General features: G+C 46.5%; 1 protein-coding gene across 1 annotated transcript; it reads left to right on the top strand.

Moving 5' to 3' along the window:
- Positions 1 to 14,119: 14,119 nt before the first annotated feature.
- PPP1R27 (protein phosphatase 1 regulatory subunit 27) lies at positions 14,120 to 35,088 on the top strand. The gene is made up of 3 exons (XM_069655292.1): positions 14,120 to 14,957; positions 20,366 to 20,516; positions 32,912 to 35,088. Exons 1-3 carry the CDS (start codon positions 14,768 to 14,770, stop codon positions 33,033 to 33,035), a joined length of 465 nt encoding a protein of 154 aa, XP_069511393.1. The 5' UTR covers positions 14,120 to 14,767; the 3' UTR covers positions 33,036 to 35,088.
- The last annotated feature ends 37,001 nt before the right edge of the window (positions 35,089 to 72,089 follow it).

The raw sequence follows: 72,089 nt of genomic DNA, 5'->3' as shown, positions 1-72,089 counted from the left end.
TATAATTTTTGTAAAAATGATTTATATTACTGTTTGGTTTAATTGCAATGGGCCTGCAACATGAGGAGACTCGAGAGAACAGACAATCAAATTACAATCATTTAAACCGTGATGTGTATTTCTCAATGAGCTCTGCTTTAGGTGGACATGGAACAAAGGCAATGTTGGGTGGCAATGCAGTTGTCCCCTGCATAGGTTCGTTCACCACTCCATGTATGTGCCTATCGAGGACATCTACGATAAGTCTCTCAATAAACTCATATTGCATATCCTCAAACACTGGTTTGAGCACCCATTGTTTACTTCTTTTAGTGAAGGCCTTATTGTAGCGAAGCGTCCCTAAAGTTCCGGTCGTCCTACTTTGTTGACGGCCAACATTATGGTTATGTGCCAAGACCGCTAGAAGAGTCCGATTTATCATGCCTTCCATGCCAAAATGCAATCTTTTGGGCCTGTACTTTAGGCACATATTGTGGAACACCTCCAAATCTCCTGTGTGGCAGAATTCCGTGAGTCCCCTCAAATCTCTTGTTATAGTTTTATCAAATACAATCTTTTCAATGGCCTTGTGAGTGGGTGATGAAGGAATCAACCACTTCTTCTTCCGTGCCTCCTCTGTGGACAAATGGCCATGTTCACATTTGTGGAAATGCTCATTTGTCGACCATCGATGTACGTTGCTACAGTGCAACATTACTGACCGCCATTTTTCCAGTAGAATTTCCAACGACCCTTCACATGTTTTTGAGCTCCACCAAAGATGGTTGCTGATTGACTTGGACCACTGTGAAATACCTTGCATATCTTTTTTTTTTCCTGCAGCCGACAATTTTTTATTGATTGTTTTTGCAAGATGCCATACGTCAAATTGGTGATTTATATTTTTGTACTCTTCTCTCATTGTCTTGGCAATTGAAACGTGGCTATCAGGTCGATCACCATTCCCCGCGATTGTAGTTCTTGCAATGATGCTACAAAGCCAACTTTCTCCATGGCCACTGAGGATGTACTTTGTGACACCTGCACGACCACCGACCACCGAACTCACAATTTTCTTACTTTCCATGTCCTGAAAGTGGTAGGTGCAGTACTTGGCTGAAAATCCTGGGCTGTCGCACTGTCCATCACCGGCTAGCCTGAAGCGTTTGCCCGCGAATGTACTTTCCATTGACATTTTTTCCATTCTCCAAGCTTCGCTGATGGCTGGAAATAGATAATCGGTTTGGTATTTGTAGAACTGACTTTTCGCAATGAAATGGATTCCCACAAACTGAAAGAAATACTGTAACTTTTTAAAACTTGAACCACTAAAAAGTGCGGCCGCTGCACAAAGTAGATTGCCTGCTGGCAGTTGCCCCAGCATGGGTTGTGCAGACCATGCGAACGGATGATATTGTGTACAGGTGGCATGTATTTTAAGGTTAGTGCCTCGAATTGCACGAGTCACATTAATCAATGGCTCCCCACATACTTCCCCACCAACCCAATGCCCACATTTCATCATCATAATAATATCCATCAAACAGCTATCGAATACAATGAATTTGGCCTCTTTCCTTATACTGTCACTCTGCATCCCAGCTGGTTCGGCCTGTAACGTTGAGGACATGTCACTCGCATGAAAGGTACAATCTCTGATATCGTCTTCCGCTATGCTGAGTGATATTGATGGTGTTTCATTGTCGTCCACTTCATTCTCTTCCATTGCAACATCTGTTCCTTGTCCGGAGATGGGAGAAAAAAACAATGTCTTCAACTTTCGCGCGCTCTTATTTTTTGCGGGTGTGGATTCTGTGAATTGATCTCCGACTGCATCCAAACTACCAGGAGGACATTCACTATCAATGGCTGGTGGTGGTATAGCTCCGTTGTCAATCACTTCATATTCTTCCCATTGGCACGATGCATCTCCAGTCTCAAGTCCCTGCCAAAAGGTTTGACAAGCAACATCTCTCGTTCGCTTCACTGTCTGTGTAGATCTAGTTCTTACACCCACTCGCAACTAGAGGACAGATTAGAAAAGGGATGTTCAGTTTAAACACAACTTACAGTATTGAACTATTGACAGTGAAAGACAACATAATATAGTGAACAGGACACTAACCTTCTTTTGCTTTCTTTTCTTTGAAACTTTCTTGCCTCGAACTTCAACATCTGGACGCTGTTGCTCCGACTCGTGTGTGCATGTCTCCACTTCCTCTCGCGCTGCAACGACTATATTTTCATGATAAGCACATCCATCACTCACTGAGGCTCCATCGACTCCCTGAAACATAGAACTTTCATTAGTATGTATAATAATATTGAAAACACAAAATGTACTTGGGGACCAATACCCATACGTACATCTCAATAGCAAAACACGAATGAACGCATTGTGTAGAACATTCAAACGACAATAGTTCACGCATTGTTGATCTAGTTAGATTGAACTGTCAAGATCCATACCTCGGGCTCCGCATAGACTTCCATTGATGATATTATTGAAGATGACGCTTCAGCAACTCCCTGAAACACAGTAATTGCATTAGTATGGTTTTCTATTTTGTTTAAAAGAACATAAACTTTCTGCAGGCGTCAACGGCTCATCTAAATAGACCTGCACAAATGATCAGTTGTCTAAAATAAATAATGGATATCTAAATATGATTCGATTTGCTCCATCGTTGGAAGTGTCACCACCCAGAGATCTGCATCAACTACTAGGGGTGATGTTCTTGTTGAAGAAGCTCCGTCAGCTCCCTGAAACATAGTACTTGCGTTAATAAAGAAGGAAGTATAGCGGATGTAATCACGTCATTTGATCTCGCATGATTGATCTGTCAGTATCCATACCTCGAAATGCATAAGAACATCAAGGGACGCTGTAACTGCGGTGCACACTTCTGCAAGCTGTTGCGCCGACCCGTAACTGCATGCTCCCCCTTCTTCTTGGACTAATGCTCCATCGACTCCCTGAAACATAGGACTTTCATTAGTAATGAACACAATATTGAAAAAAGAAGACACATAGGAGGGCGACGACAGAAGGACATACCAATGGCTAAAAACGAAAGAAACATTGTGTGTAACAATCACGCTACAAGAATGCAAGATCTGATGATCTCCATCGATGGAACTGTCCCGAAACGTACCTCGAGCATCTGAGTGACATCTACGGTTGTCGTCAATGCGTTGGACTCCTCAGCATCTCCCTGAAAGACAGTACTTGCATTATTTTGGATAACAATAATTATAACTGAAAACAAAGACTAGAGGACGAGTACTGTGGTGTACCATTAGGTAAAATAATTACACGATCAATTAAAACTATTGATTTACATGCCTAAAACAAGTCAGTGTCAGAATAGCTAAGTAAGATTACCCGATAGGCGCTTGAAGTGGCTGATGACTGCAATAACGACACGGATGGAGAATCTTCCGCCTTCATATTGAGTGGATACATAAATGGGGAAATTATTGTTAGCTAATGCTACACACTACCGCAAGGCCGAGAGACAAATACGTAAACTTGACTCACCAGTGGAGGGATGTGGACGAATAGAGTGGGAATAGCGGTTGAGAGCAATTTTCGCCTCGCTCGCGGTGTTTTCTTCTTTATTAGCAATGATGTGGAGTACATGTCTGGGCTAAAGTGCCTGCTGCAGATGCGGTATCGATCACCCCTCTTGTCCGCAAAGACTTCTAGGACTCTACTTTCTAGCTCAGAGGCTGGATATCCGCAATATCGGACCCATTCTCTTATCTGATCTATTGTCTTAGGGAAAACATGCATTATAGTACCTTCAGATTTGTTATGGGTCTTCGAAGGGCAACCGCCAATGGAACAGGCAGGCATTATGGAAAGTTCTGAAAAGTGAAGATCAACAATTCTCTATGAATACCAATGTGTTAAAACATTAAATGACACATAAAAGGTTCAATGCAAGGTCCGTTTTGGTTCTTGGAACTATACACGTTATTCACATGCGGATAAGTATTTCAATAACTTTCAAAAAATAGAAAAAGTAATTTGACTAAACTCAGAACATGTGACTAGTTCCTTGCATGTACTGTCGTGAACGAAAAGAAAACATGGATGCAATTTGATGACTACTAGCAAATAGATATAAATTAAAAAATTGGACGCAAAATGATTATGGTACATGGACTTACCTTGACGAACAAACAGTTAGATGCAGGGATCAGAGTAGTTTCTTGTCGTAGAACAGGGAGCAGTTCACAGGTTGCAAACTGACGAGTTTGCTCAAAGTGGTCACGGAAGTTCACAGAGACGAAGAGCAGATAACCAGCACCTTCACGGGTTGACTAGCAAAGCGCAAAGAAGTTCTCATTAGAAATATGAAGTGGGTTATAAAGAATTCGAAACAGGGGTGTGTTTGTGAATGAATGACGTGTATATGTCGTGGCATTATGCGGATTGCAGGGGGGCGTCCAGCGTGAGGGGGGATGCTTGGCAGGAGACACGGGGTCTGGAGGTAGACATGGGAACAACAACCCATGCTCTATAGACCACTTTGAAGTGTACATGGTCTTTGGCACCTCTTGGCCTTTATCGCTCCCTGACAGCTCCACTTGCCAGCAGCGCAAGTACCCTGGTGCGAACTGCCTTTGATAGGGCGGGGGGGGTGGATCGGGGCGGTGGTCATGCAGACAAGACACAGGAAGACTCGTGAATGGAGACACACTTATGTGGATTGCAGGGGGGCGTCCAGCGTGAGGGGGGATGCTTGGCAGGAGACACGGGGTCTGGAGGTAGACATGGGAACAACAACCCATGCTCTATAGACCACTTTGAAGTGTACATGGTCTTTGGCACCTCTTGGCCTTTATCGCTCCCTGACAGCTCCACTTGCCAGCAGCGCAAGTACCCTGGTGCGAACTGCCTTTGATAGGGGGGCAGGGGGGGTGGATCGGGGCGGTGGTCGTGCAGACAAGACCCGTTTGCCGCAGGGCCTCACCAAGGAGAGGCCATCTAACTGAATGTAAGAGGATGGCTGCAGGATCTACTACATGGAAGGCAGGGGGGTGAGTTTATAAATACCTCACCCTCCCAGGAGAATATACACTAGATTCATTTAAAAAATCAAAACAACCATTGTTAAAATATATGTTGGGCTTTATTTTAGATTTTAGTTAAACATAAATAATAAACATTACACATTGTAAAGTTGAGGTTGCAGCACATCGAGGGAAAATCCGCGGTATTGTCCACTGTCACTGGGGAAATGTTGTCTAATGGCAAGTACCGCACAGGCAGGTATTACTCTCCGAACGCGGTGTCCGAGCCTCCCGTGAAGCCACCAAGTGAAGCAACGATAGGCCACCAGCCTGTACCACCTGTGAAAAAAAAAGATGCAAACTGTATTAAACTGACCAAACTTTCTTATCAATGTCGATTCAGGTAACACATGTCATTTTTCTTAGAAAAAAATTATATCTAGAAAATACACTATATGGAACCAATTTACATGCGTTCGAATGATATGTAAATGTAATTTTATATGTGGGAGACGACCATGAAATAGTGGTGGCATCACTGACATCACAAACAGAGTATACTTACTCGTTACTCGGATTACGCGGACGAACAGTGCCACGAAGTTCGTGCATAAGCACCATCATCATCCTCAACACTGTCCGTGAGAGGCAGGCTTCCCTGAACTCTGGCAGCTCGGTGATGCATTGCGGACTTTGCTCGCCTTCCTGCAGACTTTGCTCGCTTTCCGAAATGTAGGCCAAGCACCCGGAATTTTCACGGCAGCAGCAGTTCTCCTCCTCAGTTGGCATTAGCTCGCACCGATTGCACGTGCACCAGGTGGAGACGCCGTCCATGCGACATGGTCCAGGCTCTTCATCCGTTGACTGGTCCTCCCAACTGCCGTCCGAATCCCCATCGTTTTCGCGTGCTTGCCTTTCCAGTAGTTCCTCCTCGGTGTACTCGGGCTCGTACATATACGGCATTATTGTGGCCATTGTGCGGTAAAGATAGTAAAATAATTTACAGAGATGGTACAGGTGTTCACACGGGCTACAAGCGGCGAAGGTAGCTGACCAGAGCACTGAAACGAGTCACAGAATACTCAAAGTAACACAGAGAGAGGAATGGAATCGAAAATCTGCTGCTGTATGTTGTGAAACGGTCTGTTTATACTTATTGGGGAAAGAGGCGTCCTGCCATTTCCATGGCAACACGTCAATAGCTGAGGCGCAGCGATTGTTGACACGAGACGTGCTTGAAATGGGCAGTACGCGTCTGCTGATGTCAGGCTCAGGGGCGGGGGATTTGATTTAGTGCCGCAAAGGCAGGTGAGCCAGGTCGATGGGGCGAAATGATAGGATTATCACAAAATGGAGGCTGATTTCGAGTGCGATAATGGGCGAAAAGTCGGGTAAGGTCCATAGGAAAGTTTCCTACGATCTACCGATTTATGCTTACAAACACATGGCCGACCCGTAGGGACAATAAAAAAAAAGTCCCGGAACTATCCTTTAAGACAAGTTATCATTGGATCTGGTGTCAAGATAAATCTGTAAAATGCACCTACAACTAGGTTAATGGTTTCCTTCACTCCCAAATCATTTAATCGTTGGTTTGATTTTTGTAAATTGATAATGGTAACACTGAGCAGGTTCCCTAAGGGGATCCTGAATCTACTAAGGGGAGTTCTCTCCCCTCAAATTGTTTAAATAGGCTGCAATGAAGTTTGTTTCTCGCAGTGCTGGAAAATGGTATGATGCTTGCCCAAGGTTACGCACCCTATTCTGCCGAGAAACAAATCCACTAGATGGCAGTTCAGTGGTGTGTTTTCACAACAGTTACATGCCATACCCTCAATCTATGTATGCTGTCATTGGTAGTACAAGGCACATTTTCCTGCCTCTGCTCACATAACTGGGATTTATACTGCACACAGCTGCCATTTGCATGATCTCCAGGCTCTACGGTGGTCTGAGAGAAGCGAGTGGGTTAGGTTAGTGGGGGTGGTGTGGAGAAACATGAAAGAGTTGATGCTTGCAGACCAAAAGTGCCCAGAGCACAGTGTGCAGGTCTGGTATGAGAGCATTAGTGTCCAGCAGGATGCAGGGGCCAGGGCACTGACTCATAGTGGAGGTCTGTATGAAGTCTGTTGGGAAGTTATCCTAGTGGCTCAAGGTGACTGATATTGGATGCATAGCATTCTTGTTTGAGGTCTGTTGGGCAGGTTATCCTAGTGGCTCAAGGTGACTGATAGTTATGTTATGTTAACTTGCATTTATATAGCGCCTTATGTACCATTGGTATGGTCTCAAGGTGCTGGTAGGTTGAACGCCCTCGGGAACCGAAGTTCAAGTCAGTAGAGAGAATAGAGAGAGTCAAAGGTGTGTGTGAGCACCGGATATGTGTGCAGCTGGTGTGGCATTCGCGTGATAGCTGCTTCTTAGTGGTAGGTGTGGTGGCTGAGAGATCAAGAGTATGTGTTCGTTCTGGCAGGTTTTATCCAGACCAATTCTGGCTGCGTTTGGCCTGAGGAGGACGCCTACACTGGAGGGTGCATTACCAGCAGTGTTTAGTTAGAGTGATGGGGAGTATGAGGCAGATGATGGTATGAGAACAGCTATACCGAATGGTGTCATAGTATCGCTGTGTTCTAGATGAGTGGTGGTGTAAGAAGAGAGTAAGCGTGGAGATGTGATATGGTGGTTTACCTTAGGTGATTGAGACCATGCTCTCATCCACTCTATGCTCTCGTTCATTTTGCACTCTCATCCGCTCTACGCCCTCATCCGCTCCGCGCACTCATCTGCTCCACGCATTCATCCGCTCCATGCACTCAATCCCTCCACACACTCATCCGCTCTATGCATTCATCCGCTCTACGCACTGGCCCGCTCTACGCACTCGCCCGCTCTACGCACTCGCCCGCTCTATGCACTGATCCGCTCTGCGCACCCATCCGCCCTGTGCATTCATCTATTCATCCATTCTACGCACTCAACCGCTATTACACAATCATGCACTCTACGCACTCATGCTCTCTACGCACTCATCCACTCTACGCAGTCATCCGCTCTACGCACTCATCCGCTCTACGCACTCATCCGCTCTACGCACTCATCTGATCAGCGCACTCATCCGCTCTATGCACTGATCCGCTCTGCGCACCGATCCGCTCTGTGCGTTCATCTAATTCATCCATTCTACGCACTCATCCGCTCTACGCACTCATCCGCTCTATGCACTCATCCGCTCTACGCATTCACCCGCTCTACGCATTCATCCGTTCTACGCACTCATCTGTTCTATGCACTCATCTGTTCTATGCACTCATCTGTTCAGCGCACCCTTCCGCTCTGCACACTCACCTGCTCTACGCACTCATCCGCTCTATGCACTCGTCCGCACTACACAGTCGTCCGCTCTACGCAGTCGTCCGCTCTACGCAGTCATCCACTCAACGCACTCATCCGCTCTACGCGCTTCATCCACTCCACCGACTTCATCCGCTCCACTCCTTCGTTCATTCATCTTGCATTATCGGATCAGCCCATGTCACTTGTCGTACGCACTCGATCCGTTCCTTGCTCTCCATCAGTCCCATGCGCTACACCCATCTCATGTACTCGAATCGTCTATTCTGTACTTTTTAAACATTCCGTGCCATCTGTCTGTGTACTCATCAGTCTCGTATATTCATCTTTCCATCCTCTTCACTTTTATCATTTCATCCATTTTGTTCCTTTTCGTCCATTGGAATCCTTACATCCATTTCATTAATTTCAAGCGCTTTACTGTATGTGCACCTTTTTTTTTCTCCCCACTTCACTGCTTTGATCTTTGATCATTTTATTCTGGTTGTCTTTTAGTTTACTTTAGAGGTTATTAGCTGTTGATTTCTCGCTTGGATCTTGATGTATTGTTATTTGTCTTGGGTGGATGCATAGCATTCTTGTACGAGTTCTACTGGGAAGGTTATTCTAGTGTCTCAAGGTGACTGATAGTGGATGCACAGCATTCATGAATGAGGTCTGTTGGGAAGTTATCCTAGTGTCTGAAGGTTATTGATAGTGGATGCATAGCATTCTTGTATGAGGTCTGTTGGGCAGGTTATCCTAGCACCTCAAGGTTACTGATAGTGGATGCATAGCATTCATGAATGAGGTCTGTTGGGAAGTTATCCTAGTGTCTCAAGGTTACTAATAGTGGATGCATAGCATTCTTGTATGAGGTCTGTTGGGCAGGTTATCCTAGCACCTCAAGGTTACTGATAATGGATGCATAGCATTCATGAATGAGGTCTGTTGGGAAGTTATCCTAGTGTCTTAAGGTTACTGATAGTGGATGCATAGCATTCTTGTATGAGGTCTGTTGTGAAGGTTATCCTAGTGTTTCAAGGTTACTGATAGTGGATGCATAGCATTCTTGTGTGAGGTCTGTTGGGTAGGTTATCCTGAGACAATGACAAGACACAGTCCGACCCTGGTTGGGGGCAAGGCAACAACCAGCAGCGCCTGAGGGGGAGCAGCAGGCCATCTGGACCACGACAGAAGCCCAGAGAAGCATCCCAGACTGGGACAGCCCCATCAACCGACAAACACAGTACCAAAGGGGCATCAGGAGCGCACAACAGTCCACCAAGAAGAAGAGCCTTCACATTGCTGAGCAATCGCGGGAACCGTGGGCAGCGGTGCAACCCCCATGCCCAAATCAGGAATCAACGGCCCCCAAAGCATTCCAAAAGGGTTCCAGAAGCACTACAGAACCATACCGTTCCATACTGCCGCACAACCACCCTATGCTGACATTTCCCCCAGACATAGGAATCTCATCGGGGACCCAGGAAAGTCAGGGCTGCCACCTGAAACAACTCCTTACCTTCGGTCGGGAAATGACCACCATCACTGCCAACATCACTGCCATACTGAGGACCCACTCTGCGGACCCAGTAGAGCATGGGCAGCCCCCGACTGAATGGCCCCCTTAACTGACACCCATAGCTCAGCTGGGTCAGTACAAGCGTAACCGGGCCGAAACCCACACTCAACAGGAGAACCCTGCTCAGCAGGGAACCCCCGGAATAGCCATAGTGAGCGGATGACCCCCAGCCCTGCAGGGGGGCGTACGCCACACAGGAGAGAAGACCATGGCCTCCCTGAGCTATGCTCAAGGAAGGAGGCAGAAGAACCGCCCAAGGATTCCTGCCAAAGGCAGGAACAAGAGAAACACTGTTGTGGTTTGGCAGAGGTGGGCTCTTATGCCTGGAGACGGGCGGCGGGACTACAAAAGTAGAAAGTGAAAAAGGGTTCGGGTTCCTGTGGGAGGTGTTTCAGCTCAATGATAAGTAGTGGGCCCAGAAAGAGGGAGGTGGAGGTAATGGAGGTTGTAGTGGCTGCGTGTGTTCAATTGCAGCACATATATTCCTGTGACAGAGTTTTACTTCCAGTCTGAGTTGTAGCAGTATTGTCACCTGGTGTCCTGTGATGGGATAACACTGGCGGCCTAGGTTCGCTCTTGGTAGTTTACCTGTGCTTTTTTCTGTCCTTGCAGTACTGGACACTTGTGCATTCCATGCAGTGCTTAATTTGTAAGAATATAAGTGCCCGGGCCCAACTATTTTCTTGCATGGTGGTGCATGGTGGGGTGGGACAGTTTCTCCATCTACTGTTGACACCACCCGGTGTTGCTCCATACAGTGTCAAAATATTTGGGGTTAAAAGTCCAACTGCCACTGGTTCATTGAAGGTGAAATCAACATAACATATCAGTTGCGTCTTAAAATAAATGTTTAAGTGTTTCTTTAACACACATCATTGTTAACATTTTGCTTGAATCCGATCAGTCTCAAGTGGAGCATTTAACCATCTAACCACAGGAAAAAAGAGCAGACATGCTTTCCTCCTATGGTAAAATGGCGGACGAATGTAGGCAAAATCATTACTGAGCTGGTGTGTTGCCTGTCGAACGCTGCAGCAAGATCATCTTCCATAGGTTGGCACTCATGACGGGCTCTCCTGTTCGACATGGGTCTTTTCACTGACTTTGCCCCTAATGGGCTGTTGGTTGGTGATTGCCCTGTTGTTACTAACCCACCCTGCTGGTTATTACACTAGAGAATTTGCAGCAATGTCATGCGGACATGGAGCAGTGTGTGGACATGGCCAGTATCAGTGCCCAGGGGTCTCACCTGGCATCTCATTGTTTTTCATGAAAATGGATGAATAGTCCTGTCCCACCAACCTGGGTCATCAGGTTTATGAACAACAATGAGCCAGCCCTGCATGCAGAGACCCTGGCCAGCGCACACTTTTGTTGACTGTTATGGTACAATAACTGACAGTTAAAATACTAAAGTTGCCAAAACACCACAACATAATTAAGATGGGCTTAAAATTAAGTGTCAGTGCTCAGAAATAAGTGCCGGAGCTAAGCCCTCGCAAGCCCCCCCCCCCCCCCGCCTTCCCCTCCACACAAAGTAAGCACTGATTCCCTGGGCAGTACTAGTAGCCCGTGTGTTCCTGTTCTAGAGCAACACCATGAGCCTGGGCTGGCACTGGACAGAAGCAGCACAGAGGCGGGTGACACTGACCCATGAAGGCACAGGCGTCGCCGCACAGCCGCACAAGCTGTGGTTAAGTTACATAACACCAGTACTGAATGGCTACCAGGAAGCCTGCCTGATCTCAGTGCTCTGGTCAGGGATGCCAGATTGGGCTATTTTGGACTAGTTAGCGCAACATGGTTTTGGAAATGAAATGTTTGTTCCTGTGCTGTCTCCAGATTTGAAAGTGTAATACAAGCATTGCTACTCATAACAACAGCTCGTTAGTTTAAACGGTTATGAAAAGCTAGACAAATTCAATGCTCGAAGTGTACGAAAAGTAGTAGTGGAACTATGTTCCCTGCTGGCCTGTCCCCGCTCCCCTCAAACCCCATCACCACGCGCAATCCAAACCCCCAAAGCCATGCGCCTGATGTTTAAGGGAACATTCAGTGCAGTGCGCTGAAATGCACGTTTCAACTGCTTCCTACACTTGGATTTTAAAACTAGACTATTGCGGAATGGTGTCTAGTCAAAGGATCGAATCCAAAGGGTCGACAGGTCAAAGGATCGACACCAAAGGGTCGACAGGTCCAAGGATCGCATTTTTTTTTTTATTATATATATTTTTTTAGGTTTTCGTTTAGGGAAAAAAAGTGTTTTTTGGCAAAAAAAGGGGGAACCCCCCAAAAAACAAAAACAAAAATGTGAAAAAAAAAATTCCATCCTTTGAATAGTCGACCCTTTCACTGTCGATCCTTTGACCTACAACCTTGCGGAATGGTTTCTTTTTAAAATAAAAGTATAGGAATGGTAAAATGGAAGGTAAAAAGGTAGAGGAGCACTGACCACTGGACAAATTCAGAATCCACACTGCTCCATGAGCAAACACTCCGGTTTCTCAAGGCGTGGCCAGCTCCATGCACATACACACAGCAAAGTCTGGAGCAGCAGTCAGCCCGTCTTAATGCTCTGTAAACACATTCCTTTTGTTAGCAGTAAACCCTTTCTTATGCGTGATGGCTGGGACGTTTCCAAACGAAAGACCCCCACAGGACACCAGTTAACTAGAAAAAATGTGCCAATTTCCAAACCAGCTCCAGTGGATAGAATAAAGACCCCTTTAAAGATGTATTTATACTCACGAAGTCGACTAACTTGGCATGGGAGGATTGCTTTATGTAAATGGCGAATGTACTTCCAAAGTAAACATTAAGGCTACAGTGATATTCTTGTAGCTTAGCATGTTTCTATAAGATTTACATGTTTCCAGGTTGCTGCAATGCGTGCATTTTGCAAATAAACTCTATAAAACATAATCATGTTAAACTTTGAAATCAGAAACGTACATATTTATACCAGGTAAGGCCTGGAATGTTCGGGGTCAAGCGCTCAAATTGCTCTGTGAGTTAAAATCCCTGACACTGTAGCCAAGGAGAGTAAGCCTGGGCAAATAATGTAATCTAACTGCACACATTGGAGCGCTTCATAAGTGATTACATTCACACTGTATGAAGAAAGCAGCTCTAAACATGGGGTAGGGCCATACTGAGCGGTTAGTCAGAACACACCACACTGCATGCAGTCAGTGATGGTCTCTCACTGTGAAAGAACCGTGCAGACAGTCACGGAAATATCTTACATACATTCTCTATTCCATTTGGCAGATACTAATCCAGCCTTGGTATTAACGTTGCATTCTGGGACATGTAGACAGTCATTGGTTTCGCTGATGACCCAGGACTACATGTTTCAGAATGCAAAGTTAAAACCAAGGCTGGACTGGTATCATCTGCTGAATGGAATGGGGTAGGTTGGCATGTATGCCCTTATAATATATGAGTACCTCACCTCAGCGTCTGGGCTGCTGGCAGAACACACTGCATGCAATCAGCGATGTTCTCATGCTGTGAAATCTTTGTTTCAATTGTCTCAGCTTGTTCCTAATTGTACAATCCTTAACAGGTGGTGTCGCATCAGTGCAAATCCTATTTTAAACAGAGAATTTCGGTCCATGCAAAAGTATGTGACTGGGCTACTTTTGGGATAGTTCCGAACTCCAAGTGGGCTGTGGATGGGTTTCCTTTTCTGGCAACCCTGGCTCTGGTCCGAGTCTTAGGTCCCTCGGTGGGAAGGCTAGGGGTCTACCCGTTACCCCCGGCCGGTCTGAGGGTCAGTACATGTCTGTCACGTCATGCCACACAGCTGACCGTGCTGTGTACTCGCCCTGGCCCACCGAGAAGGGCCATACCTCAGGGTGGTGGCTGATGAGCTGTAGCACAGACGCGTGTACAGCCAACAGACAGTACGTGATATCATGGGGACTGAAAAGAGAACTGTGTAGATGGAGCGGGGGGTTGGGGAGGAGTGGCGACGCGTATTTACAGCGCTGAGAACGGCCGGCCCCTGGCAACCTCTGGCCGGCTTGCCAGCATGGGCCTGGCGCTGGGGCGTGCAGCGCGTGAGCCGAGCGGAAGGCAGCTGGGCCTTCACTCAGTAAGCCGACCCGTCAGCTGGTGCTGCTGGGGGCGTCTCGGTTACCAGCAGAATGAGGTGTTCCCCAGAAATAGCTGCGCCAGAATGTATAAAGGGGGGTGGCTACTGCAGTCTGGAGGGCCTGCAGGTATCGCGGGGGTCAGTCAAGGCCCCATCTACTGGAAGGGGTTGGAGAGTAGGGCGTAATCACCAAAGATCATCCCTAGGAGACAACTGGGAAGCAGCTCGGCCACTGGAGGCCACGAGTTCGTCCTGTCAGCACTTTAGGAGACCCCAGGCCGAATCCTAGACATCACTGCTTGGCAACCCCTGAGCAGGCGGCCATTAGTAGTCAAACATTCAATACAAGGTCGAAGGAAACAACTGCGCCATTGGAGACCAGATGGTTATTCCCTGAAAACCATTGGAAGAAACAACTTGAGAGCACATTGGACGACAAATGTCAAACACGTCTGCTGCATAGAAGCCTACAAGGGCAATCCCAACCGCTTTGAGGTAAACCGTGAATAGCTCTGCCATTGGAAGCTAAGATCAAGGCCCAAGTTCAGCCTGTGTGGTGGACCGTCTTACCTGTAAGACCAGGTGACCATCACTGGGCTAACCAATCTGCCCAGCTAGATCGCTGGAGTCGAACACGATACTCTGGAGCTGAAGGCCCAAGCATTAGGGGACTCTGTGGGCAAAGCCTATTCCTTGTGTGCGCAGGGTCCCTGGCCGCCTTGTCCAGCCCCCAGCACTCTCGGCCTGCCAGGATGAAGTTTTATTGTCCATCCCCATCTACCCGGCCCCGGCACAGGTACTCGGCGAGCATCAAGCCTGCGCGCACTGTGCGCTTCCCCAATGACATTGTGTTTCAGGACCATATCCGGCAGGGGGACCTGGAGCAGGTGGGCAGGTTCATCCGGGCACGCAAGGTGACGCTGGACACCATTTACCTGTCAGGTAAGTGCTGGAGTGGGAGCTATTTGGTGGGCAGGAAGGAAACCGAAGAGCTACTGTACAGAGTATGGGGATTACATGGCGTAGATGCCCACCCCCCCTCCTCCCTGATTGGCATTGGGAAGGGGCGGCCAGCTGGACAACAACAGGGCCGCCACACACAAGGACTTGGGGGCCAGAGGACATCAGCATATGGTAGTTGACCAGCAGCTGACTACACAAGGCTAGGCAAAAAGTGTTGAAAGTTCCGATTGCTGCCATCTTTGGATGGTGTGAGGCAGTCTGGGTGAAAGAGGTGAACAGCTCCCCAGATATGGCCTAGGTAGAGACTGAAAGGGGTGCAGCAATGGTCCAATAGCTGGGTGCAGAGGGGGAGTGGGGACTCAATAGGCGAGAGGACAACGGGATACACCTGAATATTTGTACGCAAGTAAGCGTTGGTGCAAATGGCCATGCACAAATGTGTCACTAATTGGATAGGGGGTAGTTTGTCAATAACAATAGCCAGTGTTGCATTAGTGTGGCATGGAGGCATCTGCCAAGCACCCAGTGTATCATGTTGCCATTGTCACCCCTCCATGCAAGACTTAGTGCTGGGTAATTTGGCGTGCATAAACCGGCCTCTTACCCAAAGTAAGAAGTGACAGAGGCCCAGGGAACGCGACCAGACCACCCACATAGGTGTGAAATGTAAGAGCTTTCCTTTTCTGTCCTTGTAACCAGACGGTGGAATGTGAGTGCTCTGGAACACATTGAAGGTTCCCAGTTACAAGAGTCCCACTCGATAGAAGCTGCACCAACACAGAACGACGCTTTACCACATCTGTAATCATCTGGGAACAGCGCAGATTCTGCACTAACCCAGTAAAAATCCAAATATGCACCCGTCCCTGGATATGCCTGTGAGACCGAACATCCTTAGCTGCTTGCATAGTTTGTGTCATTTATCTCAGTTGTTCCTTCCTGATCCTCCAGGTTCAATACTTAGACCGCTCCTCATTCCTAGAGACTAAACAGGGCGGCCATTTTAAAGTGCAACCCATAAGCCATAGGCTTCTGTGGAGCAGAGCTTCCCTAAGCCTTACTTCCTGCAAGTCCACCAGGACCATGTAAGGAGTTGTTTTTCTCCGTTTGGCGTCACATGCCTAATCCACATGCCTGCTCATGCCGACGGGACCACTTCCCAAACAGAGCTCCGCACTAAATGCTAGCGTCCTCCATCCAGTACTTTCACCAGAGCATGGAAAGAGAAACCGCAATGCCCAATTGCACCATCCCCCGACCAGCCCGGTGAAGCCAAACGCTCAAGGCAGAGAGCCCAGCGGACGACCCTGCCAGCAGCAACTACACTAAAGCCCACACTGACGAGTTTGGCAGACCTGGCTACCTACTCGCCCATTACATGCAACAACATCACCAAAGTAAGTTTCGGCATCACAGTGGTTTCCTCACACTTGCCAGTAACCACGATAGTCTTGCCTCACAGCAGATCCAGTCATTACCAGCGAGGGCCTGGTAGCTCCAAGGGATACTGTCTACGAAGGAAAGTCCCTTCACCATAGCAACGTGTGACCCCATTGACCCAAAGCTCCCTCGCGATCATGGTGGCCTCCCTTTACTGCAGAGCCGGATTGGGCTTTGAATGCTTCATAAAACAGGGTTACAAACTTCAATTTTCTATCTGGAATACTTCTGTTGAATGTATATATGTTGTAGTGTGTAAGTAAAGAGTTCCTACTTTTCCAAAGTAATTCTGACTGGCCATTCATTTTTATTGGCCTGGTAACTTGCCACATTGTATAAGGTTCTTCCTTGCAAATCCCCATGAAGGAGGCTAATTTGAAACCTATGCCACAACTTGTTTAATATCAGTATACACAGGTCACCAGCGTTTGCAGGTATTTGTGGTAGGTTTAAACCGTGATAATGTAGCATGCCCGACAAGCGCAGGGCAACGCTGTCCCATCTGGAGTTTCTCCCCCCTTCCTCCTGTGTTCTCTATAACCCTTGTTTCCGTCTTCTCTTTCCTCCTCCGCATCTCTCCCTCCCCGCTGCTGCTGTTGGTGGAACTCCCCACCTTCTCTTCCCCTCAAGCATGGCTCTTCCTCCTCGGCCTGGCCTTCCCCTCTTTCTGCCCAGTTTGCTTGCAGAAAGTTGCAGTCCATCTACAGGAGACCAACTATCTCAGTTTCTTGTGCGGGCATTCTGCTTGCCTAGGCCTGGCCCTGTTCCCACGCATCTCGGGAGGTGTGTCAGATCGATAGAGGCGATACATCATGTCCGTAGGTTACATCTTTCGCAATAACAACTTCTGATGTTTTATTATGGTAGTCGTTTGTTCCGCTTTGTACTTTGCAGGGTGTGAGGTTGCACCCTGCAACCCCTTCCTGCCTTCCCTTGTTTCCTACCACTATTTACCAATATATTTTAGTACTTTCCTTTAATTATAATTTTTATATAGCGCTTACGCCTAAGCGCTGTACATATAACATGTTTACATACATTTGTCATCCCAACCGAAGTTGGTACTCACTTATCGACCCCGGAAGGAGGAAAGGTTGAGTTGGCCTTGCCGGGATTCGAACATGCGACCAGCAGATTATACATAGATGGTAGCAGCGAGCGTTCAACCCGCTGAGCTATCTTACCGACTTTTTGAAAGGTGCTACTGTAAGAGGCGCTTTTCAGAAGGTGTTTTTACAGACGACTTATGTCCTCTGTGCAAGGAGTTTTTTGGGTGAACTTTTCCTGTTGGTAGGTTGAGACAGGTTCTGTGTGGCTTTTCTGAGTAGATCTGCTGGACGGGAAGTGTTGTGTGCTCAGTACAGGCTGGTAAGGGGGTTGAAGCTTTGTAGTTTGTAGGTTGTCAGTGGCAGGCAGAGTTTGGGGGGCCGATGTGCACAATGCTTTCTTTGCTGCTGCATTCTGGGATAGTTGCCCTGGCATGATACATGTATTCCAGTGTGGAGTGAATTAGGCCACAGAGCCGTGCCCAGGCCTTCCTTCCTTCAGCAGGAGTGTCATGGGAGCTGCCGAGATTCCAGGACTGGGGGTGCCGCACTACTCTTCTTTAGCCTAAGTTTGAAACGGCATTTTGAGAGCATTATTTCCATGAGGGCTTCCAAGCGCTTTACTTATTTCGTTCTGGGCTGGTCTTATTTTTCCTGTGTTGGGTTCCATGTGGGCTTCCAAGCTCTTTACTTATTTTGTTCTGGGCGGGTCTTGTCTAGATTTGGGGTGTTCTTGGGTTCCACGAGGGCTTCCAAGCTCTTTACTTATTTTGTTCTGGGCGGGTCTTGTTTAGACTTAGGTTGGGATCCATGAGGGCTTCCAAACTCGTTACTTATTTTGTTCTGGGCTGGTCTTGTTTAGACTCGGGTTGGGTTCCATGAGGGCTTCCAAGCTCTTTACTTATTTTGTTCTGGGCTGGTCTTGTTTAGGCTTGGGATGTTCTTGGGTTCCATGAGGGCTTCCAAGCTGGCTGCTCTTGTTTAGACTTGGGACGACCTTGGTTTCCATGAGGGCTCCCAAGCTTGTTACTTATTTCGTTCTTGGCTGGTCTTGTTTAGACTCGGGAAGACATTGGGTTCCATGAGGGTTTCCAAGCCCTTTACTTATTTCGTCCTGGGCTGGTATTGTTTAGACTTGGGTTGGGTTCCATGAGGGCTTCCAAGCTTGTTACTTATTTTGTTCTGGGCGGGTTTTGTTTAGACTTGGGTTGGGTTCCATGAGGGCTTCCAGGCTCGTTACTTATTTCGTTCTGGGCTGGTCTTGTTTAGACTCGGGTTGGGTTCCATGAGGGCTTCCAAGCTCGTTACTTATTTCGTTCTGGGCTGGTCTTGTTTAGGCTTGGGATGACCTTGGTTTCCATGAGTGCTTCCAAGCTCGTTACTTATTTCGTTCTGGGCTGGTCTTGTTTAGACTTGGGTTGGGTTCCATGAGGGTTTTCAAGCTCTGTATTGGGGATGGTCTTGTTTAGACTTGGGACGATCTTGGTTTGTGCTTTTCTCTGGAGTTCTTTTCTTCACTGACCTTTAAATCCCTAGTTCTTTGTGGCGGGTGAGCTTTTGTAGACCCTCAGTGAGTAGGATACACTCCATAGTACAGGTTATTTGAACCATGTTCCTTCCCGCTAGAAGGGCTTGCACGCTTTTTTAAATTTGTTTAACTGTCAGATCACTTTGGGTTTGGTGGGTGTGCTTTCTTCTTCCTGGTGGCCTTTAGACTCTCTACTGGGCTCATTGCCAGACTGGCCTTGTTCATGGTGAGGTTAGGAGGGAACGCTGTGGATGCTTTTTGGTTCACAAAGATCTCAATACTCTGCTCGTTTTGTTGTGTGGCTGGTCTTATAAGTGCTGATTTTGTTATAGTGTAACCCTAGCTGTGACACAACAGAGCATTGCACAACAAGGGGTTAAAGAAGCGGTACAATAATATGGGTGCAATTGGGAGGACACAATAGTAAGGGGGCGCTTGGAAGGATGTGTGTAGAGAGGATGTACTAGGCCCCATTCCGGGAGATGCAGGTTAGGGAGGAAATGGCGATCCAGTCTTGAGTAGTTTGTTGGTGGATCTTTACCTCCCACTGTTCTATTCCTGTGAGTTTCACACAATCTGACCTTCCCTCCTTGGGTCTGCACCCGCCCCCCACTCCCTTGACTTCTGCGGTATCTTGTTTGTTTACAGTGGGCTGCCGTCCCTTTTTTCTTTCTACACAATGATCTTAGTCCCTTTGTTCTTTTATTGTGGGGTTGCAGTCCGTGGATCCTTTTTGTTTGCTCGGAAGACAAGCTTCCATTTTATAACCCAATTCCTCTAGGTTTGTGTTGCCACAGTCTCTGTTGGGTATGGGTTTTCTTTGGGTGTTTTGTCGGGGACACTAGACATTTTTGTACAGTCTGCATAGGAGTTGACGTGGAGTCATTTTGACGTGGTTTTGCAGGAGCTAAAAGTACACCATACCGACCCGTTAGTCCTATTTTCGTCTGATAGCTACTTCGCCGCAACCCCTCCACGCATGGAATTGCGCTGAGATCACTTTCCGAATTGGGCACCAAAATATTAGCCTGCCATGGGAACTGGTCAGCAGCCAAGAATGATGGGAAGGGCAGTGGGGGGAGCAGAGACAAAGTCATGGAGGAGAGAGGGGGGAAAGGAAAGACTGGGGGGGGGGGGAGACAGGAGAAGGGGAAAGACAAGATAGGGGGATAGGGCGAGGATGAGGAAGAGGGTGTATGTATGTATAGGTTTTCTAAAGTGCAAGCTTAGCTGGGAAGCGACAGAACACTCTATGAAGAGAGCGAGCGAAGAAAGGGGACAGGCTCTCTCTCATCTAGGCATTTACATTGACTATCATGGTGTCATTGATGAGAACCGTTGTACAGGAATTCATTGTGCGCTGTTGTCCCTAGGTATGGCCGCCTTGCACGAAGCAGTGCTTGCCGGGAATTTGGACTGTGTGAAACTTCTGGTGAAATATGGCGCCGACATTCATCAGCGAGATGAGATTGGTGGCACCGCCCTACATGTGGCCTGCGGCGATGGCCACGTTGACATTGCAAGGTGAGCAGAGACGTTGCACTATTTGTGCGTATGTTTGTGACGCCACGTCGCCATTGGCAACCCATTGTTGGGTCTGAATCCCCTCCCACCCCATGTCCTGTGCGTGACTCAAGTGCATGTATGACCTTTGGAAAGGCCTGTTCTTTAATGGGCCACTTCTCTGGCAAATATAAACTAGCATTGGCAAACCCAACAGTCTAGGCTTTTTTGTGAGTATGGAATATGCATTTGCCAGACACTAATATAATGTACCACCTGGCAATAAGATCGCAGCAGCAGGAAACATAAGTTATTATCTGGGCTATGATGGCAGTACCTGGTGAATGCCTAATACCTTAAGCCAAAACTGTTTGCTTTGTGCTTGCTTGTTTCTAACAGGAAGTCAGTGCATGGAAGAAAAATAAATCAACTGGCTGAAGGCACACTTGGTAAAGGCGTTTTTGTATCACACCAGTAGCCATATAGAGCTGCAATTAAACTATGAATTCTCAGTAGTGTGCTTAGCAATAAAGGGCTACTTCTTCATAGAGCGAGCTATAAGAGAACGCAGGAGGATGTGTTTTGGGCAGGGAGGGGCAGGTATTGGGTGGGAATGGCCATAGAAACATGCATGGCCACGGGCAATCATTGGGTGGGTGATGTATCTTGGGTGTGGTATAACATAGGCAGGAATACTCAGGAACCACACCAGAGCCAGTATTGTAGAAAAGGTAAGTCTTCTTTAATGTTACAGGTTACAGTGGGAAAGTAAGATAGGAGATGAGGTGATGTGCTTCTGCTTCCCTTGGCTCTCTCCCTGCCAGTCCCCAACCGTCCTTCCTGGAATCCTCACACTCGCCCCATTCCAGGCCTCGCACCAACATTCCGAGCTCCACTACTCAATCACATAATCACACAAAACAACATAGCATATATGATGCTAGGATACTACACATCCCCCTCCTTTGAAGAAAAGAAAAAATAAAGGATAGCCACTCACAACACAAAGATCACTTTTTTTTTTTTTTTTTTTTTTTTTTTTTTATGAAAGGAAACACGCTTTATTGTCTTAGTTACAGGTTCAGCTCAGAGTATAGGAGAGAGAGACCATCAGTAGCTTCTTCCCTGGTTCCCTGCCCAGCTCCAAGTCCCCAACCGTCCTTCCTGGAATCCTCACACTCGCCCCATTCCAGGCCTCGCACCAACATTCCGAGCTCCACTACTCAATCACATAATCACACAACACAACATAGCATATATGATGCTAGGATACTACAGTGGGTAAATAACCAAACTACACCTGAAAGCTGCGTGGACCTCCTCACATGACCTCTCCCCCCTCTCCCGGTAAGCAGAGCGAGAACTGTTGCATCAGTGAGGTGACCTGAAGCATTGCCATCATAGTCACTGGACGGCCATCATGCCACGGCTTTACCCGGATACCAACCCGTTTCTGCCTCTTCGGGCCCTGAAACCACTGCCACCACCTGGCCAGGACACCTATGGTACCAAAGGAGTTGCCCTGCTCTGCATGGTTCCTCTGCGCCTATTCATGACGACCACAGTGCCACCCAAACGAATAAGTGACACCACAAACGTGATGAACCCACTTCAAGGAAATGAACAGCGGAAAAACAGAACTACAGGTACCAAGATCCTCCAAGAACGAAGGCCTGCTGGACATTTTTGACTGAGCGTTCCAAGAACATCAAAGTAAATTTCGGCATCAGAGTGGTTTCCTCACACTCTGCACCAACCACAGTCTTCTTGCCTCACAGCCGACCCAGAAATGAAAACCAATGAGTGCCTGATAACGCCATGTGATGCAGCAATTGGAAAACTCTTCCCCCCAGAAGAAAAATCCCTTCCCCATAGATAAGAGCGTGACAGACATCACAGACATCAGACATATCCCCCAAGCAAACCAAGAGCTGCTGTGGGGGACAGAAACGACTTTAACCCATTATTTCTAAAACAAGTCCCATCTTAATAGCCAACATGAATGTAGAACTGGACAGGATTCTATAAAAAGAATTCCAATGAAGACGGCTTTCAGTTGAGCGTTAGTAGGCGGAAGGGCCCTGTTTTACTTTCCCCCCTTAGGGGGCCCTTTATGAGCCCTCTGCTGCAGGCTAGGGTGCCCGTAAGCAGCCGGGGAACACCAGCAGACAGACAAGACAAGGGACATGCAGAGAAGTGAAAGCGGACATTCCTCTGGCGATTTTAGCTGAAAGACGGAACCTGGCAATGGCCCAAAACAGAGGGCACATTCTAACTTTTTTCTGGCTTGAGACCCGGGAAGACACAAACCACTTAAATCCCTGCGTCTGCCCCTACCAGAGTTTAACACCAGGATGTCTGCCAGCCTGAGGAAGTGGCCTCCTGTGTTCACGCCACCAATCCTGTGTGACCACAGGGGTGCACCTTGAGTAACCTTAAAGCATGCAGGACCACCACAGCTGCTGAGCAGGGGGTAGTTTCCCCCACAGAACTCTTTCAGTGCGAGGTGACTCTGGTGTGCTTTGTATCACCCAACAATGTCCTGTGACTGTTAAAATATCACGAAGGCGAGTTTACTCCAAGGAGTCCGTTTCTTGTGATTTGAGGATACTTATTTTGTTATAGAACACAGTTCTCACCATGGTTTCGGCATTTTTTAGTGCTGTGAACAACATGTGTTAGAAGTTCCCAGTTTAAAAATACTCAATTTAGCAATTTCGGAAGGATGAAAGGCTGAGCTTGCTTGCAAAGCTGCGAATCCTGATTTCAGAAACAGCCAGCAGTGGGAGATATCGCTCTGCAGTGTCACTCAGTGTAATGTAAGGCGAGCAGTGCAAGCTTACTCCAGCCATTCACTGGACGCGTGATGGAAGCCCAGCATTGCAAGCTTCAACCTGCTCTGCTCTGCAAGCATGCTAGGACGGCAGAAGTGTGCTTCAGCCACCTGTTCTGCCCTGCCAGCATGCTAGGACGGCAGAAGTGTGCTTCAGCCACCTGCTCTGCCCTGCCAGCATGCTAGGACGGCAGAAGTGTGCTTCAGCTTGCTCTGCTCTGCTCTGCCAGCATGCTAGGACGGTGTGCTTCAACCTGCTCTGCCCTGCCAGCATGCTAGAATGGCAGAAGTGTGCTTCAGCCACCTGCTCTGCCCTGCCAGCATGCTAGGACGGCAGAAGTGTGCTTCAGCCAGCTCTGTTCTGCCTGCATGCCCCTGCCAGCATGCTACAACAGCAGAAGCGTGCTTCAGCCTGCTCTGCCCTGCCAGCATGGTAGGACAGAAGCGTGATTCAACCTGCTCTGCCCTGCCAGCATGCTAGGACAGCAGAAGTGTGCTTCAGCCTGCGCTGCCCTGCCAGCATGCTAGGACAGCAGAAGCGTGCTTCAGCGTGCTCTGCCCTGCCAGCATGCTAGGACAGCAGAAGCGTGCTTCCACCTGCTCTTCCCTGCCAGCATGCTAGGACAGCAGAAGCGTGCTTCAGCCTGCTCTGCTCTGCCAGCATGCTAGGACATCAGAAGCGTGCTTCAGCCTGCTCTGCCCTGCCCGCATGCAAGGCAGCAGAAGCGTGATTCAGCCAGGACAGCAGAAGCGTGCTTCAGCGTGCTCTGCTCTGCCAGCATGCTGGGACAGCAGAAGCATGCTTCAACATGCTCTGCTGTGTCAGCATGCTAGGACAGTAGACGTGTCTGCCAGCACCTGCTGTCTATCATGCTAGGACAGCAAAAGTGTGCTTCAACCTGCTCTGCCAGCATGCTAGGATGGTAGAAGTGTGCTTCAGCCAGCTCTGCTCTGCCAGCATGCCCCTGCCAGCATGCTAGGACAGCAGAAGTGTGCTTCAACCTGCTCTGCCCTGCCAGCATGCTAGGACAGTAGAAGTGTGCTTCAGCCAGCTCTGCTCCGCCAGCATGCCCCTGCCAGAATGCTAGGACAACAGAAGAGTGCTTCAGCCTGCTCTGCCCTACCAGCATGCTAGGACAGAAGCGTGCTTCAATCTGCTCTGCTGTGCCAGCATGCTAGGACAGCATAGGTGTCTGGCAGCATCTGCTGTCCTAGCATGCTAGGAAAGCAGAAGTGTGCTTCAACCTGCTCTGCCCTGCCAGCATGCTAGGACAGCAGAAGTGTGCTTCAGCCTGCTCTGCCCTGCCAGCATGCTAGGACAGCAGAAGCGTGCTTCAGCCTGCTCTGCTCTGCCAGCATGCTAGGACATCAGAAGCATGCTTCAGCCAGGACAGCAGAAGCGTGCTTCAACCTGCTCTGCCAGCATGCTAGGACAGCAGAAGTGTGCTTCTGCCTGCTCTGCCAGCATGCTAGGACAGCAGAAGTGTGCTTCAACCTGCTCTGCCCTGCCAGCATGCTAGGACAGCAGAAGTGTGCTTCAGCCTGCTCTGCCCTGCCAGCATGCTAGGACAGCAGAAGCGTGCTTCAACCTGTTCTTCCCTGCCAGCATGCTAGGACAGCAGAAGCGTGCTTCAGCCTGTTGTGCTCTGCCAGCATGCTAGGACATCAGAAGCATGCTTCAGCCAGGACAGCAGAAGCGTGCTTCAGCCTGCTCTGCTGTGCCAGCATGCTAGGACAGCATAGGTGTCTGGCAGCACCTGCCGTCCTAGCATGCTAGGAAAGCAGAAGTGTGCTTCAACCTGCTCTGCCAGCATGCTAGGACAGCAGAAGTGTGCTTCTGCCTGCTCTGCCAGCATGCTAGGACAGCAGAAGTGTGATTCAACCTGCTCTGCCCTGCCAGCATGCTAGGACAGCAGAAGTGTGCTTCAGCCTGCTCTGCCCTGCCAGCATGCTAGGACAGCAGAAGCGTGCTTCAACCTGTTCTTCCCTGCCAGCATGCTAGGACAGCAGAAGCGTGCTTCAGCCTGTTGTGCTCTGCCAGCATGCTAGTACATCAGAAGCATGCTTCAGCCAGGACAGCAGAAGCGTGCTTCAACCTGCTCTGCCAGCATGCTAGGACAGCAGAAGTGTGTTTCTGCCTGCTCTGCCAGCATGCTAGGACAGCAGAAGTGTGCTTCAACCTGCTCTGCTCTGCCAGCATGCTAGGACGGTAGAAGTGTGCTTCAGCCAGCTCTGCTCTGCCAGCATGCCCCTGCCATCATGCTAGGACAGCAGAAGTGTCTGCCAGCACCTGCTGTCCTAGCATGCTAGGAAAGCAGAAGTGTGCTTCAACCTGCTGTGCCCTGCCAGCATGCTAGGACAGCAGAAGTGTGCTTCAGCCTGCTCTGCCCTGCCAGCATGCTAGGACAGAAGAAGCGTGCTTCAGCCTGCTCTCCCCTGCCAGAATGCTAGGAGAGCAGGTGTGCTTCAACCTGCTCTTGCCTGCCAGCATGCTAGGACAGGAGAAGCGTGCTTCAGCCTGCTCTGCCCTGCCAGCATGCTAGGACAGCAGAAGCGTGCTTCAGCCAGGACAGCAGAAGCGTGCTTCAGCCTGCTCTGCTCTGCCAGCATGCTAGGACAGCAGAAGTGTCTGCCAGCACCTGCTGTCTATCATGCTAGGACAGCAGAAGTGTGCTTCAACCTGCTCTGCTCTGCCAGCATGCTAGGACAGCAGAAGTGTGCTTTTGCCTGCTCTGCCAGCATGCTAGGACAGCAGAAGTGTGCTTCAACTTGCTCTGCCCTGCCAGCATGCTAGGACGGTATAAGTGTGCTTCAGCCAGCTCTGCTCTGCCAGCATGCCCCTGCCAGCATGCTAAGACAGCAGAAGCGTGCTTCAGCCTGCTCTGCCCTGCCAGCATGCTAGGACAGAAGTGTGCTTCAACCTGCTCTGCGAGCATGCTAGGACAGCAGAAGTGTGCTTCATCCTGCTCTGCCCTGTCAGCATGCTAGGACAGCAGAAGGGTGCTTCAGCCTGCTCTGCCCTGGCAGCATGCAAGGACAGCAGAAGCGTGCTTCAACATGCTCTTCCCTGCCAGCATGCTAGGACAGCAGAAGCGTGCTTCAGCCTGCTCTGTCCTGCCAGCATGCTAGGACAGCAGAAGCGTGCTTTAGCCAGGACAGCAGAAGCGTGATTCAGCCTGCTCTGCTCTGCCAACATGCTAGGACAGCAGAAGAGTTCTTCAGCCTGCTCTGCTGTGCCAGCATGCTAGGACAGAAGTGTCTGCCAGCACCTGCTGTCTATCATGCTAGGACAGCAGAAGTGTGCTTCAACCTGCTCTGCGAGCATGCTAGGACAGCAGAAGTGTGCTTCTGGCTGCTCTGCCAGCATGCTAGGACAGCAGAAGTGTGCTTCAACCTGCTCTGCTCTGCCAGCACGCTTGGACAGCAGAAGTGTGCTTCAACCTGCTCTGCCAGCATGCTAGGGTGGCAGAAGTGTGCTTCAGCCCGCTCTGCCAGCATGCTAGGACAGCAAAAGTGTGCTTCAACTTGCTCTGCCAGCATGCTAGGACAGCGGAAGTGTGTTTCAACCTGCTCTGCCAGCATGCCAGCACAGTGGAAGTGTGGGCTGCCTTCAAAAGGTTAGCCACCAGTTCTGTAAGGCCCCAGCAGTGTGAGCGCCCCTCCAGCAATACCCCACCGGTGTTGTAATATCTCATCAGCTCAAGTCTGAATGCCCCATACTGTCAACAGCTCTCAGTTTATCTTCAATACGTTTGATTTTTTGCTACTCGGTAACCTGGTTTTTTGCTTCTCTGGGACGAGGTTCCCAAAAGTACCCCCTAATCGTAGGCCAGCCCCCTTGCTAGACTGGATGTGTGGCAACTTATATTTCCAGGGTGGATTTCAACCTTGATATGATATGGCATTTATAACGTGCCTATTCACAAGTGTTATGCGCGACAAGGCAAGCGAGGGGAAACCGAGGGAGGACAAAGACAACGATCTTACTAGGCCCAGTGACATTGAGATTGCGCAAGTGCAGGGGGGAGGGGTGAAAAGTGCCAAAGGGAGGGGAGGATGGGCAAGTGCCAGACATGGGATCAAAACCAAGAGTAGTGCGGCCAACAGGTTGCAAGTGCAAGTGTTAAAGTGCAGACAAGTGGTGTCTAATAAGTGCAGGTAAGGGGACTGTAGGGTTGCAGATACGGACCACAAGTGCAGGTGTTGCCAGGAGGCAGAGCAGGAGTGCAACTCGGCGGGCGGGACCTGGGCCCGAGTTCAGGGGGTAACTAGTTGACCAGTGCAGTATCAGACCGGAGATCAGCAGGGGAGAGGAAGAGAGATGGTAGAAGCAAAGAGGAAAGTCTTGAGGGAACTGGAGATGGTTCTGCACAAGTTTCAGAGAGGCACCAGCCAAAGAAAGATCTGCCCCCAACTCGTTGCTTGGAAAAGCGACTGACCCTCAAGGAGTTGGAAGTGGAGGGGCGACAAGCTCTAGTAGATAGATATTGCCAAAGAGAGAGTTGGAGATATTTCGGTCCAAGGCCCCTGAAGGCCTTGTGGACAATGCAGGGGGTCTTGAACTTGATCCTTTCAGCCACTTGGAGCCAATGGAGCGACTTCAGTGCTGGAGAGATACGATCCCTGGGCTGGAGGCCAAGGACAAGTGTCACAGTCCTGTTCTGGATGAGTTGTAAAGGATGGAGAGTAGAGGCAGGTAGATTTAAAAAGAGGCTGTTTCAGTATTCCAGCCTAGAGAGAACCAGAGGTCTGGAGACAGTGAGCTTCTGGGGGAAAGTGAGAAAAGGAAGAACACCTCTGAGGAGGTGCAGCTGGTAGTTTGACTTCTTAGAGACATCAGAGATGTGAGGAAAGAATGAGAGTGTTAGGTCGAAGATGACCCTGAGGTTCATAGTCTCTCAGGTGGATGCAGGAAGAGGGCGAATAGTGGTTGGCCAAGAGTGGCTAGCCAGAGAGTGACAGGAAAGGAAGGTGCAGGTGTGCAGATGAGGAGGATCTCCGTCTTACTAGCTTTAAGGCAGAGATCATTGGTGGCACACCACTCATGGATTGTGGAAAGACAATCCGGGATGAGAGAGGGAGAAGAGCCGGTAGGGGGCAGCCTGAAAGCGAGTTGAGTGTCGTCGGCGTAGCACTGAAAATTGGAGCAGAGAGCAGCAATGCAGTGGGCGAGAGGTGCCAGGTATTGGTTGAACAGCCAAGGAGAAATGTTAGACCCCTGGGAACACCACAGGAAGAGAGTGAGATTGAGGAGAGGAAGGACCCAAGTTGGACCTGGGGGGTCGGTCCGAGAGGAAGGAGATCAGCCAGGCCAGTGCCTCATCAGTGATTCCCAGGTTATTACAGAGCTGGTTGCGCAACCTTGGTGGCTGTAGATATGCAGTAGCCATTCTACTAATACGGGTACCCCAACAACCAGATGGTGTTCCCCAGTAGAATGCATGTTGCAAAGTAGGGAAGCCCAGCTTTCCTCCAGGACTGTTGCATGTTGCCATGTCAGTGAATATGTGGATGGTTGAGGACACTGGGGGAGCTGTGGCAAGGGTACAATCTAGATTTGATTCCCCAAGGCCTGGTCATGGCACTGGAATGGCAGCCCTCCACCCCAGAAATACGGGGTCCCTAAAGGCTTTTCCTCCTAGCCCCAGCATGACCGAGAATGACAGAGTTCAGCTGGCCTCACCCACCCACTACTGTCCCAATCTCCAAGAAGTGTTTGCTTCCCATCATAATTGGGTGCTGTTTTAAGTACACCCCCCTTCTGATTAGAGTTTTAAAACTGGAACCGGCGTCTTCTTTTCCCCATGCATTTTGATGAGCAGGGAGATGGGTTGGGGGGATTTTAGACCATTCATAAAAAACATTAGAAGATCCACCTTCTAGGTCGTACTCAAAGAATATACAGAAGTGGATACCCTAATGGGGCAGTGTGCATATGCTGCTCTTCATCTGCACTGCCTCACCTGCATTACCTGCAAAGAGCCCCCCCCCCGCCCCCCGAGCAAGCAAGCTGAAAAGTCATGGGGACTTTGTCAAAGCAAATCCAGCTGTCTGTGCCAGCCGGCTTCCGTGGGAGCAGTACAGGACATCCTGTCAGAGGGTCATGGGGTGAAGCCACCATGGGGAAGTGCATAGTAGCGCCCCCTTGCTTTAAATGCTGTGTATCAATCACCCTCTCTCTACCTGCCTCAACTGAGTTGTGGCCACTCCCCTTACTGGCAGCACCAAGAGGTGTCTCAGGGCGAAGAAAGTGCTTCGTGAGACAGTTTAAGGAAGAGCACATGGCCCCTGTGGAGAAGAGATCCTCCATTATGGTCATATGATATGATATTTATAACGCGCCTATACACAAGTGCTTGAATCTGGAGTATGTTATTTGCCCAGAGAAATTAGGCTCCACTTTGCAGTGCGGTGCGGTGTCCAATGTGCTAATGCGTGCACAGATGAAACTTCTATTGACAAATTTGATTTGCAGCTTTTTATGTCTGCACCTTCCGAGACCAGATCCAATCGCGACGCGCTATCCGTCTGGGTTTTCAGCTCATTGCCTGGTCCCGCAGAAGCTCCATGTTTGGGCATTTTGTAGAATTTGTCTCATAGACGTACATTGCTCAATTCAAGTCTTTGCTTATTTTGTGATTGTTGAAGAAGCATACCAGAATCATGCTAGGAATGATTCAGTGTAAATGAGTGTTAACAATATTGTCATCAATGTTCGTGATGCCAAAAGGTTGATTTCTTAGTTTCGTGAAAATGTGGGGAGGCCAAAAGGTGGTCTATCCAACCCTCTCAAAAAACAGGCCCACCACTGGGATTGCCCCGGTGGACCTTTCCAGACCACCATATTTCTGAAAAACCTGGCATATGGTGAGGGGGATAGCTCAGGGGCAACACGTTTGTCTTGGAAGTAATACAATGCTGCGCAACACAGGTTCGAAACCCGAGCCCGCACTTAGAAGCCAATCTCTGGTATTGTTGTAAACGAACAGTTATAATTATAATTAAATCAGGCAGTCCATGAGAATTCCTCAACAAATATGCCTGCATCAGGTCTATAGCATTGAGGAGACAGCCTCTCCCATCTGGGGTACATCATGTGATAACTACAGCAGGAAGAAATTGTAATACTGGGGCACAGCCAGACCCCTGTTGGCTCCAGGTTCAGGGCGCCTGGTTTATGAATACAGAAGCCCAACTTCCCAATATACTTTAAATAGAGTATAGAAATACCCTACTCCAGATCGTGGCTCAAATCCTGCAGGCCCAGTAGAGCATTACATCACGCCGTCCCTGGAAGATACTTCTGTTCTTCAAAACAGGACCCCAAAGTTAGATGTTATATTATCCCCCGCACCACTGGCCGCATCTCTGCCAGAGAAGGCAGCTCTATTGGCTCCAGACGGCACCCCTCAATAGCAGATCACCTTCCTTTCGGCTTCCAGGTTCGACACTAGTTTGTGGAGTTGAAAACACAGAAGCAGCTTCTAGCAAATATTTAAACTCTTCTCTGAGTTCTAGTAATCACAATAGTCCCTGCAGACATCAGACTATCAGATTCTTAACAACTGGCCCTTTCACTAGGTCTCTCCTATTGAACCCAAGCACATCTGAAGGAATGATCCTACCCAAAGAGAAATGGCTCCCAATGGCTAGAAACTGTCTGAATATTTGTATGACTACCACCTAAAACCCTATAACTGGTCATGGTCACTATCAAACTTAAGAATGGGTGGAGGAGTCTGAGGTGTGGTTTGCATGTGCCTACGGGACTTAGACCATACCTGATTCGTCCCACTGTAATTCACCACTGTCTGCCGTGCTCGAATGAATTCTCACTGTAGCCAGGCCCATGGCTTTATTACACTTTGGTTTAACATCCCAAGATTCAGGAGAGGATCAGCTTCCCGGTCATTGCCGCCAAGAATTACCTCTGACATTGAGATCTGGACAATCTTTCTGGACTTTCAGGAAACATCTTAAGACTTAACTCTTCTCCCCCAAGGTGCCAATTGTCTGAACTGTTCACATGTGCCCAACCACCCACATGCTTTACATGGATACTAATGTCTGTAACCAGCGCCTTGATGCCTTCTGGTTTAGAGCGCTTAACAAATGCAGACAGTAAATAAATAGGACTGTAGTCTTCCTGACTGCAGGACGGGCGACCAGATCTTTGGTTTGAGGAGTAATGTTAGCTGTGCAAGGGCATCTCTGGAAGTGTCGAGGTGTTGCTCATGCCCCCCCTTGATTTGCCTAACAACGTGTGTGCTCTGTGCCTCTTTCATACAGTCATATATGCCCCTGTCTGTTTCTGGCAGTTCTAAAATAGTTGTCACTTTACAATTTACCCATCAGCAGAGCACACACGTACTAGTAGAATGCAATGCACATACCACACCAATGTTGCACATCCAGTTGGAGAATCCTCTACACACCGGACAGCGTCTATTACATAAGGGGGTCTGTTTTTAACTGGGCACCTAATGGATTGTTAGCTGTTGCTTGCTGGCATCAGCATCCAGATGCCACTTTCATTTCATGGCCCTGTTCCTGTATCAGGCAAGGGTGGTGAGAGTTAGCAGGTCAGCAACTTCGAGCAGTTCTCTGTCCTGAGTTCCCAATGCCCACATGTGGGCACACGTGTGGGTGTGGAAATGAACCTGCAAATAATTGGCCAACTTGGACTCCAACCTCTTCCCGCCTTGGTCATTCTTTTGGCCCACTGCTAGCCCCCATCAGTGGTTTGTGAGTGCTATCATGATATTATGCATTTAAAAAACATGTCTACCAAAATGCTGAACACAAATGAATCATAAAAGGTAGAAACACACATTGGTTAAACAGAAGGAAACAGTATCAGGAAAGGCAAAATGACGAAGGTGTGCAATGAGGGAAGAGCAGCTGAAGAGGGTGAGGACCAAAGAACGAGTGTTCCTGCGCTACCTGGGAGTGTTGAGTTCAAACAAAGAAACCTATGAAGGAGCAAAATGGGGAGGGCATAGAAAGAGCGAGCTGAGTCATAGAGCGTGTGTGTGATTAGGAATTCAGAGGGAAACCAGAGAAGAGAGGAACGGCGAGGCTAGGCCATTATGGCAATTGCAGACAAGACAGAGAAATTGAAACTGAAGCTAAGGCAGATATGGCAGCCAGCAAAAGGGGATAAGCACGGGTTAGGTGTGGGCCACTTGTAGATTTTTAAGAGATTGCATGGATGGCAGAGTTGAAAAGAAGCTAGGGAAGGGCTATAAAAACAGGTGAAGGCCAATTTGAGGAATGGAACAGCAATATTCAGATGAATGAGAATTCAAGTGAGGACTACTGTTTTGGAAGCAAGACAAGAAAGAGGTTTGATTTGCCAAATGTTAAAAAGTTGAAATTGACAGATCCAGGCTCGAGTTGAGCTGCTAGGAATACGCCACTAATATACATTCTTCTAGTGGTGACCTATCAGGAGTGACTCTACATAAGACTCTATGAGTGACTGTGAATAGCGCTCTATAATACGCTAACCAGACCAAAAGCTGAGCGCCTCCCTCTTTCCCTTGTAAATACCATTTGTTTTCCTTTCTTTCTCCCTGTTTAGATACCTGATTTCTCTTGGGGCCAAACTGGATGCCACAAACAACGAAGGCGAGAAGCCATCTGACCTTATTGATCCTGAGTGCACAGAGCTGAGGGAACTCTTCAAGCTGGAAGGGGCGGACTGAAGAGGGTCTGCCCATGTCCAGGGTCAGGGCCAGATGTGCTCTACTCCCTGCAACTATGCCAGGGGCTGCTGCCTCCAGTGGTGGAGTTTGAGGGATCAAATGCTGGTCCCGGATTGGCCTGTTGAGACGCCGGGCCCTCTTGACCTCAGTCATCTGCTGGCCTGACGCAAAGGGTCGAATTTTAGGTTAGATGTGGTGAGAATTTCTGAAGAGGAAGCTACATTGCCCACTGCACTTGAGACAGCATAGGTTGGCAGCCCTGGCAGAGTGCCTAGAGATGAAAGTTAAATGTGTTCAGACTCACAAGTCACTATAAGCTGCAGATATGCACAAGGAGTTGAACCCAACTACGAGGGAGCAGGAACCGGTCAACACCAAATGCTGCGGGTATCTCGGAATCCTCCTGTGGAGTGGATAGCAACACTGGGCCTCTCCCCTGCAGATGCAAGGAACAGACACTGCTGCCACCCCCTAAAGAGAACACACAAGGGGTTGGGACTGAACCAGGGTCCTCCACCTGTACACTTGGGCTCCTGGAGAACTAAAGACATTGCACACCCTTAATGTACAGATCAGACAGATGTCTGACGCCTTTAAAGTCAACCCTTGAAAGCCTCATAGAGTGAACATGCAGACAACTGGAAAATGGACAGACAATGTAGCCAGTCTGCTACTATAGAAAACATATACCTGCACCATTAAATCAACATGACTTAGCCCCTATAGTAAAACACAGGGCTCTCAAGCCTCAATAGGTTAGACATATGGACACCATTTCGGTGCTTGCAAACTTTACAGAGTGCCCGGGCCTTGAACAGACACCATGGCCCATCCCCCTAAACAACACAATGCTGGCTAGAGCATGGCATGACACAATAGACCAGTTCCCTATGGAACACACTCAGTCTTTGTAGACACTCTGGGCCATACTACACCTGGCTTTCCTGGCTTGTTCCATATATCAAACATACCAGTCCCTGAAGACTGAAATCACAGGCCTATGGCCTATAGAGAGCGCACCAAAAGCCCAATCAGACAGTTGTGACACCTCACCTATAGAAACACACACAAAGAGACACTACTTTTGTGCCCTCACATTTTGAGCCATTGTGGACCAGTCTCCCATGGCGCACAGACTAGCACCTGGATCCTTAACATAGACTGCAAGCCAGTCCCATATAGACAAAATACATGGCCTCTCGCATCATAACACTGGGCTGGTCCCATCTAGAGTACACATGTTGGCCTTGCCATAGTATAGGCAGTGTCACAGAAATAACACAAGAGCGCCTGCGGCCTAGAAGGACACTCTTCAGTAATTGTGGTGTGAATTCCATGGCCAAGCCTCCTCTTGGTGTCAGTGCAACACCTCCTCAGCAAAACACAATCTTGTGAAAACCAAAACGTGATTTACTGTAGCTCAAATCTACAGGTCTAAAGGAATTGGATACAAAAAGCTAAAAGCAGAAGGCAGAATGCATCTGGCCTACGCGCCTAGGCCCTGTGTTGGGGCGTCTTGACGCCCGATTGTTAAGTGTGAGCCCCTGCTTGGGGTGGGTGAACATATCATGGCCAGACCACAGTGTCCAGTCCTCAGCTCCCTGTGCTTCTAAGAACTCCCTATTCAGTCCTCACGCTCCAGCGCTTACCCGAGTCCAGTCCTGATGTCCCATTGTCTTAATTCCCCATTCCTCAAGCTGCGGTGCCTAGTCATTGCCCTCCTCCACGCCGTTCTGTGTGTCCTTGTCACATGAGAGAGGCTTTGCCCCTGCCTTCTTTTAGAGACACCGGTCCATCAGGAATGGCCTAGGTTTCCCTTTTGGCCAGATACTATGTGTGGTACAGACACACTGTCCCCACGCAAGCAGTGAGGTGCCACCCTGCCCTGGCACACAGATGTCCTTTCCCTAGAACCCGAGAAGTTGCGCCACTCCTGCTCTTACCACGAAACAAACTGGAACCTAGAAATGCTTTTTTAACTGCATGTATTTTTGTAAAAAAAAAAACAATACATTATTTTGATGTAATAAAAATATGTGAGATTGATGAGAAATGTTAGAGCATTTTGAGTTTATCTGGGGTGTCCGTGGGCCAGGTTATGATCTGGCGGCAGGAATGGGGTGTTGGTCGTGGGCCCTCCCTTGTAAGGCCTGCAATTGCCCTTAGTGGTTCAATGCTGGCCTGATCATGACATCCGATTGGCCACCTCATGCACCACACCGATGGGACCCCCTTCCAGAGACGTGAAGCTCTTTTCCGGCTCTCATCCTGAATGTTTCTCGGGTTCAGTGGTGATCTGAGCAGATATACCCGGCTGATCCACGTAGCATCTGATATTTCCCTTCGCTGCCCCATTAGAACACATAAAATGGCGCCCGGAACTTTAAAGATGGTTGTCAGTTTCTGAATTTCACATTTATATTAATATCCTGCTGCAGCGACACTCGGGAATTTTGCTGCCCTCAGTACGCCTCTTCCAAGCCTCCAATCACCTCAGCACACATCCACAGGAGAAGGCGGGGAACCCACAGAGGCTGCACCACCACCCCAGGTCCGAGCTAGTGCCAGCATTTTTCTTTCTGTTGTTGCTTGGTTTAATAGACGCAGAATAAGGGGATATCAGTGCAGTCTGAGTCCACCCGGTATTCCGCCCTTCCCCCACAAAAATGAGAAAACAAACAATCAGACAGAAAATAACGAGTAGGTATTCTAATACCTAACGATGGCCTGATTTCTGCACCGCAGGCTGCCAGCTTCCAGGCTCAGCTCTTGTCTACCTGGGAGCATCTCAAGATCCTTTCCCAGACCAGTTCTGTGGTGCCCTCTGAGCCTATCGCTGAGGGGCACACGGTGGGATTACCACAGGAACCATATCCAACAAGGTGCACTTGAAGCCTAAGTAGGGGGGGGCACAAGTTCTTCTGGAACAAGTGAATACTGCTGACTCCACAGACATCATAATTTCTTCTATTTAAGCCATGGACTCCTGCTTGGGGAACAGAGCAAACACTGCTTGGGTATCTACCAGGTGGGCAAGGGTGCTAAGGCTGAGAATAACAGCATCAGAAGTGTTTCTTTATGGCTGCATTTGTAGGTTCTAAATCACATAGGTCTACAGATTGGATAACAAACCTTTTATTCCCTCCTCCTTGGCCTTAAATACAGGGATCGATGGGAAGCAAAAGTTGCCCTGGAAATGTGAGCAAATGTAGCAAGAGCGACAAGCTGTGTTTAGGGCACTTCCCCAACCCCCCCCCCCAAGTACATTTGGAGTAAATTGTGAATTATAAAGCTCATTTGTTCCTACATATAGATAAAAAAATAGTACAACATAGCATAACATTGATTTATAAGATTTTCAAAGAACGAATAATAATATATTGGAAGCTTCATGACACGTTCTTTACTTCAAAAGGATGTGGTGGAATAGGAGAGATGGAAGTACGGGGGTGAGGAGGATGGGTAGGAGGGTAAGAGGAGCAGAAAACCAGGGTACCCACACAAGAGAGCCATGGTGCAGATGCCGACTGCGAAATCACCAGTGTTTACTGTAGGCCATTCCACCACTGCTTAAATAGGCTTGTAGACCTGTTAGCCGAGGCCCGCCAGCAACCTGTTACCACTTTCCTTCCAGAGAAAAGGCCGGGTGTCATGTAACCCCTCCTTGGTTCCTCATTTGGCCCTGATAATTCCCTAGAGACTAGGTCAACACCACAGTCCCCCAAAACGATACTAACTTTGTGAACAAGCAATAACGCCATGCCAGATGACTGGCAGAGGTTGGCTGCATCTTCCTGCTCCATCTGGAGAAATCCCTGTTCCCTCCCACTGCACGGCTCGGAAGGTCTTGCCTGCCTCCGATTCCAGCCAGCTTTCTGGACATGGTTTTTACATCAGGTATTGGAAGTTGGGGATATGTTCAGTGCCTGCAGTACAGCCAGTGCTTTAGAGGGGAGTCCCAGAAGCTGTGGGACTTGAGAGTCCAATTAGCTCAACGATGGCCTCAGTGCCACCCTCACTTGATTGGGGCACAGTTGCTTAGCACCTTCTTTCAGCTCATGGCTAATGGTCTTCACTCGTCAAGAATGCTCATCAACGCCTTTTCCTCCAAGTTACTCGTGCCACAACTCAACCAAGTCATCCTTCTGCAACATCTCAATCTTCCCGGCCACAGCATCCCATCCCTTCATTTCATGGCCTGTGATGCTGATAGGTGACCCAGACACGAATCCAGAGATGGACGAACAGTATCTCTTCCTCATCCAAGGCACCTTTATCCCACTCCATCCCAGATTATAGGATGGGCAGCTCTGGGCTGCAAGAGGGAACATTTTCTATATTCAGATCCTTAAGGGTTTTTCGATCGGTTCCCCCATCACCCATAAAAAAAGCAATGACGAGTATCCCCCTGAACTCAGATATACACTTATGTTACCATCCACTGCACTTGTCAGCTGGAAGATTGATACCAAGCACTTGACCCTGTCTGAAAAAGCCTATGGAGCTAATTTAGCTCCATGATGCAATTTGCTGGCGGGAAGCTGTTATGTGTAGACATATACAATGGCGGCTTCCCGCTGGCAAATTTTGGTCATTTGCACTGCAGAGTGTACATGTGCAGGGCAAAAGGCGGTGTTCATGCTCGAATGACATGCAGCACTTCATTGTAATTGTAAACACTCCCTGCCATGCAGCGTTTAATTGTAATTGTAAATGCGGGCCTGGCAGGCAGCAGTTTACAATGGATCCTTAAGGAGGCTCCATAGGGATCCCCAGTTTTTGCGCCGGCATGAAAATGCATGTATGTGCAAATGCTGCAGCATTTGTATGGCGCAGAGGAAGGGAGGCGGGGGAAACGCCCCTTCTCGCCTATGTGTGATTCCTCTCAACCACCTGCTCAGTCATTTCTGGTTTAAGAAGCTCTCTCCTTGGCTTCTTCTCCTTTGAATAAGAAGGCACAATTCTTGTACGCCACTATGAAGAAGGTGTATATAAACTCTTTTTTTTGCAACAAGGCAATGCCAATTCCATTTTGGTCAGCTGCAGACGCAAGATAAGAATGGACATTTTGCGTGGAATCTGCCTCCTCTTGCAGTTGTTGGGTTTAGTCTACCCTCAGGGAGGGCTTGTACCTCAGATGGGCTTATACCTCCTTTATCTCAAAACTATAAACGTAGAAGTAGAAATGTAGGAGCATAAACTTGAAGTAGGTGCGTGTGGACAGTCCTGGAGGTATTCCTCCATTAAACAGGGTCCCAGAAGAAGCTTTCCTTTCATGGGTCACGTCTTCAGCCATGATTGGACCAGACTGCCAACATTCTACAGCACCATCCTTTAGAGGCCTCTTCAGAAGATGTTTAGGGCCATTAGTCCTCTGTTTTCAAGACTGATCCTTGCCTCTACAGGTCTAGATGGGGAGTGGGCTAGTTGTGTCAGAGACTCATTATGTTTCCCAGTTCTTCCATTATGCAAGTTCGCTTTCTGTCTCTACTTATTTGTGCCTCTCCCTTTCCCTCCCATTATATTATTCACCCTGTTTCCATATTTCATTCTCTATCTTTTGCCCTGGTTTGTACTTGAACCTGCCTCCTTCACTGCTCTCTTTTTTTCCCTTTCCCTCTCAATGTCTCTCAACGTCCCTCTTTTGCCTTCTTGCTTCAATCTCTGATTGCTCCCGATTGGCCCTCATCCCACATGTATCATTGTGTTTTAAAAAAAATATTTCTTCAATTTTCATGTCTCTCTCCTTCCTTTTTCTTATCCCTCTCTGGCTCTATTATTCTCTTTCCAGAGCCCCCTTCACCTCTGTACATCTTCCCACTTGCTATCAATTCACGCCCCCTCTGCCCAGCTGCCCTTTCTTTCCCAAGCCTCAGTTCTTTTTCCTGGCTCGGAAAGGCCAGCAAGATGAGGACCACCTCATGTCCAATCTTGTTTTTAAAAAAAAATTATTTATTTTTTAAATACATAAGGAAACAGTAACAAGATACAATATAGTTAAATAAATACAACAGGATTATACACATGTAATAATAAATCATATAAGAACAAACCCCCCACACAGCAGAGAAAGAACAATATTAAAATAAATTAAAACAATTATAATAAATCATTAAACTTTCCCCAAATTCTATCATACACAGTCAACTTATTCTTCAATTTATAATTCATCTTTTTCATTTTTGAAAGTTTGTGCATCTCCTCAACCCATTCGTCAGAGAAAGGAGCTATACTCGTCTTCCACCCTCGGAGAATCAATCGTTTGCCCACAATCGAACCCCTGAAGATAATTTTTTTCTGAGCAGCACTGAGTTCCTGCAATTCAGAGTCATCTCCCAATATCACTGTTTTGAAGTCCGAATTTAGATTCAAATCTAAAATCTTCACACAAGCTTCGCAGACATCAGTCCAAAAATCAAGAACACGTATACAACTCCAAAGCATGTGTTCCAAGGTACCGATTTCAAGTATTCAGCCTCAACAATTATCACTGTTAGAAAGACCTCTTTTTTAAAATCTTTCTGGGCACCAATAAACTCTGTTTAAAATTTTAATTTGACGAGATCTCACACCCAAATTAACCGAACAGAGAGTAACATTTTTGCAAATATCTTGCCAATTCTCTGACGGGGATATCGAGACCTATCTTTCTGCTCCATTCCTCCCTTAATTGGTCATTACCTTTAAATTGTGCCACCATCTTTTTATACAAATGTCTTGCAAGCCCACCCTCACCCTCTTTTGGATGAGCAAGAAAGATGTCCAAATCCAGAGTATTAGTCCAATCAACTTCCCCCAGCGACTTCTTCAAACGCCTGAAGACGGAATTCGATAAATTCTCGAAATCCTATTTATCTCTAACCTCATTTGCCGTCATCCACCGACCATCAATACCCAGATCACCCATTTTTTTTAATACCACAGAGAAATCAGTCAGGCCAAAAAAGTATATTGGAGTTATCCCTGATCTTTGAATTCAACCATAAGGATGCCCTTTGGCATTTAAGCGCCTCTGTGCCCAGTCGCTCTAACAGCTCACATCATACAGTACGTAAAGATCCAGTCACAATAGATTTACTGCCACAATCTTTTGTATTAGTAGAAAGTAAAGCTTCAGGACCAAGATGACCAAAGGCACTAGATTCCGCAACTGCCCCGGAATCTGGAACTTCATGAAGAATGGAATAAAAAATTGCGCAAAAAAGGCCAAGTGATATGCCTTAAAATTAGGCACCTCAATCCCCCTTGATCTAATGGAAGTTGTAATTTCCAGATTTTAAGTCTAGGCGGCTTCCTATCCCATAAGAATTCCTGAATCATACGATCCAAGTCCTGCCAATATTGATTTTTAATTTTTAGAGGAATCATACTTGTAATATAATTTATTCTTGGAGCTAAATTCAACTTAAGGGCGTTGACCTTACCCCACATTAACAGGTTAAGAAGCGACCATCTTTCCAAATCCCTTTTACAGTCACTGTAGACCACACGCATATTCTCTTCTACCATATTAGAAACCAAAGGCGTCAACCAAATGCCTAAATAGCATAATCTGACATCACACCATCTAAAACCCAAGTCAGTGACTAGAATTTTATCACATCTGATAGTAAGTGGCATGATCTCTGACTTAAGGCAATTAACTTTGTAACCTGAGTGTATTTGAAAGTTGGTTAAAATCTGCATTAAGCAAGGTAGAGAAGCCTCCAAGTTTTGTAGAACCAATAACAAATCATCAGCGTAAAACCAGAATTTCTGCATAGCTCCCCAACATTTGACACCAAACAAATCAGAATCGGTTTTGAGGGCAATAGCCAGAGGTTCAGTTCCTAGTATGAACAAAAGTGGTGAAAAGGGACAACCCTGTCTGGTTCCCTTTCCAAACAGAAGGCTTGGAATTAATCCCATTTGTTTTAACATCTGCAGTATGATTAGTATACAACAGCCGAACCCAAGAGATGAATTCACTACCTAGACTCATTTCCTGCAACACAGAATATAAGTACTCCCAATTAACTCTATCTAACACTTTTTCAGCATCGAGAGAAAAGACGGCAGCATCATAATCACCTTCATATGCCTTTTCCATTGTGTGAAGTAGTTTCCTAATATTACAAGAAGTACGTCTGTTTTTCATAAAACCAGATTGTTCTTCACCAATCAATTTTGGAAGAAACCTTTCCACTCTTAAAGCCAAAACCTTAGACAGGATTTTATTGTCTGTGTTAAGAAGGCTAATAGGGCGATAACTAGATGGAAGATTGCCGTCTTTTCCATTTTTGAAAAAAAACTTAGATTGAGGCATGACATGTACTCAAGGGCAATTTCTTACCTATTTTACTAGAAAGGTACATATATTTTAATAGTTCTAAGGCCGAATTAGGAAGAACTTTATAAAATGCAATAGGTAGTCCATCAGGACCCGGGGATTTACCTGTATTCAACCTAGAAATAGCAGTTTTAAGTTCTTCAACCGTTAACTTGGAGCCAAGAGTCAGATTCTCAGTATCAGACATCTTAGGAATTGTTAAACTACCAAAGAAATCGTCTCCTTTTCCTGGGATGCCTGCCTCATTGCGATACAGATCCATATAATAGTCATAGAATACTTGATTGATGCGTTTTAGATTAAACATCATTTTACCATCAATGTCAATGATAGAATTAATAGCGGATTCAGAGTTCCGCTTTTTCAACCTATATGTAAGCCATCTGTCACAATTTTCCCCATTCTCAAAGTAAGTTCACTGAGAATAAAACAAACATCACTCAGCCTTCATAGTAAGCATTCTGTCCAACTCCCTCTTTAGTTTCTTATAAATTCCCAATTTAACCGAAACAAATCCAGCACATAGAACATTTAAAAGCCTCCCAAACATTTTCAAGGCTAACCTCATCAGTATGATTCTCCTCCACAAAAAAATTGGCTTCAGTAGCAATCTTATCCAAAATATCATCATCCATCAAAATAGATGTGTTAAGTTTCCAAGAAGGTGATCTACAACATTGAAATTTTAATCTAAGATGTAAAGTAACAGGAGCATGGTCGCTCACTATAATATTGCCAATATCACAAGAAATAGAGTTTTCTAACAACGAACCACCTGTGAGAAGCATGCCTAGTCTTGACTATACACCATGAGCACCAGAGAAAAAACTATGTTCTCTGAGGTCAAAGTGCGTAAACTGCATAAAATCTTGTAAATTATGTTCCTCCATGAGTGATATGAGAGATTGTTGATGTGGATCAATCCTACTAGTCTTTCTAACAAGGCTTGTGTCAAGCATCGGGTTTATGATAGTATTAAAATCACCCCCAAGGAGAACATTCGGTGAATTCAAATCCCGTAATGTCTGGGCCACCATTCTAAAAAAAGTACCATTGTCCAATATGGGCACATATACATTGCAAAAAACCATCTGTTCCCCCTGAATCTCGATAACCGGTGCCTTTTTCAGAATCAAGATAGCAACTCCCCGCGATCTTGAAGAGAAAGAGGAACTCACAGCACAACCCACCCAATCTTTCTCTACATTTTTAATTTCATCAGTCAGGATGTGAGTTTCTTGAAGAAAGCAGACATCAACTTTCATTTCATCTAAAACCATAAATACTTTTCTTCTTTTAATGGAATTATTAATCCCATTCACATTCCAAGTCACTATACATAAACCTTCAGTATTCGTGTTTGACTGTGCAGCCATAGATAAACACTGATCATAGCATACAGAAACAAAATACCAAAAACAAAATAAACCAAAAGACCATCTAAAGAAACAGTAAAAACTGAGAAGTCTGTTCAACCTAGTAAACAACAAAAGAAACATTCAAAAAGAACGAACTCTAGGACCTCTCCCAAACACAAAGAGAACTCAATGAATGAACTATCTAGAAGTGAGTTAAGAAAAAAGAAATGAAGGACCTCCTTGATCGACCCACCACTCTCTCTAAAGAACGTTCAAGCTAGATAGCAACATAAAAGTAAACCCAAGATTCACCCACAGCTTTGGAAACAAAACCCAACCCCCAAAAAATAAACATTTGTTATGTGTGCCTAAAAGAAGACTGAACATCTCGTACGTGACATACCAAGTCTGCTGTATGTCTTACCATATTCCACACACTCATTAGTATTCAGTAAAATTATGTGTCAAGCACAATGCAAACCCGTTACACAGGTTTGTAATTGCAACCCAATACAAGAATACCAATTAAAAACATATAACCCAGTAAGTTCAAACCCAAAAACATGTAAAAAAGCCTCCACCCAAGCAAATGTGCATAGATTACAACCAGGATGACAAAATGATATGGCAGCATATTTGTGATGTTGGCATCCTCAAAAAGGGTCCCAGAATAGAAGCATGTTGTAAATCCAATAAAGGCAGAGCCATCAAAATTGTCACAATGGCTCCCTGGTTTACTCGACTCCTCACCACTATCCACAGTGACCCTTATGCCCTCCTGCTCACCTGCTGTCTCTTCTTCTGTTTGGAGTCCAAATCTCCTTCTTCTCAGGGCCTCTTCTCGGGAATGCAGATGGGGTCTGCCTCGAGAGGAAGCCACCCTGCCCCTCTGACTCGGGGCCTAGGGGGGCCCCCGAACCGGGGCAGACCAATGAAGGGGAAAAAGCCACAAGGCACAAAAAACCCCTTCCGATTGAATTGGATAACAGGATGCCAGGTCAGAAATGATTTGACGGATTCCCACACGGAACGAACTTCCTTCCAGAAAGAAGGTAGGATGGGGGTGATGGAACCCAACAGACAGAAGAGAAAAGGAGAACTGCTGAAGCTAATATGGTAGCCAAGACAGAAGGACTGCTGAAGAAAAGGGGAGCCTGAGAGGTAAGGGAGAGGACGAAAGGGCAATGCAGAACGTACTCAGGAGAAAGAAACGAGAGAGGAACAGAACACGGAGAAAGGCACTAGAGCGTACCAACCCGGAAGCCTAACGCGAATAGGTTGCAACGCGCGGGCTTCCGGGTTGGCGCTCGTAATGAAGTGCGCTGCTGATCCGACGGCGGAAAGCTAGACCGCGGCTGGAGAACGTGCAGCTGCGTAGCGGCCAAAACAATGGCCGCTCCAGCGCCAGTGAGTCCGCCACCGCCAGCGGCCGCGGCAGCAACTAGACCGCGGCTGGAGAACGTGCAGCTGCGTAGCGGCCATATCAATGGCCGCCCCAGCGCCAGCGTCTCCACAACCGCCAGCGGCCGCGGCTGCCGTGCGTGACAAAAATGCAGAAACCATAACCAGAGTAAAATGCTTTTCAATTTCCCAAAAATAGTCAATCAAAAGGAACATAAAAAATGAAATAAAAACACAATATAAAGCTGTAAGAAAATGCAGAAAGTCTGATACAGAGCCATAGTGCAGAACTCCATTCCTGGAGATACGCAAGGCATGCACTCACCGAATCAAGTCCAAGTTCCCAGAAAACAGTGAGGATAAAAGCTGGAATGTTATTATTTTTAATTCATATTTCAAGACTTGCCAAGTCCGATCATATCTTGTTTGAAAGATAGCATTGTGCTGACATAGGTTCCTTCCAGTAATCAGTATCAGAATTAACCCTTGCTTGAGCGGTATACTAACTAGTTAAACTTGACAAATGCTAACTGGCACTGTCAGTCTAGAAAAACTAGACACCCCTCGAACTGAAGGAAGTGCATGATAATTGGTTGGCCGAAGACCAACCGCCTCATTTAAAGTGTTAAGAATACCTGCTCATTAGTCATTACGTAGCTATAAACTCAACAAGAGTGTGGCCATTTTGTGATGACCAGAATCGCCATTTTGTTTTCTCTCTCTGCTCTCTCTAACGTTGCCACTTTGCCTCATGTAAAACTGCTTTCCAAGGTACTAAAGACATGAAACTGCCACTGATTTCAACACGAAAATGTTAACAGTACAATCGGAGGAAGTACCCTGTATGATAGAGAATGGAATTGTCACGCAGAGATGCAGGCGGAAGCCACTGCAGATGAATTACAAGGGTGGGCTGAGGGCTCTGCAGAATTGGATCTGGAGGGTTGTTGGGTGGACAAGAAGAGCGGGAATTGGATGTTGCCAAATGCCTACGTAAATGCAATGGTTACAATGGCTCACAGTCCCACCCATATTTGTGCAAAGAAAATAATTCAACATCTACCCACAGCCTGGGAAAACCCACTCATAAAAAAGAATGCCGAGAGGTTGGTACAGAATTGTATCACATGTCTACAACACAATGTGGGGAAGGGAACGGTGACTCCAACAGGCAGTTTTGGCCCTTCCTCTATGCCATTTGAGGTGATCCATTTTGATTTCATAGAAATGGAGAGATGCCAAAACTTGAAGCATGTTCTGGTGGTCATATGTGCGTTCTGCAAGTCGGTGGAAGCGTTTCCATTGAAAGACTGCACTGCCATGAGCACGGCAAAAGTAATGCTGAAGGAGTATTTCTCTCGCTTTGGTCTGCCCCGTGTCATATGGTCGGACAATGGTCCGCATTTTGTAGGTGCAGTAATACTGCAAATTTGCGCAGATTTACAGATTGATAAGCGATTCCATTGTTCGAAACATCCGATGTCAGCCGGTCTTATTGAACGCCACAATGGAATCTTGAATTCCAAGATTAGCAAGATCTGTGCCGGAAGCTAGCTAAATTGGGTAGATGCATTGACAATAGCGTTACTGTGTATGCAAACATCTGTACAGGCGAGAACTGGGTTCTCCCCATACGAAATTATCATGGGGAGACTGGCGAATGTTTGGTGTGCACCTCAGCCAAAAAGGCTGGGGGAAGTGGAATATCCTGTACTCAGCATTTATTGTGAGCTGTTAATGCAAAAACTGCGTTTGATTCATCAGCAGGTGCAGGAGGTGCTGCCTATCAGATACAGTGGCCTAGGACATGCATTGAAGCCAGGAAACTAGGTGCTAGTAAAAAATTTGAACGGAAAACATCAATAGCACCCAGGTGGCGTGGGCCCTACCAGATCCTCCTGACTACGCAGACGGCAATACGGGTGGATGGACCAAAGGCGTGGATACATGCCACGCATGCCAAGAAAGTCCCACCACCACTTGACACTTTGATTGATCGGGAGAAGACCAGAAAGAGACAGCGGTTACAGAAACAAAAAATACAATTGCCAGTTCTTTACCACAGAAACTGCCTGATCCTGAAACAAAGCCTGAAGCGATTGCCATAAATGAGGAAGGGCAAAGAGTGTCCCAACGTTATCCAGCAGATTCTGCATCACTGCTGGCCGACATCAAGCGCATACCTCTGTGGCGCCCACCATCTTCCGTTGCACCACAGCCTGCATCGTTGACTGGGCACCCATCATCATCTGCCATTGTGCCCCAGGCTGACTCCAAGCTTGAGACCGGAAGTGCACCCGCACTATTTGTCGATCACACAATACCAGGAGCAAATCGGTATAATCTGCGGAGCAGAAAAAAGAAGTGATTGCATCTTCATCTTTTTGTGGTTTTATCGCCTCTGTTTCCTATTCTCGGATGAAGTAGGAACTGGAGGCCTAGAGGAGAGTGGCGTGAGGGTTGTGCAAGCCAGACAGCTCAACAAACGCAACACCTCGGTGCTAAATCCATGTGTCCGTAACCCGTGCGGACAAGCGGGGCGCACATGGTACAAGGGCAACTGCTCTGAAACTCTAGAGCAATGTGCGAATGCACAGCGATCTTGCCAAGCGACTAAGCAATCCAGGCTGATAAGAACTGGCATGGAAAGACTGTAGACATTTATCGAACTTCCTAACATTCCAAGAAGCGCATCGACAGGAGATATCCACGACGAGCACGATGGAAGAAGAAGGATGAGAGAAGATGCCGGAACCAGCAAACATCCCCTCCTCCACCAATGCTGATAATGAGTTAAACGCAGTACATAGAAAGGTGAAAAAAGGACATAGTCGAAAGAATTGTATGCTGGGTCTAACAATAATAATGTGTATAATGGGTATACTAGCCCCAATATTGACGGTATCAGTATTATGGTACCTGGAGGAAATTCACTCTCTAGAGGTACTCTTGCCTATGTGAACATTTCCACGACGGAAAGCCCAGTTCATGTGATTTCCTATACCTTGTCCCCAATGGAAGAGAGACATAGGGAAGGGTATGGGAACACCACATTACTATTGATAATGAACATGACACACTCAATACTAAGAAAAAACAACTGTTGGGTTTGTGCACACTTGCCCCAGCATGGTGGTAAGGGAATAAGATGGTATGTACAGCCCCTGCCATTGACTTCTCCAGGCTATGCCTCTCTGAGTGCCTTATATTATGGGAAATAGAACGAAAGTGAAACTGATCAACTAGACAAAACAAACATGAATGAATTCGAGGAAGTGATTATGAAACCGGTGGGTTGCTCCATATTCCATAAAAGACGATTAATTACACCAGCAATAATGCCACAGGATAGATTGTCTGTGCCTTATAAACCATCTGTGATCACGTTTCATATGAACCCAGAAGGAAACAAGGATGCAAATCCCCCTTCATATACAGTAAATTATAATCCACGTTCAGTCCCTTTTTGTTTGCAGAAAAAAGGCTCTTTTCAGGTGGGGACATTGACTAGATGCAAAAATATAGCATTCCTTGATAAAGAAGTGGAACCAATATATGTGGGAGATCCTGTGTACTTTATATGTGGGGAAAAAGCATATCCTTGGTTACCTAGAAATTGGGGAGGTACTTGTTATTTAGGTTTTCTATTTCCTGGGGTGTTTCTTTCAAAAACAGCAGATATAGCCAAATTGACCAGGTCACGACCTCGCCGGAATATTGAGGACGGGTTGATTGTAGAAGATATAGCAAAATGATTTATACCATTTTGGGGCCAAGCAATAAACTCTTATAATATAAAACGACTATCCAGAATATTAGAAGAAACAATAAATGGAACAACCGACATATTATATAACATGACTCTTGAGGAAAAAGGAATTAGATTGATGTCACTACAGAATAGAATGGCCCTTGGTATAATCTTATTTGTTCGCGGCGGTGTTTGCAAAATTGTGGGATCAGCGTGTAGCATATTTGTAAGTGACTCCTCCCCCACGATTTTCGAAGCGATAAGAACATTGCATGTATTAAGCTCTGATCTTCACCCCCCTGAAGGAGGCTGGGAATTGAACATAAGCTCCTGGTTCTGGGAAGTGTTGCAGTCCTGGGGATGGAAGCTATTTGCAATCTTAGTAGCAATTCTGGGAATATTCGTGACATGTTGTTGTTGCATACATTGTCTCCCCATAGTATGCACTGAGATTAGTGAGGAATGTTTACAAATGGTAGAATGAAAAAACATTATTAGACCAAACACTCACAATAGTAATGAATCCCGAAACCATTAAAGAATTCATGGCAATCGATATTGAAAATAATAAGGAGGAGACAAGGAGTGAATGTGAGACAGAGTTCGAATCAGATTCCAAGTCTAATCTAAACACTTGGTCGGAAGAAGATGCAATGTATGGATGAGGCATTTGGCATACGGCAAAGAGGAGGGTTTGTCAGTCTAGAAAAACTAGACACCCCTCGAACGGAAGGAAGTGCATGATAATTGGTTGTCCGAAGACCAACCGCCTCATTTAAAGTGTTAAGAATATATGCTCATTAGTCATTACGTAGCTATAAGCTCAACTAGAGTGCAGCCATTTTAAGATGACCAGAATTACCATTTTGTTTTCTCTCTCTGCTCTCTCTAACGTTTCCAGATATTATTTCGCTTCAGTGGTCCAAGGTTACTAAAGAAATGTTGAAACATTACGCTGGAGAGCCAGACAGAAATGCCCGGTTCCCTCCCTCACATATCCTTGAAGGCAAGGAGCAAGGCATTTTAATCAGTACACGGATGCCAGCGAGCCTCCTTAAAAGAATAGCAATGTACAAAATTTATAGTAAAAGGTTTGAATTATGCTCTTCTTATGGCCCCCCTTTCTGAGCACTGTGAGGCCCCAGAGAGCAAGCTGACCTCTAGAGCGTGAATCGAAACCAGGAGATAGTGAGGCCTGGAATGTGCCAGTCCCTTACGCGCAGCTTGCCCATGAAAACAGAAGTGCTGTGTTCTCTCAAATAAAGAATGGTGTCTGTAAATTCAAGATTGCAAACTGTTACTAAATATGGTGGTCTGAGGTGTCATATTCGTCACCATGGTCAATCATCGCCTCCAATTCAAAGGGAATGAATTAGGGGCGGCATTGAATGTGTCATTACTGATTATAAGATGCTCATTTTGTATATATGTAGCTGTTGTACAATTTTCGCTCTCTTGCGTCCCCCGAGGTCTGTTAGAGACACGTCGCGGGGCGTGGGACCATTTGGCCAACTGGGACTATTTGTTTTGCAATAAACCCTAGATTTTGGTAATACAATCTTGTGTCTGGTGTATCAGTTCGTGTGTGGTTATTGCACCTTGTTTCCACATCCGAGGGTCCCTTAGGGGCCCCTTCAGCACTTGAGCAGCCTGATTCGAATGTAATTGTGAAGAGGCATTTGTGGTTATCTATTGAACGTCCATAAAGATACAGCCTTTTCAATTAGCACACACGTATATCATTAAGGGTCAATGAACGAAGGAATGTAGTAACGAGGCATACAAGATGTACAAGAGAAATGCTGTGAATTTTTATTATAATGTTACACCAGCCATTTCCAAATCTGGATCGATGCTGCAGCACTCTTATTCGTCACCAGTGAGCATGGGCTAATGATTAGGTAGCATCCAACTTCCAAAATGAAACAGCCCCTTTTCCCATCATGCCGCGATCTATACAAGTTTATATCCAGGGCTGAAATCCATATCCATAGTCTTTTCATATCTCATCACGTTCTGTAAAGTGGACTTACCGCATTTCCTGATCAGCTGACGCCTGCAACGTCAGGTCCTTTATTCTAAATGCGTTGTGTCCGGGGGAATCCAGTAGTAGAAAATACAATTGCTTATGGTAATCAGCTTTGCGTGTCACTGAACACCGGCCCCCATTTCAATCCACTCCATTCGATTCTCATGTGTATATTTAAAATGGTGAGCGTTAAACTGGTTTATGACCACAGTGCTATTTTGTAAGGCAAAAAAAAAGTCAATAAACCGGAAAGTGAACAATAAATATTTTAACACTATCCAAACAAGACGATCACAAGGGTCCAAAAAGCGAGTCTAATTGAGGGGAATAGAGGTATCCATCCCTCCTTTGTGCTGCTCTAGCCAGTGCAGAGCCTGAGCTGGATCAGCAGTGCTCTTCTCACCATCAGGTAGCAGAACAGTTAGCAAGTTATCTTTGGTCATAAATGCTTTCAGGTTTAGCTGTTTGGCCAGATCCTTTGCCCATTTAAAGGACTTCCTTAGGAGTAGAACTTCTTCAGAAAAATCAGGGTAAATAAAAATAGGTTTACCTTTGAAAGTAGCTTTTCCTGTCAATCTAGCAGAGTTCAACAGACTCTCTCTAGATTTCTGATTCATGAAGGTAACAAGGATGTATCTCGCCCTTGACCCCTGATGTTTAGCAATCCTGAAAACAGTGTCAATATCACCCAGAAAAATGTAGACACAGTTAAAGCATTCCTTAAAAATGTGAATGACCAAAGGGATCAAATCTTCTTTATCAGCCAAGTCCTTCACACCAACCAGTCTGATGTTTTTGGCCCGCATTTTCACTTCCAACTCCAAACGTAAATCTTTTTCTTTCTGAAGATCAGACTTCAGATTGTTGTAAGCCTGAAAGCTGCCCGAAATTTCTGTGCTCATAGACAGTGAAGATTTTTCCAAATCCGTGACTCTGCCATCCAATTGACAAGTTTTCATGTTGAGATCAGCCAGAGAGTGTTTAAATGCACTGACATCTTGGGCCACAAGGAGTAGAATTTTATAGACATCTTGAATGTTGGGAGTATCATCAATCACCACAAGCAGTTTGTTTTTTTTTAAGCAGGATTCTCTGCCTCTTCTATCTTCATCTTTGAGTTCATAATATCTTGAAATTTTCTTCAGGGAGAGGTCCAGGAGCTGCAAGACTAGGCTGCTACTCCACCGCTCACCATTCCTGAATCCCTCATGTCCAATCTTGACTTTCACGCCCAGGCGTTGACACACATCATTTGTCTTCTTGTCACTTAGGGCCTCACATATTCTTCATTTTGGGAAGTGTGGCAGGTCAGAAGAAGGATGCGGACAAAGGGCTGGCATTCTTAACCAAGATTTTTATCAAGGTAATAGAAAAAGGCGTATCTGTCTCTATAACAAAGGGAGGGTTCCCTACCAAACAGAATTCTAAATATGGTGCTTGTCGTCAGTGAGGTAGTCCAAAGCAAACTAGTCCATCCTCGGCCCAAACACTAACTTACACTGACCCCACCACTAAAGAGAAAGTATCTGCAACAAAAAGAAGAGGTCCAGGGGAATGACTCCCTTCTCCTAGACAGGCCTACTTATGCTTAACATCTTGTGTTCATGTAGTTTGTTGTGATATTCTTGATATTGCTCCTTTCCCCACAGGGTTTCTGTTAGTGTCTCTTTAAAGAGCAGGTCCATGAGACTGACCCCCTTCTCCAGGACAGGTCTACTCAGCCTTAATAACTTATATTCTTATAATTCCCTGTGATGTTCTTTAACAACCCCTGTAGTTCCTTTATGGGACTTTTTAAGTTTCTCTTAAACGTTAAAAGATTCTTATGCCTCAATATTTGGCGGTTTCCTAGGACAGGATTGTGTTCCTTTCCCTTCTGGGTTTCTGTTAATGTCTCTTTTCTATTACTGGGATGAGTACCAAAGTTTCCTCAGCCCTCTTGATTGACTTTAGTTACTTCAGTGCTCCTGGTACAAGGGAGATGACCTCTGTAGTATTCTTGACTTTCTTTAGTGGTTTCCCAATTACTGAGATGAGGGAGATGAAACCCGTAGTATTCTTGACTTTCTTTAGTGGTTTCCCAACCACTGAAATGAGGGAGATGACTCCCATATATCACTGACTTTCTTTAATGGTTTCTCAATTACTAAGGTGAGGGAGATAACTCCAATGGTATTCTTGACTTTCTTTAATAGTTTCCCAATTACTGAGATGAGGGAGATGATTCCTGTAGTAATTTTGACTTTCTTTAATGGTTTCCCAACTAGTGAGATGAGGGAGATGACACCCATAATACTCTTGAATGGCTTTAATGGTTTCCCAATTACAGAGCCAAGGGAGATGGCTCCCGTAGTATTCTTAACTCGCTTTAAGAATTTCCCAAAGTCCCCATCCTCTACTGGGTCTCCTGCCACTCCTGTTACCTTTATCTTGACGGGTTGGTATGACTGGTTCTGCATGGGGTTGCGGGTTTCCTCCTACCTGGTGATCGCTGTCAAGTTGCCTCTCTCCGACTTCCCTTCCTTCTCGGCAGCTCCACAGAGCCCCTGCTCGGCGGTTTCGGTGTTATTATGGACTGCATGGTCCACCTCCTCGAGGTCATGCCACTACCTAGATCTTTCAGACCTTCATGAGAGTCGGCTTGCTGCCGATTCCTGGACTGGTCTTACTTGTGCCTCTCAATTCTACTCTCGACCGAGGACCAGACTGCTTCTGCGGGTTCCTGCTGCCCAGTTTTGAAATTCCCATGCTACACCTGCTCGGTGTCAACTTCCCCCTTCTACACGTCCTTTACTTTTTATACTATCTAGCTGGGTCCTCCCCAGCAGAGGATCATTGTCCTTCCTCCGTCTCCATAAATCATTCTTCATGCTTCCATCATACAGTGATATGTTTTAAATGGAGTAGTTATTGTTATTACTCCTTCATTCTTCTTCTCCCAGTATGAGAAGATTTCAACCTGTTGGTCCTCTTCATTCTTCCTTCACTCTTCCTCTTCTCAGTGATTGTGGTTTTTAATGGAATAGATGCGAGAAAAAGGGCGAATATCCTATCATCTATCCCGACCTAGCTTTGGCCCAGCAAAATGACCCAGCCCTTGCTGAGCCCTTTTTACAAGCAAACCCAGAAGGAGAGAAGGTAGAGAAGGGAAGCCCTTTCTTCTTCTTGAAACAGGATTGTTATATATATAAAAGAAACATCCACCAAAGGTTTGAGTGAAACCCAGTTGGTAATTCCCAAAACCCACCGAAAGATTGTGCTCGAGATTGCACATTCCCATCTGACCAGGGGACACTTAGGACCATCTAAAACCCAGACACACATCAGCAGGAAGTTTTACTGGCCAGGTATCCATGCTGATGTAAAAACCTTTACTCAGACGTGTGTAGGGGAGGACTGGTCCAGGAGACCCCTCTCGCCTGCGTTTTCTCCCCAGGTGAGGGCTATGGCTCATTGGGCGTTCCCTCGTGCCACCCGGGCCCAGGTGGTGGAGGGCTCACCCGCTGGAGACATTGCCCACACGTATTGATTGCCCATACAAATTTAGCTAGGCCCAGAAACCATTTTTTGTCTGGTAAAGATGGTGTGAGCTCAGCGCACTGTAGCGCGGCCCCCACCCTTGGAAAGTCTCATCCCTGTTGCCGCAGCACCCTCGCAGATCCGCTGCGAGCACGTTTCCACGAACAAGACGGACATGAGCTAGCGCAATACGCTAACATTGTAACAGTTCACCTCCCGCAGTGTACTATCACTAGCAGCATGACCCGGCCAGCAGGCCTGAACAATGAGAAGAACGGTAAAATGGTCATCTGATGGCAGACAGTCTTAATATATATGTATATAGTAATGTCAAGACCACTTGCAAAGTATGCTTCTTCCACAAAATCTCTTATATTACAAACGCCTGTAGAATGTATTAAAATGAGAGAGCATGCTCCCATGATATAAGCAATGGCGAGCTCACACCATTACAGGTGGATGCTAATAATAAAGGAACGCTCCAGGGATCTGTTTGTTGCGTGTATCACTGGGCAGCCTACCTCCCATGGTTTTGCGCCATAACTAAGCTAATGCTGCTAGAGTACACGAGAAAGCGAATGCAACTATACTATGAACTCATGTAAAGGATGCGCGAGAATGCACTTATCATGTGTGTATGTCCAAGCCCCTTATGTGCCACCACCGTCACGTACAGTGGCGGGTCGTTTTCTATGTACTCCACCGACCCAACTACTACCTCATTTACTGCGAATGTATATGCATGTAACTAAAATACTGTAGCTGCTAGAATATAATGTACAAATATGGTGCTCGGACAGGGTGTAATCGAGACACATCCAGCAAAGTTTAAATGCATGTTTTTGAAGCGATGTTGAATAAGTATTATAGAAAGTGTTCAAATGTTTGTGATGTCCTTACCTACATTCAGCAACACACGAGGGAGATACCTTTGTGAATGCGTACAAGGCCATTTCCCCCTCCCACCCTGCGAAGGCTGCCAAGACATGAGAACAGAGGCCCGCTCTGCGCTATCCCACCTCCCCCGACCGGACTGGAGCCGCTTCAAAGATTTGTAGCCCCACTGCAGCACCCAAGGCCGCGACCAGCCACCTGCATTATTTACAGCACAGCAGTAAACCTTTGTCTAAACTCACGCGCCCCCTCGTAAACCCCACAACCCACCGGACCGTCTTAGACTTATGGCCCTGTGCAATCAGGACACCCAACACTTTGACAACACACAGCGGAACATCCATAACAACTTCTAACAAGACAGAAAGACCTGTACCACCCGTCCCAGGCCCCGAAGCTTAGCCCCTCGACCTATGGCCCCGGTCAACAGGACACGGGTAACCAGGCCTCGATGTATTACCTCCAGACCCCTCACAAGGTGCATTCCTCCTGTGTTGCATTAACCTATAAAATAACCTATTGGAAGATTTACTAAAGAGAATAACACTGTAAATGACTGGATGACTGCGGTGTGCATGGCCGAGGGCAAGTAGGTCAGGAAAGGCATTCATCTCTGCCACAGGCCGCCTTGCCACACCAACACCGCCCGGATGAACTCAAGCCGACCTGCCAGGCCCAGCCCCACCCACGAGGGTGACCAATGATGTCCTTCAGCCAAGACCAACCACGCCGCAGCAGCACCTATAGTTAGTCGTCGCCACCCAATCCCAATGAACTTGTGCCCCCTATAGTATGTAGGTTTTGATGACGTTTTTTGTAAATATATACGCCTGTCTTTGCTATTGTCAGACAGAGCGCTCTCGGAGTTTGCAGAGTTCTTTGAATGCCCAATTCTGATTGATAAACTCCCATTTACGCTCACCCGCACTCTGTCTTGGCCTTATTCCCATTTTGGGAGAGTCCTTCATTGTCTCTCATTGCGGGGAGGATCGTGCTGTTTGGGGACGCTTGCTTTCACGTGTGAAATGTTTCAGAAAACCAGCACTCCCATCCCATTGCCTGCCCATTTAAACCCTTTGCTAATCATAGAAGTCCCTTTTTCAAGAATCGGGATGGACATCATTGGGCATTTAAAAACATCCAGACTGGGCAACAAATATGTCCTCATAATTGCTGACTATGCCACCAGATGCCCCAAGGCATTTCCAATGCGGAATAACACTACTCAGCAAATTCTGAAGCACCTCCTAGCGTATTTTTCCAGGGTTGGATTTCCTGAGGAAATCCTTATGGATCAAGGCTTGAAATTTATGAGCAAGCTCATGGGGAAAATCAAAGACCTGCTCCATATTACAACCCTACAAACCTCTGTGTACCATCCCCAAACAGATGGTTTGGTGGAGAGATTCAATAAGATGCTTAAAATGGTCATAAGAAAGTTGGTAGATACGGACTGGAAGGACTGGGACCGTATGATCCCATTGGCACTGTTTGCAGTGAGAAAAACCCCTCAGGCATCTACTGGATTCTCTCCTTTTGAGTTACTCTGTGGAAAAGAACCTAGAAATGTCCTGGGTATGCTCAGAGAGACCTGGGAATAACGAGAAGAACCTAGGTACCCGTCAATCAGTATTCAGACCGCAGCACGGCACTGAAACAGCCTTAATTGATCTTAAAGTACAGATTGACAAACTCAATGACAAGCGAAAAACTGCCATGCTACTCCTTCTTGATCTGTCGGCAGCCTTTTATTTGGTGGATCACATAGTCCTGTGCAAACACCTGGCATCGGCTGCCCAGTTTTCAAATGAGGCCATTGCCTGGATCCAATCATTTTTGGACAACTGCACAATGAGAGTCTTCTCCACATTGGCATCAGCAGACCCTATCAAAATAACCCGTGGTGTACCCCAAGGTTCTTGCATCTCGCCAACTCTGTACAATATCTTTACCAAGCCCCTATTTGACAAATTGGAAAGACTGGGTGTCACCTACATAAATTACACAGACAACACTCAGATCCACATTCCCCTTTCGGGCAATTTCAGCACAGATATGGCCTTGGTAAACAAAATATATCTCATCATTCAGGCATGGATGGCCACACATGGACTATGCCTGAATGATGACAAAACCGAAATCCTACTCTTCAGTTCCACGGCCAACTTAAAAAACGTAGCCCTAACTATTCAGCATTAAACATTGATGGCAATATAATCACAGTCTCCAAAACAGTAAAAACACTAGGCTTCCACCTCGACTCAGCCCTAACACTGAAAAAATAAGTTAGCTCCCTTGCATCCTCTACAGCCTACATGCGCAAGCTTATTAGGGCAAGTAGAGCTTTCCTCACCCAAGCCAGCTGCATCATCATTGCCAATGCCCTAATACTCTCCAAACTTGACTATTGCAATGCTTTGTATCTGGGAGCTAACAAATACATAATTGACAAAATTCAAACATTGCAAAATAACGCCCTCAATTTACCTCCTAAAGAACACATCTCTAACATTAGAAGAAGACATAAATGGCTCAAAATCTGCGACAGAATCTCACTCAAGACAGCATCACTCACCTTTAAATGCCTTAATAATGCAGCCCCCCCTACTTGACAGCAAGAATTGTGAGAAAAACATCCACTCACCCCACCAGAACTGCCAACTCCTACTGCCTTCAGATACCCAAATTTAGACTAAAAAATAAACAAGCGGCAGCAGCTTCCCAGTTAAAGCAGCCCAATACTGGAATGCTCTCCCACTTGACATCAGAACAGACCATTCCTACGACAGCGTTAGACGGAATATTCTTGCATGGCTACATTCCAATGACCCCCAAGATTAACCATGTACTAATCCATACCAATTAACCAGACTGTACATATGTATATTCTGTAACTGATTTATCATGATGCAATGCGTATGCATATATTGTGCCTTGTAACAAAGTTTTTAAGCAACCTTGTTTTCCTGTTCTCTGTAGCGCCCTGTTACCTCTTGGTTTGGTGCGCCATACAAAATCAATAAATAGACAAAAAAACAAGCCATTCCCCTTTCGCAGATGGCTACCAGTCTGTGAGAATATATGAAGCTTGTTTGCAATTTAGTTTATACTCATATGGAAGAGGCCCAAACCCAAGAAAAATATTCCTATGACAAAAAGGTAAGCTTAATATCCGTACGACAAAAAATATTGGTCCTCTTGCTGACCTCGGAAAACAAGCTTGTCTCTAAATGGCATGGCCCTATGAAATACTGCAACAAACAGGAACCTGTACTTATAAGGTAGCCCAACCTGACAGGAAACAGAAGGTCCATCTTTATCATGTAAATCTCTTAAAAGAGCAGAAGGAAAACCTGTCTGTCACCAATCACCAATGCCATGATACTATCCTGTTTGGTGCCAGAAGAGGTAGATAACTTGAATAATTCCTCAATATCTATCTAGCCAACAAAAAGAAGATTTGAAAGATGTAATTATTTTGTTTCTTAATGTATTCTCGGAGATACCAGGAAGAGTGAAAGGCACCCATCACTACATTAGAACACCTAAAGGAAAAGTAGTTAATCTGAAACCGTATAGAAACCGTATAGACTCCTGGAAGCCCACAAGCAGATAGCGGTTGAGGAAGTGAATACAATGTTAAGAGTGAACATTATCAAACCCTCTTCAAGCCCATGGTCATCCCCTATCGTACCATTCACTAAACCTGACCATTCCTGGGGGTTTTGCATAGATTTCCACCAAGTTAATGCCATTTTTGAATTCGATGCTTATTCGATGCTTATCCCATGCCATGTATCGATGACCTAATTGATAAACTCGGAAACACCAACCTTCTATCAACTCTAGACTTAAAAGGGGACTGACAGGTCCCAGTGTACGGATCTGGTAAGCAAAAGACAGCTTTCTCGACACCCATAGAACTTGGGAAGACCACTCTTTGCATCTTTTTACCATCATGAGAGCTCTCAGAGAGGCTGGTCTGACTGCCAATTCATCCAAATGCAGACTGGCCCAATCAGCCGTGAAATACCTCTGCTTCTTTGTAGGAAATAGTAGTGTGCAACCTCAACGCGAGAAAGTGAAAGCTGTACTAGATACACCATCAACTAAAACTAAAAGAGATCTTAGAGCAGTTCTAGAGTTAATCGTTCATTATGTAGGTTTATCCCGAACTTCTCGGACAGGACAGCTTGTCATATTCCCCCTATCGGCACTGGTCCTGGTGGCACTGTAGACGGCAGCATTATGCGGTGCCCTACACCCTTCCTAAAATGGCACCCGAAATGGAGCGCATTGTTTCCTTGCCTGCCAACGCTCTTCAGGCTCTGGACGCCGGATATCTACAGATTGGAACATGGACACACTGCGTTGCTACTCCTCTTAAAAATGCTTTGTGAGGGAATCGCCAGTCTAAAGATTTGTACTTCCTGGACTTCTGAAACTCTCCTTAACCCTTTACCCTTCTGCCTTCTAGTTCCCCTGCCTTTGGCTTAACTCCTGTTTCCCGCGCTGCCTCCCATTCATTTGTCGAGTCCCACATAATCGGACAATCAGAGACTACTTCCCGCTGCTCCTCCCAGCAGCCCGATTTGTTCCCAATCCCCTACAAACAGCACAGTAGGAAATATTTTGTATCACATCACTTCCCAGCGTCTGGCCAAACACTGCTTCAGCTACTTTCTTGTCTTATACTTATTAGCGCAGAAGCATTCTCTTGAGGACTACAGATCCGTTCCGCCCAGCCAGAAATCACACAGCGTCCTGATCAGGGGAGGGCTCTCTCCCATTCCTTTCCTCTCTCCTCTGCCCTAACGGGAACTGTCCTGACCGCTCTTTCTATATTATCAGCCAGCCAAAGAAGGAGTCTCACCAGCCTTCCCCTGATAACTGAACACCACAAGGGTACGAAGAGTTGTCATTAGAACCTACCTGTTAGAGTACTTGGTACTAATCCCCTATCCCTGCTCTGTTTCCAGACCCTGCATCCTTCAATCAGCTACAAGTCACTTCGGCCTCTTCAGCTACGCTTACAAGACACAGACTGCATCCCTGTTCCTGACCTCTAGTCATCAGGGTTTTCTGCCCCAGAGGGTTTCCCTGAGTACACTGCTTCTCCCTTGCATCCTTGTTCGGACACAGGGGAAGCAGGGCGGTCGGGGAGATTTCTCATTATCAACAGTTGCTACGGCTGATCCAGGTTAGTGTCAATCAATTAGCATCAGTTTAACACTGTCTGTGCTTGCAATCTCATGACACAGCTAGGCTGACAGATAAGCTAAAGAACGCTGAGCCCCAGAAAATTAATTGGGCAGATGAGGATGATATATGTCACAACACCCTAAAACAAACCCTGTGCCAGACCGGATCCTAAAAATGTGTACTGCAAACAGACGCCTCTCTTACAAGGCTAGGAGAAGTCTTATCACAAGTTTGCGATGGATTGGAACATCCCATCTTGTTCACGAGTTGCAAACTTTTCCCACGTGAAAACAATTACTCTGTGCTGTAATTAGAGGCCTTTACCCTCAGATGGGCCATTATTCACCTTAGATACTACCTCCTAGAAAGAAAGTTCATACTTGTCACTGACCATTCTCCACTGGTTTGGATTAGTCAACGAAAAGACTAACCTTCGAGTCATGCTTTGGTTCTTAGAGCAGCAACCCTACTTTTTCACTGTGGAGCACCAAAAAGGTAAAGATCAAGGGAATGTGGATTTCCCCTCTCGGTTCCCCTGTGAAACAGATGTGGCTACATCGCATAGGGGAAGGGTATGTGAGAAACCTGAAGGCGTCTCACCCGCTAGCCCCTGGGGATCTGTAAATCTGTCATCCAGGTGTCCAGGACACAGCCATAGCTTTTGGATCCAGTTCCTATGGGTGGACAAGTGCAAGAGGATCACCTGGATGAGGGGTTCTCTGGGAGTGGAAGTGGGACACTGGAGGGCGAGACGCAGAATCCCCTTCCCAATAACACCTTTTTCTCATCCTACCAGGTAGGATATCTAGGAATTCAACCCCCACCCCCTTTCCAGAGACACTTTCTCACAGACAGGTCACCGTGAGCGACAACGGACTAACACCTGAGCCGTATACCTGACATGTCCCAACACCAGGGTCAGGCAGAGTCAGGCAATTACTGATAAATACACACACCTGACTTCCATCACACTTCCCCATACGGATAAAAGGCAGAGCACAAAGCACACTCTGAGCAAGGCAAAACAAACGAGGAAATAGCAGTTCTGATATGGCAGTTTAATACGAGGAGAAAGAGGGCAAAACCAGAGAGGGTTGCAAGGAGGCCTTTTCAGAGGAAAGAAACTTCTACTTTTATGAAGCCTCGAGGATAAGAAAAATAAGAACCAGAGATAAAGCTGAAGAAAAGTGCATTGCGTGTCGAAGGTACCCGGGGCTTTGCTGCATCGACAACCGAGGTGGGAAGGAGTGATTGCCGCCGTGGTACTGTCCTTGGCTCTAACAAGAAAGCCGCTCCAGTAAATTCAGCACAGCCAGTGAGTCGGGGAGACTGATAGCAGACCGGTCTGTATTAGAACCAAGGTTGCAAGTGGCAGCATTGTATGAAGAAATTTGCAAAGAACAAGCAACAAGACGTGCGTGGTGAGCGACGCAAATGTAATTGATTAGCCAAGGAATACCTGAACTTTTCTAAACCAAGGCAGATGCTGGGCCTCCCCCAATGCATTCCCATGGCGATCCTTAGACTGGAACTGGGGCTAACATCTTTAAAAGCAACAGTACTCAAAAGAAGAGCTGAGTTATATCTAAAGATGATTAACCATCCTCAGAATTGCCTATTAAGATCTTTGCGCCAAGAAATCTCCAGGGAGGCGTCCAATTGCCATCAAAATATACAAATGGAAAGCTTGTATAAAGATGGATTCCTGTATTGAGGGGTGACTACGATAAATCAAAGAAAGGCCTGTCTAAATGGGTAGATCTATGGGACTGGCTGGAGAATTATGATCATCTGAATATACTCACAAAATATCAATTTGTACGATACAGATTATATGAATATCTGAAACCACAGCAGTACATGAACTTGAATCCTTCTAGCAGGCTTAGACGCTTTCTCCTTCTGTTGCGTCTTTATTGTCTTCCGGTGCTAGCCAACAAATGGATTGATAACCATCTAGATCCACTCGAGAGATACTGTTGTTTGTGTTAAAACATCTCTACCAACGAAACGGCCATGCACCTGTTCACAGCTTGCCCGACTTTGGCCAAAATCTATGAACTGTGCTACGGAAATCTGGTCCACAACATAGAGCACATAGTAGAACCCTGGTTTTGGTATCGTAGTCTAAACTCGACCTGTACAAAAACACAAATAGCTATGTATAGCATATGGTTGAATGTTGAAAAATCCTTGAGCATTGCCATTTAATATATTTAACATCATAATGCTACAATAGTTTACTGGAACAAGGAGGATGGGCTCCTTAATACAATATGACTCATAACTAACAACATTTTGGATCCCTACTGATGCATGATGTTAGGCCCTGTGAACCTGATTTAAATGAAACTGAATTTTTGAGGTTGGACAATGATGATGACTGTGACTCTGTGTAATGAAATACAATATACTTTTGGATTATGTACTGTATAGAAATTGTTGATGGACCTTTTTGTTTTCCGTTATAGTGAACATGCACTTTTAAGTTAAATTGATTTTCTTGGAAAACTCTATGTGTAGAACAATTAGTTTAAATGAGGTCACTGCCTTCCCTATTTCCTCTGACCCCTCCCATCTTCATCACATTTTATTTTATTTTACTGTATCTTATAAATCGCAGTGGGCCTCATTACACGGTAGGCGGTAACCATGGCGCTACTAGCGCCATGGTTGCCGCCGGTATTTTACCGTGTCCGCCTTGGTGGATGGCGGAATTACTCCAAGGTGAGCGGGGGCGGTAATTCCCCATTCACCAAGGCACTTCCCCATTCCCATTTTTGCCCCCATAGGGCATAATGGGAATGGGGAAGGCGCTAATTACGGTACCGCAAATTGCGGTACTGTAATTAGCTCCAAGGTCCCTTTGCGGCACCCTACGTCGGGTCCCGCAAAGGAAACTTGTAGTAAGGCGGTAAGGGTTTACCGGTACCGGTGCCCTTACCGGTACCTGTAAACCCTTACCGCCTAACATGTAATGAGGCCCAGTATATTTTAACTTGGTTTCTTTTCTAACTTTATTTGTTTTTCCTTTCTTTCTTTTCTTCCCTCTTTTTATGTATATATGTGAAATATGTGTAAAGTTTATACTTAAACTGTATCACATTATTAAACTATTATTATTAGTATACAGAGTGGTCTGGCGCCACGTGGGTGCCCATTAGAAAGCCTCTGGATGGTATCTAACAATGGAGTGTAAAAATTGTGAACTGGGAAATCGAATTGGTTGGGCAACGGGTCAAGCTAAACCCTGTGCACATTCGAAAGTCTTCGGTAGCTAAAGCAAACTGCAATTGGTCTGAGCCCGTCTGAGGGAGACTAATTAGGAAAATTAGGAAAAGTGGATCTGAGCCAGGCTGAGGGGTATCCGGGGTGAACCGTGAGTCACTCAAAGAAAAAGTATATAACCGCTAATTGGTCCGAACCCAGCTGAGGGAGACTAATTGTGAGAAGGGGATCTGAGCTGAGGGGGATCCGGGGTGAACCATGAGTCACCAACATATGTGAATATTTGGAAAACAACTTTTAGTTTTTTTGACACATCAGGCCCTCTGAATCAAGAGCCTTTGTTTACCTAAGAGACTTGGGCATAGATGGTCCCGATGCTTGTAACAGAACTGTGTCCTCATGCCGAAGAAGCCCATGAGTGTGCTATGCTCGAGTGAACTGCCTTGTCCAGTGCTGAAAACGTGGGGAAGGGAGGCCAATGGCCTGAACATCCTGACTTATCATTTTGTGAACACTTCTTTGTTTTTCAAGAACATTTCCCCACACTATTTGTAAATTAGCGGTAAGGATTGGCAATATATTTTATTTTAGTATAGGCCCTTTTTATTTTGACAAGACTGCACTAGGACTGCACAATTATTATTTGATGGTCGTAGCTTGCTCCCATCTTAGATTTAGGCTTGGATAGGCGGTTATGACACCATTTATAAGGTTCAATAAACACCCTTGAACTGTGGTCACTTGTGTCTGTCTTACTTTGATACCATGCCTTCTTTACAGAATGGTCAATGATAACGCCGAAGGGACAAAAGAAAAGGAAACCCGAGTGGGCCAGAGAGACTTGCTGAGAAGGAGATTGATCAAGACTGGGCTTGCACAAACTCCCAGCAAGGCCCCCTTGACGGAGAAGAACTTGGTGGCGATGCCAGAACTACTATAGTCAATTACCGGGTATGAAGTAAAAGAGAAGAGAGGCGCCGGGAGGGGCTGCATAAGATACCCTATTTCTGGGGATCACGCACATAGGTTTCGAAGCACCCACACAATTAGTCGCTGGACTATTCCAAATGGCTCAAATGCTATAGCTTGCTGCTTGGGAGATCATTAGGATGTTTGAGTCACTCTGGAGACCAGATGGGTGAGGGACGGGGGGGCTGGGAAGGCAGGAATCAGAGGCAGTTGGGGGAAATTGGTAAGGGGTTTAGGGTGGAATAGACATACGGCACAACATAATGGATCAGACTATTAGGGGCACCAACGAACAAAGTATACTAGAAGACATTCATACTAGTAACACTTAATGTAAGGGGGTTGAACTCCCCATCTAAACGAAAAAAGGTAGAGCACTTCCTTGGAAGGGAGAAGTTGGATGTCATTGCACTGTAGGAGACACACATACAGAGGAGGGACAAACATAAGCTGAAATTAAAGGGCTAACCTCACATATTTCAAGCCAATGCGCAGGGGAAGGAGGGAGGAACATCTATAGCCACCTGGGAGATGCTGGAACTACACATTATAGAGACAGAATGGGATGTGATGGTAGATATGTTTCAGTGAAACTTCGATGTGGGGTGGGGCTATACACGGTAGCATCAATATATGGAGCGGTTCGCCAGTGGGGGTATAATACTAATGGTGAACCTCAATATGGCTTGGGATCCTCGAAGCGATAGGAGTGCACAGATATACCACGGTCGGGTAGCCCCACAGAGCGATAGGATGACACGTCTGGCACTAACAACCCTATTGAAAGGCGAGCTACAGACCGCCTACCAGCTACTTAACCTTGCCCGGGGAGCTACCTTTATATCCATAAAAGAGGGACTTCTTAAAAAGTAGGCCAAACCTGTAACTTCTATTGACAGACACTAACGGCTATTAGATTAAACCCCTGGGATCTGTCATCCAGGTGACCAGGACATGACCATCTCTTTTGGATCTAGTTCCTAGGGGTGGACCAGTGCGAGAGGATCATCTGGGTGAGGGGTCTTTGGATAGTGGGAGTGAGATGCCCGATCGTGAGACGCAGTATCCCTCCCCCTGCAACACCTTTACCCCATCCTACCAGGTAGGATATGTGGGAACCTTACACCCCCACCTTTTCCCTTCTCCGGCACTTTCACACGGACAGCCCGCTATGGGAGAAAACAGACTCATACCCGAAGAGTGTACCTGACATGCAGTAGCGGTTACTATGGTCAGGCAAAGTCAGCCAATTACTGACAATCACTCATACCTGACTTCCATTAAACTTCCCCACATGGATAAAAGGGGGAGCACTAGAGCACACTCTTAGTGAGGGAAAGCACACAAAGAAACAGCAGTTTCAAGTCGGCAGCTGAACGAGTGGAGAAAGATGGCAAACCCAGAAGGGTTCGTAAAAAGGGTAATACCCTTGATCTTTTTGGCAAGACAATGTTACTTTCAAGAAACCTTCAAGGCAGAAAGCGTAAGGCATGGAAACCAGACTGAAGAATCCTATATTTTGTGTCGAAGATACTGAGGGCCCTCTCACGTAACTAACCAAGGTTGGGAGGAGCTGCAGCAGCCGCCATAGTATCATCCTTGGCTCCAAGATCAAAGAAGCGCCAGAGAGAGCAACACAGCCGGTGAGTTGGGGAGACCGATTCAACACCGGTCTGTGTTGAAGTAAAGGTTGCAACCAGCAACATTGTATAACAAGCGCTGGATCGAACTTTGTTGAATGCATGTAATGAAAGACGCAAGTAAAGCTAAACTGCTGATGAATGTTTGAACTTAAGAAGGCAAGATACGATCCCGTCGACAGAGTGGTCCAGCACTGTGAATGTGCTCAATGGAAGTCTCTGTAAGGTATCCCGCCAAGTGAAATGAAAGTAGAAGATTGATGAAAACAATTGTGTGAAGTGAATCTAAGTGGCCCTGCAACGGTTTGAGCAAAACCCATCGCACATTCAAAAGTCTTTGATTTTGGTAAAAAGAGGATCTGAGCCTGAACGAGGGAGGTCCATGGTCCGATCCCTAACGAGGGAGACCAAATGTAAACATTGAGATATCAAGAGGATCCGAACCCGAACGAGGGAGATCTTTGGTCCGAGCCCGAACGAGGGAGAACAAGTGTGAACATTGTGATAAAAAAGAGGTCTCAGACTGAAGAGGGAGACCCACGATGAACATTGAAAGCAAGAACATGTGCTTGTAAAATTCCTGATAGGAATGGAACTTTGAGACTTTGTTTGCTATGACAGACCCTCTGCAGTAAGAGACTGTTATTGGAAAAGAAGCTTTGGCAGAAGGCCCTGATGTTTGTACTTTGAACTGTATCCTCGTGGACGAGAGGCCAGAGTGTGTATGAAGCTCGAACGTGCCGCCTTGCCCCGTGCTGAAAACGTGGGGAAGGGAAGCCAACTGCTCAACGTCCTGGCATATTATTTCTTGAATATTTTTCTTTTTGCATACACCATTGTCCCACAACTTTTTGTATTTAGAAGTAAGGATTGGCAATAGCTTTATTAGTATAGGCCCTTTTATTTGACAGAGACTTGACTAAGACTGTGTTATTATTATTTGATGGTCTTAGCTTGCTCCCATCCTTAGATTTAGGTTAAGATAGGTGTTCAACCAACCCATTTGAAGTTCAATAAACACCCTTGAACTGTGATCAGTTGTGTCGGTCTTCATTGTTTGTTACCATGCCTTCCTTACAGTAGTCTCTAGTCCAACCTTTGTATACACCCCTAGTAGGATTCCTCATTGTTTGTCGAGCGCATGGGTGCATGGGTGGATCCCAGGAAATGACACAATGGAGAGCTGCTGTCGGAGGCGGCCGTGGTTAGGCGGTGCGGCCTGATGCAGCGTTCTCCTAGAGTAGGGTGCCTTCCTCTAACCTCGCGTAGTGCGGAGGAGTGCGATCGGGCGAAGAAACGACCGGTGCGACCGAGCTCGGCCGCGAGGCTGGGGGTTTTCCGGCAGATTGGACCTAAAGGAAGGTGAGGTTGTCTCTTGCAGTTTCCTGCAGAACGACATTAACGGCCTAAAAGATGTAAGGCTGTTTCTGGCCGCATTCATGACACCTCGTGAACCCGTAGGTTCCTTTTGAATTACTCGAGCGCTGGAAACGGTACTTAGGGGGCCTGTCCTGCTCTATGTCCCCAAGACCTGTTTAGAGAGAGTTCCGTGCAGCCTCCGTGCAGCCTCCTGCTGTCTCTTGTTACGGTTGCCAAGTCTTATTTTGCTATTCTGCCGGAAAGTGCCGCCGGACCCAGGGCAATGTTTGTAGGGGCACAGTCTGATGCTGCGGGCGGGGAGGATTTTTCCCCACAATCACCCTCAATGGGTAACCATAGAAAAGGCAACCGCTTTTCTGAGGTTTTGGCCTTGAGTGCCAAAAGGAGACAGAAATTGCAGAAGGAGCAGCTTCTGCTTACCAACCTCCTGTCAGTTAAAACTAAAATAGATCCTGGGAGTACTGTCCTCCCTTTTTCTCCTACCCCCCTTCAATTACTGTCAAAAGTACCAGATGGTGCACCAGAGGTACCAGATTCCAACGAAGGGACTCTGGAGGTGACACAAGAAGGGAATGCTCCAACGGGGGTCCTCTCCCAGCTGGTACAGTTATTCAGTAAAAGGAGGATGTAGGAGTAGAAACGGTGGGAAGTTTGGATAGTCTCCGGGTGGACACCATGACACCTGAAAACTGGTTAATCTGCAAAAATCAGATGCTGAGGGACCTTGCAGCATGTGATAATCTGGGGGAACTTCAGCTATGGATGACCTCTTTGAGCCAAAGTAACTTGTCACCTCAACCACCTCATTCAACCTTCCAGATGACTAGTCAAGAGATATCTGTAAGAGTGGAAAAGGCCTCTCAAACATCAGCTCAGAAGAGGTCTCAAATGGGCTGTCAAACTACTCCCATGGAGTCTCCTGTAGTAGGTCGGGCCGTACAAGCAGAGGCAAATGGTAGAGTTCCTGCTCTCAGCTCAGTGGGTGAGTCCTTATCGGAAGGTCCTAGGCCACCTCCTAAACTGGCTGCTCCACTGGTCCCCTCTATGCTTAAGGATATCCGACAGAGAAAGGGATCTATGGCCAGGATTCTGGACCCAGACTTAAGCAGTTTTGCTATGGATTCCAGGAACTTGATCATTACCAACGTGGACAAGTCGAGCTTTCCAGAATCGAGGGAATTTTTAAAGAAAAAAGTGTTATTCTGGCTTAATTCTAAATTAGGGCCCAACTGTGCTAGAACCAAGGACCTGAAAGTCCTGTGTAGAATCACGATTGACAATTGGTGCTGCATTGATAACACTGACTGTATTATTATCGGCTGTGGGGCTAGCAATCTCCCCATGTTCTTGAACAAGGTTGCAAAAATGCAAGACTCGTCCTCATCTAACAATCTAAGAATTGTTCTGAACTGATCTCCTGATCTAGTAGCAATTTTGACTAATGCCTGACCCCCTCGTAACTGTTTTACCCGTTCATTTTTATTTTTGTTGCCCCTGTTTATGATTCTGTGTAAATTGTTTTCTTATTTGTTTGTATGTCGGCACCCTTAAGCCCTAGGGTCAGTGGTGCGCGGTATAAATTAATAAATAAATAAATGGACCCCATCCCTTCTTGTTCACCATAGGTCTGCCCTTTCTTCCTGCTCCTTTACTCTGAATTACCTTGTCTATTCTTAATTTTTGTTTAGCCTCCTACTGCAAGCACTTGCCTGCCCCCTTACATCAGCACAGCTACCCCAAACCTACCTGGGTGCCATGTGTAATACCTGACACTTACTGGAGGATGGCTCAGGGGCAACACATTTGTCTTGGAAGTAAATCAAGGCATAGCAACACAGGTTTGAATCCCGGGCTTGTGCTTAGAAACCGGATCCAGTATTAAACACGTTATTAAAAAAACCAATTATAATAATTAATAACTTGCCCTATGCTAAGGTTGGATTTCCATACCTAATGAAAACTAAGGATAGTCTATGTCAGGAAGTCCAAATCAAAGTCAGTCTGTGTCCAAAACCTACACTTGCCCTCCAACTAACTGTATACAATGTGGAGGGATGTCAGCATCCAAATGAATAGTGTACAAAATAAGGTTCAGCGCTTCTTCCAGCTCTTGGCTTGTAATCGGCTTTCCCTTCCCCAAGTTCAAAACAGTTCTTAAGGTATCGGGGTTCCCTTCCCCAAGAGTTCAATTGTTCCAGCTTTTGAACAAAACCACATAGTTCCTTGGGACACTCCCCAGCTTTTTGGCTATCACTAATTCACATAGGCTTCTTTATGGATACTTTCATTGACTTCTCCACACAGGGCACTCAGTCTAGGCACAGTTGTCGCATCACACGGTCCACCCATTACAGGTCATGCAACCAGTCCCTCATCTTAGTACCTTTCCATCACCAATATTTCCAAACAGGGGCACTCGATCTTGGTGCAAATTGGGCCATACGATCATCCACCCATTACAGGTCACGCAACTGATACCCCTCCTTGATTGCTTTCCATCAACAACTGGCCATTGTTTCTTTTTCACAATGATGTTTGGTTGACGCCCCATTGTCACACTCTTCTGGCAGTGTACTGAGGCTTGATTGGCCTATTTACCTTCATTACACTTTTTTGTACTTCTCTGGTTCTGGCCAATGTAGGTTTCCCGATAATATACAGTCCTTGGAACTTTTCTAGCTGTTGCCAGTATTCTTTTCCTCACATCATACCCTTCTTGGAATTCAATTGACTTCTCTAGTACTTGAGTCTCAGAGAATACTGCACACTCTCTTTACACTGTACTGTGGCTTTCTTAGTCACCATGCATTTTGTTACGCTTTTCTGTAGTCTTCTAACTCTGGCAAACACAGATTTCCTTTTTAACCTGCAGTCTCTTTGATTCCTTTCGCTTTGATCAATATTTGGCTTCTTATCTTATACCATTCTTAGTATGCTTTGACTTGGCAATACTTGTTTTTCATCCAATACACATTGTGGTATCTGTCACATGCACAACCTTTCTTCCACTTCATTCATGAGTGCTCAATACTTGCCACTCCTCTGTTCGGCGTTCAAAAGTGCTTATTACAACTTTCAGTACATTCAGCATTCAAAAGTACTTGTTTCTGTATCTAAAAGTGCTTTAAATAATTTTCAGTTTGTTCGGTGTTCACAAGCACTTATTTCAATATTCAAAATACCTGCAATGACTTTCAGTATTCAAAAATTACTTGTTCAACATTGAAAAGTACTTAGAATCAACAATATTCAATGCGCATTTGCCTGTCAGCCCGGTGCTTCCCATTCACTCACCGGTAGGAGCTCACAGCGTTGGGAGGTCTCTGCTGCTTCGGGTTCTCGCCTGCTCCAGCGGGACCTCACTCCTCTCCCAGAAGCTCTCAGTGTTGTTGCTGCCCAGTAATGCTCTGTCGGCAACCCAGGACATCTGTGACCACTTCGCTCTGTCACGCCGGTCTTCCACATGCAATCTGCTACAGGCCTCTTGCATTCTTTAGCATTGCTTCCTGCCGCATAAACTCTGCATTGCTCACTGGGTCTTGAGCACTCCACTTGATGTGCCACTTCTTGGGAGTTGCTTCCCCAGCTGCTGCCTCCTCGTCTTACACTGGCCCCACAGCTCACTCCATTCCCAAATGGAGATCGGGTTTTAAAGTGCCTGCCGCCATTATGATTTCAGAGAAGACTAGACCGCACACTGTCAGAACGGTAGTTCTGCCTTATTCATGTTGTCCTCCTCCTCGTCCCAGTACACATCTGAGGCTGATAAATGTTTGTTTTAACAAAAGGAGGCTGACATGTGTAGGTATTAACAAAAGGACGCTGATATGTGTTTGTCACCTTCAAATGAGGATATGATTTCCTAGTTGGACTCTTAAAGTGATGTTTCTGAGGGACAGTTTGAAAAAAAGAAAAGGGAAAGGGCTGACAGCCTACAAAGGCTTGAGGGATAGAGGGTTCATTGTGAAAAGGGAAATGGGGATACCATTTCTCACCCAGGGACGTCCTCTCCCCACTCCCCAAGTTCCCTCCACCCAGATGATCCTCCCACGTGTATCCACCCCCAGTGTCAGCATCCATAAGCAATGAGCTTTCCCTGGCCACCTGAGTGGAGGATCCTGGGGGAAAAGATGTGAGGATGCCCTCAGGTTTCTCAGAACTGGCAGCCAGTGAACTTTGATTTTTGCAGCTGAAATGTCGTCCCTTTAGTCAATATGTAGGGCAGCTCTGAGGGCATTGTTTTTTATGATCTGGAGCTTGTTAATGTTCTGTGCAGACATTCCAGTGAATAGGGCATTGCAGTAGTCAAGCCTGGAGCCTATGAGAGCTCTTGCAATGGTGACACAGCTTTCCATGGATTGGGAGGAGCTGCAGGCATTAATTTCGAAGTGTGCACAGTGGACAAGGCAATGGTGTTGACTTGCCTGAATAAGCAGAGGCTGGCATATAGGAAGGAGCTGGAGGTTGGGATGGTGATCCCATCTATGGTAAAGCATTTGTAAGATTGGTCAAGTTTGTTAAGTAAGACCTATGTTCCCACTATCAGTATCTCAGTCTTTTCCTCGTTCAGACAAAGGTGATGGGTGGCCATCCAAGTTTGGACAATGTGGAAGACTGAGTGTAGGTTAGAAAGGTCTGTTGTGTAATTTCCTGTCAAAGGGAGGAGGATTTGCATGTTGTCCACATAGTTGGTATGGGAGATGCCTTTGTCATCTAGCAGGTCAAAAAGCGGTTTAGTAAATATATTGTACAATGTATGGGACACTCAAGAGCCTTGTGGTACACCGCAGGTAACTGCCGCAGCGGTGGCCGCCGTGATATTCGAAAGAACTCTCATGGTCCTTCATGAGAGAAAGGAGGAGGTCCAGGCAACTGCTTCCAGAGAGAAGTGTGCAGCTGAGGCTAAATGTCGGCATTGTATTTTATGAGCCACCAACTCAAAGTTGGCTGACAGGTCAAGCAGGAGTAGGATGCTGATTTGCATGCATTTTTGATAATATCCAGTTTGATTTTTAAGACTAGCAAGGATGATTCTGTGCAATGCTCTGGACGGAAACCAGATTGGACCAAGCCCAAAAGGCTATTGGATTCAAGATAGTCTTGAATCTGGATGTATGCTCCCGATCCAGGATTTTCAAGAGAAATAGGACTACGGTGATGGGGTGGTAGTTTGTGGGTATGCTTGGGCCTAGGGATGGTTTTTTGTAGGAGGGGAGGACCCAAGCATCCATCAGACTAGTGGGTACAAGGTTGGCGGTGAAGCAGACATTGATCAGGGTAGCGATGAACGGAGTAAGTGGGTTGGCACAGTCCTTGGTGACTGTTGCATGACATACATCTCCTTGGCAGCGGGA

This window comes from Ambystoma mexicanum, chromosome 3q (genome assembly GCF_040938575.1).
Source record: "Ambystoma mexicanum isolate Mex_15411 chromosome 3q, UKY_AmexF1_1, whole genome shotgun sequence".
Lineage (NCBI taxonomy): Eukaryota > Metazoa > Chordata > Amphibia > Caudata > Ambystomatidae > Ambystoma > Ambystoma mexicanum.
This window is presented reverse-complemented; position numbering and strand designations above follow the sequence as displayed.

Excerpts from the sequence above, each read along its gene's own strand:
- PPP1R27 (XM_069655292.1), top strand. The coding sequence starts at position 14,768 with ATGAAGTTTTATTGTCCATCCCCATCTACCCGGCCCCGGCACAGGTAC. Across the intron at positions 14,958-20,365 it reads GGACACCATTTACCTGTCAG|GTATGGCCGCCTTGCACGAA; the intron begins GTAAGTGCTGGA and ends TGTTGTCCCTAG. Across the intron at positions 20,517-32,911 it reads GGCCACGTTGACATTGCAAG|ATACCTGATTTCTCTTGGGG; the intron begins GTGAGCAGAGAC and ends CTCCCTGTTTAG.